A 64,642-nucleotide genomic window follows, 5' to 3' on the forward strand; every position below is an offset into this window, starting at 1 on the left:
ATTTCTCTTCTATTTGAAAATGTAACGTGGGGACATGTGTATGAATACATAGGAACATGTATATGGGATCTCCTCATGTATGAATGTCCAAAAGTATGTGCATGTGAAACATGTAATAACTTCCAATGATTTCTTAATTTGCATGGCTAAAATGTCATGCAAATAAACATGCATGTATATACATGGTCATATATATAGGTTAGCACGTAAACTTGATGCAAGGTGTCATGGAGTTACAGCATGTTTGCATTTCCTTCACACACGTCCAGCTTGATTATTTCCTTCACAGTTCACACACGTCTAGCTTGAAGCTTATGCACATGTCATAGAACTGATTTGGTGGGCATGTGTTGCCAAATGATGGTGATACTAGTCCTGCTGCGAGACCGAGATGGGTACGTATTGTGGTGATACCAGTCCTGCTGCGAGACCGAGTTCAGGCCTTAAAGAAGTCTTTGGGCGCCGAGACCGAGTTCGAGGCTTCAATCAAATGCTTGTTTTTCTGAAGTCGACAATGAGGGGCGCTTTACTGAGGCCAAGTATGGGTGTTTGGCCGATACGGGTGCCCAGATATGGGTGTCCAAAAGGAATTGTGCCGGCGCGGGAGCCGGTTTGTCAGCATAGGCGGATGGCGGAAGCCAGGTCGTGACTCATCCGACCCTGGTAAGTCTAATGTTGGTGGAGGTGAGGCACGGGGCTGCCTGAAGATCCATTGATGAAGGAGAGAGAGAAACGCATCTCCATTTTCTCTCTCATCAAAATTCTTTGTAAAGTTGAAACCCAGGAGCTCAAATTTTGTTGCTTTCTTCAAAACCCAGGAGCCTTTGACGTTGGATTGAGATTAGTGAAGGAGGTGAGCTGCATAATTGTACGAGAGATCAGTCATGGAGGAGAGAGAATCTCAGATCTACTTTCTCTCTCCTCTGAGCCTTCTGTGAACGGAAACCCAGAAGCTAAAAAGCTTGATTTTTGGTGTGTTGGAAGATGAAAACTCAGAGAGATATGTAAAGATATTAGTTTTTTTTGTTTTTTTTGGTGTAATAGCAGGGAGATCCAAGAGGAGAGAGGAAACTAGGTGGGTGGAGAAAATTTTCCGGCGAAGTAATGAAATTGCTCGTGGTGAGCTAGTAGCACCACCAGAGGGCTCCTTCTAGCGCCAAATTTTTCTGTGGTAGAAACGAGGTTGTCATGAGAGCTTCCACATTCGATATCCGATACCTGTCAACCATGAACAGAGGTCAGAGGGAAGACCGGATTAGCCGACTTTCGACCCTCCGATACCTAAGTCAGATACATGTAAGAATGTAGACTAGGTAGGAGTAAATGGAGAGTGGTGACTTACCTTGGGTGAGTGGAGAGACATGTATTTATAGTGTGGGGATGGGCTTGTCACCCCTTTGTTTCCAATGTGGGACTGGCTGTGGTACACCCGATACCACTAGTTAGAGGTGGCAAACTGGCCGCTAAGCACGAGCACAGCACGCTTAAAAGAGGCCCGGCACGGCCCAAGCCAGTTAGTGGCCCGTCACGACCCGAGCACGTTAGAATAACAGGGCGGGTTGGGCCTAGGAAGATTGGCCCATTGGCACGGCCTGACCCGAGCATGTAATGGGCACGGCCCGATCCGAGCACGACATATAGTGGGCCGTCCCGTTACAAACACAAAATTTCATTTTGTTTTTCCAAATATTTAAAAACCACAATGATGAGATTTGAATATTAGACCTCTTTATTTAAAATCTCATGATAATTCCACCAATGCTATTTCTTTATATTGTCAAAATAATGAAATAAAACATTATATCCTTCTTTTGACATAAAGTATTTTTTCTAATCTCATAATAATACAACTATAGAATGAAGGAAAAAATAATATGATACTAAATCTTCATTATATTAATAAAGATTAATCTCACAATAATATACTACAAGCAATATATTTTGAGTTATTTTTTTCTTTCTTTCTTTCTTGTAGTGGAATATAAAAAATATTAGAAAACTAATCTTAAAAAGCTAAGATTAAGAAAAATATTGTAGAACTTAATTTATTTTAATTTTCTAAATAGTTAAATAAAATTAATTTTTATTTATTTAAATTAAGATTTTAAAATCTTGCTTTATAGTGGGTAGGCACGAGCACGGCCAGGCACGATATGAGCTCGGGCCATGGGCCGGACCGGGCTTAATGTTTAAGTAAATGGGCCGGCACGAGCCCAGCACTATAATAAATCGGCCGACCCAAGCACGGCACGAAGCACGACTAGGCCTGCTTAAAATGGGATGGGCCAGCCCGTTTGCCACCTCTACCACTAGTGTATGGTATCGGCATCGTCTTTGGGCGGTATCGGCATCATTTCACGTGGCTAGTGAGCCTTGTGCTTCTGATATTTGTGCTTAGGCGGTATATATACCAACAGTGATGTATTAGGATTTTTGGATACAAGACTTGATCCTTAAGGAAAACCTTTATGGGAGGATTCCTAGGACTTGTACTTGTATAAATAAGAGGCTAGGGTCATTGTTAGCATCACCGTTTTACAAGCATTCTGTTATGCCAATTCAGAAGCTATAGTTGGTGACTAACAGAAGACTTCAATCTCATCTTGATCCTTGTTTTATAGCTGCTTCGATGGCTTCAGCTATGGACATCAATGGTATGTTTAATCTTCTAAGATTATTATTGAACATGTATTGGCATGAGCTTGATTTGTAATTTGGTTTTACAGACATCTCCCCCTGATTACTACAATCATGGGAGTTCGAATAACTTTCTCAATCCGATGCTCTTCACATGTTTCTCGAAGGTGGATTTAGGTAACGACATAGTGAATAAGTCCGCTACATTATCCTCTGATCGGATTTGATTCACTTCAATCTTTAGAAGTATTTTTTTTGTTGCTGATTGTAAAAGAACTTAGGAGATATATGCTTGGTGTTGTCGCCCTTGATGAAACCTAACTTCATTTGTTCAATACAAGCTGCATTATCCTCATGAATACATGTAGCTTCATCCGTGGTAGACTTCAAACTACAAGTTCCTCGAATATGTCTAATTACAGACCTTAGCTATATGCATTCACGCACAGCTTCATGTAGAGTAATAATCTCTGCATGATTCGAGGAAGTAGCAACAAGAGTCTGTTTTGTAGACCTCTAAGATATCGCGGTGCTTCCCATGGTAAAGACATAACCCATTTGGGAGCGACCTTTGTGAAGGTTAGAGAGGTACCCTACATCAGCAAAACCCATCAAAACATCACTATAGTTTTGATGGAGGGATGGAGGACGCTGGCCACCTACGACGGTGACGACGGCCTTCGGGCCTAACCTATGGAGTCCGATTCCATCTTGTCCTCCATTCTTTTCTCTCTGTAGGGATAGAGTAAGCCCATATCTATAGTATCTTTTAAGTATCAAAAGATTGTCTTTATACCAATCCAATGGAGTCGCGTTGGTGCAGGGCTACATTTAGCCAACAAGTTCATAACAAATGAGATATCAGGTCTTATATTGTATTAAGTACAATAATGCGGCTATTGTACTTAGGTGGGGCACTTATACCACTAAAACATCTTCGTCATCATCCTTGGAATGAAACGGATCCCTCTTAGGGTCAAGACTACGGACAACCATGGGAGTGCTTCTTGATTTTATCAAAATGCCTAAGCATCCATTAACACAGTATATAAGTTTTGAATCTAGACAAAACTGTGTTCTCCCAAGGTCCTTCATCTCAAACTCTGATTTCAGGTGTTCAGTGGTTTTCCTTAACTCATCAAGGGTTCCAATTATGTTCATCAATATAAACTGCGACAATTGCAAATCCGGAACTTGTCATGGAAACGCGCGGGAAAGTTCATCATATTCCTTCCCAATCAAGTATTCACTTAGTGAGCGTTGCATCCTCATTGCAAATGCGCTCTGTGGTCAAGAGTCACTTGATTGATTTAGGTAAATGAAGTCCATCATGGACCTTCATATATATTCCGTATCTAGATCCCTATCTCGTCTGGGTGGTGCCATGTCCTCTTGTGGGGACATCAATCATTGTAGGCATGTTTGCAGTAGGTATATGTGATCTCGTCACTTTTAGGAGATCAAGATGAGACATAGTGGGGACAGACCATGATAATTCCTATCATTCCTGTTGAATGTTGACGTTCTAATCTACCCCTAACAACTGGAAGACTGTCTCATCAAAGTGACAATCAGCAAATCTAGCGGAAAAGAGATCGTCTGTCAAAGGTTCTACATAGTGGACTTATAGTTGGAGATTTATATCCAACACAAATATATATATGCATTCATTGCAATGACCCATTTTGATGCGTTGTGGCTGCGCAATTGGCACATAAACCGCACACTCAAATATGCATGAGTATGAGATATTAGACTCGCACCCAGTCACTAGCTATAACACAAATAAAAGTTGAGTGGATATGAGTCGTAGACGAATTAACATAGCTGTATGCGATTTTGCATAACCCCAAGTGGAAATATTGGTATGCATTACCAATGTCCAGACTACCATCATAGTCATTTAATGGTGGCTTTTCCACGAGACCATTGGGGTGCGTATATGGGAATATGATGCCTAATATCAATCCCCAATGATATGCAATAGTCATCGAAATTTTTTGAGGTAAACTCTGTAGCATTATCAAGTCGAATTGACTGAATGAGATGATCCGGGTAGTGAACCCATAACCATATGATATGGGCTAGGAGTTTATCATAAGCAGCATTACGAGTAGACGATAGCGCGACAAATGACCAGCGTGTTTGCACATCAACCAACACCATAAACTATCTAAGCAGTCCGTAAGTTGGTTGAATTGATCCACAGAATCCCCTTGGATTCTATGTAAGAATGAAATATTTTCTTAGTGTCCTTTGCATAGGATGGTCTTGATCCTAATTTTACTAAAGAGCAAGCTTTGCAGAATGAAAGATGGGCTTTAGAAGCAACCAATGAGGATTTTGGTTGAGCCATGAAGTCATAATTGACTTGAGAAGTAGAAAGGGGAGCTAAATCTCCGTACATGGCATCAAAGCCATGATTTTTTCGCAGGGGGATCACGGCGCCGGCATTAACAGACCGATGGTGCATGGAGCAAGGCTCCCCGAGGCGCAGCGGCGATGCAATGCTTTATTTGAATCGACTTTTGATTCGTACTTCTCTTCCTTCTGAAGAAAGGATGTCTATGTGAAGTCTTTAATATACGGATCATCATGTCACGACCTGGGTGTCCCAAATGGTCATGCCAAAGCCTATATGTGTCAGAATCCCATAAGTCATCTCTCAAGACATGGTTGGATTTAATGATTCGAATAGTGGTTGCATACAACCCACTAGAATGATACATAAGTTTCTCTAATACTCGTTTATGTCCGTAGTCATTATAGGTGATGCAGAGGAACTCTTGTCCATTCTCACAATGTGTTTCCACATGAAAACTATTGGCTCTTATATCTTTAAAGCTCAAAAGGGTTCTTCCATCCCTAGGAGCGTAGAGAGCTTTAGCGACATGAATGATTGTGCCATTTGGCAACAAGAATTGAGCTAGTCCTCGATCATGAATAAATTTAGATGACCCTACCATCATAGTCACTGAAGATCAAGTAGGCGTCATCTCAAGAAATAACTGCCTATTTCGAAGTATGGTGTGCGTAGCAGTACTATCCACGAGGCATTCTAGCTCTCGGGGAAACATACTTGAATGAATAAAGTTCGAATCAAAATAGACACTTTATTTCAATGAAAGCCAATGATTATGTCAAAATTTCTAAATCAAAATTTAATCAAAAAATGATAATCAAGCTTAAATAAGTAGTAGTTACTCAATCCTTTTGGTAACTCCAATTTGATTGTGACCAGGTAAGGTAAGGCGAGATTTTGGTGGAGCTATGCTCACTTGTAAAACCGTTCTCTCAGTTCAAACATTTCCTAGTAAGAAAGAGTTATAACCACTGTCTTTATTGATAATTTCCAAAATTTGGATTTGGATTGAAAACAATGACGTTTGTATGGTCAAATTTTGATGCTCACGAACACTCTTAGTCCGTAGCCTATGAACGCTCTTAGTCCGTAATATTTCCTTGGTTTACGAACGCTCTTAGTTCATAATTTAGCGTGAACTCCCCATGGTTCTACTTTTTGTGAATCGAACCCACGTTACAAGAAAGGTGGGATGTAGGAGAAGGGATTTTGGAATTCCCCAAGTACAAGAAAACAAAAATTAAAAGAAGTAGAAACTTATATAAAAGCACTTGGTGTTTTCTTGTTACCTGATCTTGCTTAGCGAGGCTGACTCACACGCGTGTTGATGCAGACATGCAAGGCTGATCCGGTTTTGTGTAGGTGTGTAGGTAGGCATGGGCGGCGGTGCAGGGAGGCGTACTAGGTAATCCTAGGGTAGGGTTCTAGGGTTTCACAGCCTAGAGAAGAAGAAAGAATTATTTTTGGCTTCTGATTCAGGGTTAAGGCTCGTGCTGATAACATGTTTTAGAATAAGAGATTCGAGAGAAGATTGTAGAGAGAAATTGTGAGAATAGTTGTGTATTCATTGATAATAAGAGCCCTATATATAGGGATTACAAAGTACATAATCTTGGAGTACAAGGATTCCTTTTCTAACTCAGAGTAGGAAATCTGTCCTATTACGTACAAGAACTAATCCTAGTTTGACAAGACACACTAAATGTCAACATTGTTCAACAAACTTGAAAATGAATTTTTGATAGGCTCTGTTGGTTAAGAGAAGATTTGTGATGGACAATATGATATATTGCTTAAATTGTATCATATTAACTTTTGAAGGATAGATTGGGTACTAAATGATCGAAATATGCTTTTCTAATCAACAAGTACAAACCTCTTGTTTTGTGTAACATATGAGATTTAAATGTTGCTGTTGGATGAGATTTCAAGATCAATTAAGTAAACAGATCATGGTAACATAGAGATAGTTCTTCTCTGGTGGGAACAAAGCATGGCCTGCAACAATGGTTTTATTTTTTATTATTACGTTTGAGGGGTTAAATGACAATTAAATTTGAAAAATAAAACAGGGAGGTGTTAAAGGATGTCGACATCATGTGTGCCTCTTCAAACTAGGGTTTAGCCTTAGAGTTATAATAGGAGAAGGTTCTAGGTTTCCTAGTTATGTTCGGATTCTATTACCTTTTATGTACTCTGTAATTCCCTATATAAAGGGCTCCTATTATTAATAATAAACACAATTCTCCCTGCTATTCCATTTTACTACAACACGTTATCAGCATGAGCCCTAACCCTAGCCTAAGAAAAAAAAAACTCTAAAAACTGCCGCAGCCTTCAACCCTAGCTGCAAGCACCGCAGTCCCTGCCGCAAGCCCTAGCCTCCCTACTGCGCTGCTGCTACCCCCTGCAACCTGTGCTCCAGCCCGTGCTGTAACCTGCTTACTTGCCCGCGCCGCTGCCTGCCGCACGCCACTGCCGCACGTTACTGCCCTCTGCCTGCCACACTCCACTGCCACGTTGCTGCCTGCTGCCCGCCGCACCCTGCTGCCGCTGCTGCCACCGATCACTGCTGCTTGCCATTTGCTGCCCCTCGTTGCTACTGCTGCCCTAACACGCTTGCATCAACACGCGTGTGTTCTCAAGCCCCAAATCATCAAGTAAGTTTTTGTGATTAAGGTTCCAGCTTTCTCGTCTTTTAAATTCCTTTATTTGCTGCAGGATTTGTATAATATGAACATGGGTTCGATTATTTAATAAGCAGAATTGTGGGGATTCACACCAAACGAACTAAGAGCGTTCGTAATAAATGAACTAAGAGCGTTCGTAATAAATGAACTAAGAGCGTTCGTAATCAATGAACTAAGAGTATCCACAAGCATCAAATTGTGACCATATTAAAACATCATTGTTTGGTCTAATCCAAATATTCTTGGAAATTGATTTCTTGGTAGCATAGCTCGGAAATCTTATTATTTTAGTTTTCTTGGAAGTTTAGCTCCGAAACTAATATATCTTCTCTTCTTATTTTTAGGATGTCGAATGAACCAAGACTCAACTTTCCCATGCTTGACTCAACAGGCTCGGATTACCATAGCTGGGTAACCGATGTTGAGAACCACCTCACTTCAAAGGGAATATTACCCATAATCCAGGCACCTAACTCGGATCTCGTGTTCGCACGAACACCTACAAAGCATGCATAAGCAGCTATCTTGATGCGACGTCATATGAAAAAGCACTCAGATTGGAGTATATGTCGATCAAAGATGCAAGATAGCTATGGGTGGCACTAGAAGAGCGCTTTGGCAATGTCCAAGATTCCCCCATCCCTGACTTGAAGGTTCAATGAAACTATCCACGCTTCGCTGACTTCAAGTTTGTTGCTGAATATAATTCAAAAGCTCTTCGCTTACAATCCATGTTGAGATTTTGTGGACAACCTGTCACAGAGCAAGGGCTAATTGAGAAAACTCTCTCCACCTTCCCCGTCTCAGTAATTGTGGTCTCAAAGAAATATTGGATTGAAGTCAATGCTGGATGGATCACGAGGTTTCATCAGCTTATCAATATCATATATGTAGCTGAGAAACATGATAACATACTCGTGAGAAATTATAATTCAAGGCTCATCGGAACTAAGAGCGTTCATGAGGCGAATTATAATGCACCCAAAGGAGGGCGCAAGGAGCGGAACCCTAATAAGGGACATGAGGGAAGTTTGAGTTCATATAACCGCCCTAACAAGGAAGGAAACCGCAAGTTTGGTGGGGATACACGTGGTGGCAATGCCACACGTGGGAGAGGTGGTCGTGGTATCCCTGGCCGTGGTGGTGTCGCCAACCCTCCTAGGGAATGCCCACAACGTGCACCTCAATTGAAGGGAGGCAACCACAATGATGTGTGTCATCGATGTGGATCAAGTGAGCATTGGTTCAAGTAATGCAAGGCAAGCGAGCAACTAGCTACAAGATACAGGGCATACAGGGACCTGAGGGAGCAAGAAGTTTACCTTGCAGAAGAAGAAGATGGTGAAGATGTCAATCTCACCATAGAGGACTTCAAAGTTGAAGATGAAATGCACAAGGATGCCACAGACTTTGATTAGAATAGTCCTTTTTATTTTCCTAAAATTATGTAATGGCAAGATGCCTTAGTAAATAAACGACAATTGTATTAACTCGTTCTCATGTGGCGCATCCAATGAAGTATGATGTCTAGGAAAGCAATTGAGATTAATGGTACTTAAGAGAGCCTCGCTCCACCAACATCTCTCTCTACTTTCCTGGTCATTTTTGATTGGAGTTACTAAACGGATAGAGTGACTACAATGTGTCTCAGTTTGATTTTTATTTTGGATTAGACTTTGGAAAATTTGATATAATCATTGGCTATTTTTATTAATAGAGTATCGTATTATTATTCAATGTCATGGACATGTTTTAATTCCGAATTTTATTATTTTTTAGTATGTTTCCTGGAGAGTTGGAATGCCTTGTTGATAGTGGCACTACACATACTATATTGCGACATAGGCAACTATTTCTATGGATGACGCCTAGTCGATCTTCAGTGACTACGATGGCTGGACCATCACAATTGATTCATGGTCGAGGACCAGCTCAATTTATGTTGCCAAATGGCACAAGTATTAATGTCACCGAAGCTCTATATGCTCCTAGGGCTGGAAGAACCCTATTGAGTTTTAAAGATATAAGAGCCAATGGTTTTCATGTGGAAACACATTGTGAGAATGGACAAGAGTTCCTTTGCATCACCTACGGACATAAACGAGTATTAGAGAAACTTATGTGTCGCTCTAGTGGGTTGTATGCAACCACTATTCGAGTCATTGAATCCAACCATGTCATGAGAGGTGAGTTATGGGATTCTGACACATATAGGCTTTGGCAAGACTGTTTGGGACATCCAGGTCGTGATATGATGATCTGTATACTAAAGACTTCACAAGGACATCCATTTTTCAAAATGAAAAGAAGTTAGAACCGAAATTCAGTCCAAGGTAGGGCTGGCGCCACCTACCCCCTACGGCCTAAAAGTGGTATTGACGCCACCAATGCCTCCTTGGTTCCTTTTTCTACTTCTAAAGTCAATTGTGACTTTGTGGCACATCCAAATTCTTCCTTGGTTGCTTCTAAAGCCCATCATTCATTTTGCAAAGCCTGCTCTTTAGCAAAATTAGGATCGAGACCATCCTATGCAAAGGACACTAAACAAAATATACCATTCTTGCAAAGAATCCAAGGTGATAATTGTGGACCTATCCAACCAACTTGTGGACCATTTAGATATTTTATGGTGTTGGTTGATGCATCGACACGCTGGTCACATGTCATGCTTTTGTCCACAAGAAATGCTGCATTTACTAAACTCCTAACACAAGTCATTAAGTTAAGGGCTCACCACCTTGATCATCCTATTAAGTCAATTCGTCTTGACAATGCTGGAGAGTTTACATCAAAAACGTTTGATGACTATTGCATGTCCATTGGGATTGAGACTGAACACCGTGTTCCTCATGTTCACACCCAAAATGGTCTCGCAGAAGCTGTCATTAAAAGACTTCAAATGGTTGCTAGAGCATTGGTTATGCGCATCAATCTCCCTGTTTCTGCTTGGGGCTATGCAATATTGCATGCAGCTATGCTCCTTTGTTTGAGGCCCATTGCCACTCAACCTTTTTCTGTGTCCCAGATGGTTACTGGATATGAGCCTAACGTCTCACACTTATGCATATTTGGGTGTGCAGTTTATGTGCCAATTGCGCCGCCACAACGCACCAAAATGAGTCCTCAAAGATGATTAGGCATTTATGTTGGATATGACTCTCCAACCATTATCTGCTTCTTAGAACCCTTGACAGGCGATCTATTTACCGCTAGATTTGCGGATTGTCACTTTGATGAGACAGTCTTCCTGTCGTTAGGGGGAGATAAGAACAATAATGTTCAACAGGAACGACAGGAATTGTCGTGGTCTGTCCCCACTTTGTCTTATCTTGAATCCCGAACCACACAGCCCGAAATTGAAGTGCGAAGAATTCTCGATCTTCAGAACGCAGCGGATTATATGCCTAATGAGTTTTCTGATATCGCTAAAGTGACAAGATCACATATACCGACTGCAAACGTGCCTGCAAAGATTGATGTTCCTAAAAATCATGGACATGGCGCCACCCCTAGAGGTATTGGGCAGGGCGCCGCCACCACTAATGGTGATGGAAATGTGGCTCAAGCCGGACTCCCAGCAAGGAAACGTGGGACGCCTAAAGGTTTGATGGATTCTCGCCCGAGAAAGAAAGCGAGTTTGGCACAAAAAAGATCCATTAATCATCGACATAAATAACCCGTCTCATGAAGATATTCCAGATTATGGTTATGTCCAAGAGACATCATTGGGGGACGCTCCAATGTTAGAACCAATTCCAGAGAATAGGGAGATGTCCATGAATTACACTAACAAAGAGACAAGTATTTGGGCCTATAACGCTGACACCCCCAAGTGTAAAGCCTGTTGGCCATAAATGGGTCTTTGTTAGAAAGCGTAATGAGAAGAATGAGGTTGTTAGATACAAAACCCGCTTTGTGGCGCTAGGTTTCTCACAACGCCCTGGGATCAACTATGAGGAGACATATTCTCCCGTAATAGAAGTTATAACGTTCCACTACCTCGTCAGTTTGGTAGTTTCTGAAAAACTTGACATGCACCTCATGGATGTGGTTATAGCACATCTCTATGGGGATCTAGACTAAGATATATATATATATATATATATATATATATATATATATGAAGGTTCCAGATGGACTTCAATTATCCAAGTTAAGTGGCTTTAAACCACGGAGCGCGTTTTCAATAAGATTGAAACGCTCACTTTATGGATTGAAAAAATCAGGACGGATGTGGTATAACCGTCTAAGTGACTACTTGGTTGGGAAGGGATATGCCAACAATGATATATGCCCATGCGTGTTTATTAAAAGGATAAGTTCCAGATTTGCAATTGTAGCAGTGTATGTTGATGACATGAACCTAATTGGAACTCTAGATGAGTTAAAGGAAACTGCTAAGTACTTGAAATCCAAATTTGAGATAAAAGATCTTGGGAAAACACGGTTATGTCTCGGACTAGAACTCGAGCACCGTAGTGATGAGATTATGATCCATCAGTCAGCATATACTCAAAAATTACTAAGGCGCTTTAATGAAGATAAAGCGAAGCCTATGAGTACTCCCATGATCGGCCGTAGTCTTGAGCCCGGAAAAGATCCATTTCGTCCAAAGGATGAGGACGAAGACTTATTAGAGGCTGAAGTGCCCTATCTAAGTTTAATAGGCACATTATTGTACTTAGCTTAATGCACAAGATCGGACATCTCGTTCGCAGTGAACTTGTTAGTTCGACATAGTTCTGCGCCAACACGCCGCCATTGGATTGGTATAAAGACAATATTTCGATACTTAAGAGGTACAATTAATATGGGCTTGTTTTATCCATACAAAGAGAAAAGAAATGACGGAAGTATGAGATCGGACCCCACAAGGAAAAATACCACCTTCCGTGATGTTGGCGTCGACGCCACTGTCCATGGTGATTGACGTCCTCCTCCTCCCCTCCATCAAAATGACAACGATGTCTTGATGGGTTTTGCTGATGCAGGGTATCTCTCTGACCCTCACAAAGGTTTCTCCCAAACGGGTTATGTCTTTACATGAGAAGCACTGTGATATCTTGGAGGTCTACAAAGCAGACCCTTGTTGCTACTTCCTCAAATCATGCAGAGATTATTGCTCTACATGAAGCCGTGCAAGAATGCATATGGTTAAGGTATGTAATTAGACATATTCGAGGAACTTGTGGTTTGAAGTCTACCACAGATAAACCTACATGCATTTATGAAGATAATGCAGCTTGTATTGAGCAAATAAAATTAGATTTCATCAAGGGCGACAACACCAAGCATATATCGCCTAAGTTCTTTTACAATCAGCAACAACAAGCACTTCTAAATATTAAAGTGAATCAAATCCAATCAGAGGATAATGTCGCGGACTTATTTACTAAGTCGTTACCCAAATCCACCTTCGAGAAACATGTGAAGAGCATCGGGTTGAGAAAGTTATTCGAGCTCCCATGATTATTGCAATCAGGGGAAGATATTGACATCAGGGGGAGGTATGATGTCTACATGTTCGATCTCGAAGAGTGAAGGACGTGTTGTGCTCTTTTTGTCCTTCGATCAGGGTTATTTTTGTCCCACAGAGTTTTTGTTAACTGGCAAGGTTTTTAGTGAGGCAACGATCAAAGCGTCATCACCAAGTTTGAGCTGCACAAGGGAGAGTGTTGAAGGATGTCGACATCATGTATGCCTCTTCAAACTAGAGTTTAGCGGTAGAGTTATAATAGAAGAAGGTTCTAGGTTTCTTAGTTATGTTCAAATTCTATTACCTTTTATGTACTCTGTAATTCCCTATATAAAGGACTCCTATTATCAATAATAAACACAATTCTCCCTGCAATTCCATTTGACTACAACAGGAGGTCGAAAGACTAAATTGTATCCTACGGCAAGTATCGAACGAAAAAAACCAGTAGGAACCAACAAAAATTCATAAAATGACAAGGAGTTCAGTTCCACAATTTTGAAATGATGTGATCTTACTTTCCTCTCTGGTGGTGGGCTTGTAGCGTGCGTCAAACCCTCATTTCCACTTGTGTCGACCATGACCCAATAATTGAAGTGTGGAATATCTACAGACAGCTGGTTGTTAGAAAGTGACAATTGTGTCAAGGCTACCAATTGATCACTTAAAAATGAGGGTATCTGACCTAAGAATTTGTTATTTGAGAGATCCAAAGTTGCTAAACCAGTGAGGCGGGAAAAATGATTCGGAATTGGTCATTTGATAAGGTTTCAGCTGAGATTTAAAGTAATCTACAAAGATGTAGGCATCCTTGGAATGTCCCCACTCAAGTGATTATGACCAAGTTGGAGTTCCAACAGAGAACGTACTCATGGAGGCAAGTGTGTTGGGAATGAAACCATTCAAATCATTCCAGCTGATATCTAGAACTTCCAAACTCTCTAGTTGTGTAATTTTATTCGGAATTTCTCCAGCAAGATTATTGGAATCAAGTTTCAGAACCTGAAGATGACTAAGGTTTCCCAACTGCGCTGGGAGCAGTTTGATAGTGAAAAAGGAGGAAAATGAAAAGTTACTAGTAGCCACGAAATAGCTCGGTGTCCGATTGGAGCGCGCCATAGCTTTCCGGAAAGGGAATCGTGCCAGAAACAACCACGATGTGTGGGCTTTTTCGGCCTTTCGGGGTCGTTTAGGGCCTCAAAATTGCAATTTACTGTTTTTTGGAAATTTCGGTTTCCTAGTTTTTTTTGGGTTTGTTTTATTTTTACTTGTGGACTTTAGGGTTTCATTGTTAGTCGCCCTAGGGTTTCTTTTCTCATATATAAGCAACCTTAAACGGCTGCAGAACTTTTGTTTTAGGTTTATTGCTTGTAAACCTTAAGTGGTCTTTCCGACTGCGTCAGAAAGCCCCAGTTAGTTGATTCTAAGCTAAATTCAAAAGCACCAAATTCCGGCAAGAACATAATTCAGGAGGAATGGACTCGGTCAACTCATTGTTTTCCATTCTCAATCTGACCAGACTTGGGGATATAGCTGTAGGTATCGACCCACTTAAGCCATTATTAGACAAATCCACAATCCGCAAATTCAGTGGAGACAAAAGGTCTGATGGTATGGACTAGGCCTCATCATGGGCCGGGCTAGGGCCAGCCCTACCCTAAAATTTAGGGCTTAGGGCAGGGCCGGGCCGGGCTTTGACTAAGTCAATAGAACTTAGGGCCGGGTCGGGCGGGGCTGGGGCCTCATAATGCAAACCCTTACCCGCCCTTCAGGCCCATTCTGCAAGGGCCAAAAGGGCCAGGCCGGGCTAGCCTTTCCGAATAGGGTCTGGCCGGGCTTTTGTCTAACTCACATAAAATCAAATTTTGCTAACTATAAAATACACACACACACACACACACACACACACATCACTGAGTACTTTGATATTTCAGAACCTGAGTTGATATAAATAATTACAAATCCCACATAAACTCAAGTCTCAAACTCACATTCCCAGTTCCTCAGAGTCTCAATGATTAATTGCACTGAGGTACTAAGCCACTAAGGCTACAAAAACTGATTTGATACAAGAACTGATCAAGTCCTCATCAATTCCCAAAAACGTTGTAATGTTTGATACAAAAATTGTATCAATTCCCAAAAAATTGCAAAGGTTTGCTGTTTGCACAATCAAGTCTTCACCAAACAAAGAACCTGCACAAAAACATATAAATAATTTAGAAACTGGACATATATTTCAGTTCACACAAACAAAACATACTAACTGGACAGAATACATATTCGGTGATTTAACATAGACTGAAAAATACAAACAAATTTATACCAGATCCGCAAAACACAAACAAATTTATACCAGATCCGAAAAACACACCATTCCTTAATCTAAAGCACAACAGTCACACATTTCCAAAAAATAGAATGTGAAGACAAACAGAACATACCAGATCCGAAAAACACAGTCACACACCTTTCCTTAATCTCCAATTAACTCAACCCCTTCCGTGTTTGAATTAGCACGCTCAAGTGCAATCATCCATTCCGGTCTTGCTAGTTTTGCATTCTGTTCCTCTTCAGCTCGGTGCTCATCTTGCTCTTTGTCTTGCTGCCTTGCTTCTGCCAGCTTCCAGTCTTTCAAGCAAATCAGTGCTTGAATTGTGTCCAGGCTTAGACTTGCCCTCTTTTCGGATACAACTCTTCCACCGGCACTAAAACTGCTTCCGATGCTACTGTCGAAGCTGGAATAGATAGCAGGTCACTAGCTATCAAAGAAAGCACCAGATAGACTTCTTCATGAGATCTCCACCAACCTAAAAGGTTAAATTCAAATCCATCAGCAACTTCAAGTATAGGCATATCAATATAATATTGTAAATCAGAACTTGAAGAGGTAGAAGTAGAAGTTGATGTTTTAGCCTTTTTTAAGACCTCCTCAGCAAAGTCCTCATCTTCATCATTAGGTAACACAATAGAATCAAAGGAAGATGCAGGGAAATTAGAGCTGATACTAGAGGTTGGAACCACATTCACTACATTATCCTTGTACACTTCGTGCAATTCAAACAATTGATGTTTTAAACTAGAGATAGCAGTTTCAATTTCCCAATTATCAACACCCATACTTTTCATCCATTGGCTAATTGCAAAAAACTTATATCTAGGATCCATAGCTGCAGCAAGACAAAATACAGGAGGAAAAGCTTTCCAATACTTAGCAAATTTTGACTTCATGGCCACCAAAGCAGTAGCAATTTCAGAATATTTAGCATATTTATTAAAAGCTGCATTGATACTTACTAAGCAAGGAATAGCACGACATGAGGTTGGATAATACACACCACACAAGATTTTTGTTGAAGAATAATTTTTTTTTAAAAAGCGACACACAATTGAAGCAACTAACCAATCTTCATCGGTGGGAAGTGCTAAAGTGGAATGGCGATTAGATTGATTTAATTTTTAAACATATTGGTTCAAAACAAATTTATACTTTTCAGCTAATTGCAGCAAATCATAGGTGGAATTCCACCTATGAGGAACATCATTATCGATATTCCTCTTTGGCATATTCAAATCTTGACAATAATCAACCCACAACTCATGCCTCTTAATTGATGAATTCATGCTACGAACTATATTTGTGATTTTTTCAATTGATGGAGATAATAAATGCAGACCATCTTGGACAATCAAATTCAAAATGTGAGCACTACAACGCACATGAAACAACTTTTTAAGGACATAATTGAGCATGAGAAAACGAGGGAGTATTTCAACAACAACATCATTATTTGTCGTATTATCTAAAGATATTGAAAATATTTTCCTATGAATGCGCCAAGAAATCAGCTCCTCATTTATGTGATTAGCAAGTGACTCACCGGTGTGTGGGAACTTTATCATTTTAAATGTACTGATCCTTTTATTCAAATTCCATTTTTTATCGATAAAATGAGCAGTTAAAGACATATATCCCATCTTTTGACGGGATGACCAGCAATCAGAAGTCAAATAAATTTTACCTTCAAAACTTTCAAAAGTTTTGAGCAACTCAGTTCTTCCCGCAGTAAAGAGTTTCATCACATCTCTTTTGCAGGTAGAAGCTGATAATCCAACAAACTGAGGTGCAAAATTAAACCTCTTTGAATCATTCCCTTAAAATTGTGTTTGTCTACAAATGTAAACGGTTGTTTTGCCCTAATGACATAGTCGACTACTTCCTTTCTATCACAATCTTTATTATAAGACCAGTTTAATACATTCCCACTAGAATCTGAACCTAATTGCATTTGAGTCCTAATATCAAGTGATTGACTACTTATATGACTCTCCCAATGCCTACGTAAATGACTAGTTCCATTCTTTCCTCCACGTACCAACAATTGAGCACAAACACTACATTTAGCATATTGCACAACAACATTCCCCTCAACAGTTTCAACCTTTTCATAAAAGCTCCAAACAGAATCTTTTTTATCTGATTGTTTTTTAGATAAAGGAGGTTTAGAAGCTGTTTGTGGGGATATTAGTGGGGCTGTTTGAGGGGCTATTTGTGGGGCTGTTTCAGTCAACGGTGTTGGGTTTGGGTCTATGGAAGCAACAAACATGGGATTGGTTACTGACTCAGACATTTCCTCCATCACACTCGAGAGAATTAAGCTAACAAAACGCTAAGTGCACCAACAATACAACAAGAACAAGTACATACACTACACTATTAGGAGAAAGTTCAGAGTTTACTTGAAGTCTGATATAAAAAAATGCAACAGCCACTAGTCATTGAACAGAAAATACAATTCCTCCTCCTTCCAATTCTGTTACTGCTTCCATCTCTTCCACTGTCATAAACTTGTACCACACAGAATAGCAAAGGGTAAGGATGCTGAATTGTAAATTTGTAATGTACAGATATAAGCAGAGTTTAATATTCATACTCTTACCACCACTTAGTTTAGAACAGATTTCAATATCAACATGAAAATAAAGGGATGTTTAGGTTTATTTAAAGGCCAGACACATCAACTATTCTAAACGGATCTATTTTTATTATTACGCTAACAAAAATTTGGGAATCTGTGAAAAATTTGCCCATTGCTTTATAAGTTTATATAAACTCTAAACTGTCAATTACTCAAATACCAAATACATAACATCACCGACATCACCAAGACACCAAGGGAATGAAAGATTACCTCACCGAGTGGATTAGCCCGACGTCACCATTTTTTTTAGCTCTGAGCCTTTGAGGAGATCACCAGTTTAGTGCTTGATCAAGGAAGAACTGTGAGATTGAGAGAAAGAGAGAGAGAGATTCAAACAGATTCAAACCCAGAAGGTCAGAACAAACAAAAATCGACAACGAGGTCCTCACCTTCTGCGTCGGTGGTGGATGCATGACGAAGACTGGGAACGAAGTCCACACGACCACACCTTCTGCGTTGACGTCGATCTGAGGAGGAACAAGTCTCGATCTGAGGCGGAACAACTCTCGATCTGAGGCGGAACAACTCTCGATCTGAGGAGCAATAAGTCTCGATATGAGGAGCAACAAGTCTCGATCTGCGGCGGAACAAATCTCGATCTGCGGCGGAACAAATCTCGATCTGAGGCTGAATAAATCTCGATATGCGGCAGAGAAGATAGATCAACTGGTCTGGACTCTGAAGAAGAGTAGTCGCAAGTCTCTGCTGGTCCAAAATGGCCGGATGTGGTGGCTGGCGGCGGAGAAGTATAGGTTTGAGACTGAGAGTTTGAGAGAGAGAGTCTGTGAGAGAGGCGCTCGATGTCGATGTCGATGTCGATGATTGATGAGTGTTGACTCGATACTTCGATAGTGGGATAGGTTAGGTTAGGATTTTGCTAGTGAGGTGAGTTGGACTTCGACAGGTCGATTTGAGTTGGGCCTTAGACTAAAGAGACCCATTTTGTACAGATTGTATCTCTTTGACAGATTCAATTATATTTGATACTTCATCAAAACTTCTATAGTTCTATAGTTTTTATACACATGTAATATTCAATATTGTAATAGAAAATAATAAAAATATAATATTAATTTTTAGGGCCGGGCTTTTAGGGTAGGGCTGGGCCTAGCCCTTACGGGCTCAATCGGGTAGGGCCGTAAGGTAGGGCCGGGTTTCATTTGTATGACCCATACCCTACCCTATTTTAGAAATGGTCGGGCTGGGTCGGGCGGGTTTTGGGCCCAAAGGCCATATGATGAGGCCTAGTATGGACCCACTAAAGGAATTTTTAAGATCCAAACTTTCCAAATGCTTTGTAATTGCACCAGAAAGTGGACCACGGAAATAGTTTTGAGTGATGTTGGAAAGGCTTTGTGGGATTTTCCCGGTTGACATAGTTGAAGAGAATCAAAACTTCCAGCTTGGAATTGGGTTTGGTTCATAGTCGATATCCCATAGAATTGGGTTTGGTTCATAGTCGACTCTTTCCCATAGAATTGGGTTTTGTTCATAGTCGATATCCCATGACCATGTAGTAGTGTTTAGACTCTTGGACAGATTGATCATAGTGGTTATTTGGTGTGAGGATATTTCAGACAGCACCATCGGAATAGGATAACAAATAAAAAAGAAGAGATAGAAGAAAAGAGAGCTGGTGTGCCCATAGTAGGTCATTTCAGCTTGCACCTACTTTTTTTTTTATGACAAGCTTACACTTACTTTCTTTTGCAAAGATATGAAAGCATGCGAATGTGGAATATTTTAATAGAGAGGAGACTAATACCAATTGTTTTATTTGAATAGAGAAGAGAAGACTTGAAAGAAATATGACATCCACTTGTCTACCGTCTAACTTTTGTTTTGTTTGAATAGAGAGGAGAAGACTTGAAAGACATAGGCCATCCACTTTTCTACCGTCTAACTCTTCCTGGAAGTTACTTCTGGATGGAGAGGAGAGGACTTGAAAGTCAAGCCATGCACAGATTATATGGAGGCATTTTCCAATCCCACGTACCTTTTAGAAGCCACCACAACGTAATTATCACTTTCCCAAATTGCATTTGGGCATCTGAAAATTTGCTGCAAGAATGATAACTTTGTTCTTCCATTTCCTCCTCTTCTTGATCACTCCCTGTGTTACTAACCTCATCCCTGCTGTTCACAGCAAGTGTATTGAAGCTCAGAAAGAATCATTGCTCAATTTCAAGAAAAGTCTTGTATTTGATTCTTCTTCTTCCTCCAAGCTCATAACATGGAATTCGAATACCGAATGCTGTATTTGGCTCGGTGTAACTTGCAGCACGAATGGGAGTGTTGTTGGACTTGATGTCAGCAGCGAGTCTATCTCATGCAACATTGACAATTCCAACAGTCTTTTCCAACTACAACATCTTCAGAGCCTCAATTTAGCCTATGCCAACTTCAATGGCTCTTCAATTCCATCTGCAATCGGAAAGCTTACAGAGTTGAGGTATCTGAATTTAAGTGGTGCTTATTTTTCTGGGCAAATTCCCATCGAGGTTGCATACTTAACAAGGCTGGTAATTCTTGATCTCTCTGATAATTCCTACCCCTTTTTTGCTGAGAACCCGAATTTGAGCATGCTAATTCAGAACCTCACAGAGCTTACAGAGTTATATCTTGATCATATAAACCTATCAGCTGAGGGATCTCACTGGGGCCAAACCATATCATCTTCACTTCCAAAGCTGAGTGTGTTGACCTTGTCCTATTGTGATCTTTCAGGCCCCATTCATGAATCATTTGCCAAGCTTGATTCTCTATCCACGTTAATATTGTCTGGAAACAATATCTCTAGTCCGGTTCCAAAATTCTTTGCCAATTTTTCAAGCTTGATTTCCTTGAGTCTCTCCGCTTGTAAATTGTATGGAGCATTTCCCAAAGAGATATTCCAGGTACCTACACTACAGTCTGTTGACCTATCAGCTAATTCAGAGCTTCGTGGTTCCTTACCAGAATTTCTAAAGAATGGATCTCTCGAATCCCTAGTTCTATCTGGGACTAAGTTTTCAGGAGTCTTGCCGGACTCTATTGGCAACGTTGAAATGCTGTCTAGGTTAGATCTTTCAGATTGCAATTTCACAGGGGCAGTCCCAAAGTCACTGGCAAACCTAACACAATTGGGGTTTTTGGCCTTGTCATCCAACAAGTTTTCTAGTTCGATTAATTATATTCAATGGGACAAACTCATCAAGCTTGAGCTTCTCGACTTGTCCAACAATCTTCTCTACAGGAGTATTCCATTGTCTCCCTTTTCTATTCCCTTGCTGCAGAGGTTAGTTCTTTCTGGAAATCACTTCTCTGGTCAGTTTCTTGAATTTTCTAATGTCTCTTCGTACTTGCTGTACGAACTTGATTTGAGTAGCAACAACTTGGAAGGATCAATACCCGTGTCTATCTTTAATCTTCCAGGGCTTCAAGAGTTAAATCTTTCTTCAAACAACTTGAGTGATTTTCCTTTTTATGGCCTTCAGGAGTCGAGAAATCTTTCATTTCTTGATCTATCCCACAATAGCTTGTTGTTCAATCATAATGGTACCAACTCATCACACCCCTCCCTCCTTCAGATTCAGGCCTTGACGTTGGCTTCTAACAAGTTGAAAACGTTCCCAAGTTTCTTGAAAAGTCAATCTAGTTTAGCCTACTTGGACCTTTCAGAAAACCAGATTCCAGGTCAGATACCCAATTGGATTTTGGGGCTTCCTCTCAAAATTCTAGGTCTCTGTTGTAACAAGTTCGTAAGTCTAGAAGCTCCTTTACTTGGTTCTACTTACAATCTGTTTTATATTGATCTTCACTCAAACCAGCTTCAGGGACAAATACCATTGTTTATAAGGGGTAGTTATTTGGATTACTCAAGAAATAATTTCAGCTCTAGCATACCAACTGATATTGGTGATTTCATTTCTTCCACGGCCTACCTTTCTCTTTCAAGCAGTAACTTGTTTGGGGAAATTCCAATATCAATATGCAATGCAAGTGGTATGGTTCTTGATCTCTCTAATAACTCTTTGATTGGAATCATTCCCCAATGCTTGACTCAGACATCTTCGCTTAATGTCCTTGATTTGAGGAGAAACAACCTTAATGGATCTATCCCCGATACTTTTCTTCAAGGTTGTAATTTGCAAACTCTAGCTCTGAGCAGAAATCATATACAAGGTCGATTTCCAAAATCTCTAGCCAATTGTTCAAGCTTAGAGGTTTTAGACCTTGGAGTCAATCAAATAACAGATGCCTTTCCCTGCATGTTGAAGACCATATCCACCTTGCGTGTCCTTGTGTTGCGATCCAACAAATTTTATGGACCCATTGGATGTCCTGAGACCAATGGCACCTGGCCGAAGCTTCAAATCATAGACTTAGCTCATAACAGTTTCAATGGTGAAATACCAAGTACATCATTGACAACATGGCAGGCAATGATGGTTAAAGAAGATGATTACCAAACTTACCCTAGCTTTTGGAGGGCAGCAGGTGGTGGAAGTGGCCTTGTTATTGATTATGTAGATGCAGTAACAACTACAAGCAAAGGTCTAGAGATGGATCTTGTACGTATTTCAACTATCTTCACTTCGATTGACTTCTCTGCTAACAAGTTCAACGGAACAATACCCAAGGAAATGGGTCTACTGAGATTATTATATGCCCTCAATCTGTCCAGTAATGCTTTCACAGGCGAAATCCCATCATCCTTTGGTAACATGAGGGCCATCGAGACCTTAGACCTCTCACAAAACCACCTGAGCGGACAAATTCCACCACAATTTGCAAATCTCACTTTCCTTTCGTACTTGAATGTCTCATATAATCAACTGACGGGAAGGATTCCAAGCAGCACTCAGTTATCGACATTTCCAAATAGCTCCTTCGAGGGTAACAAAGGATTATGGGGGCCTCCTCTGACATCGGATACAACAATCGTATTGCCACCTCCGACGTTAAATGGAAGCTCAAGTAAGCCGAATTCTGGAGATGAGATTGAGTTGAATGTCGTAATTATGTTTTTTTGCTTTGTTTTTTCTTTTGGTCTGGTGTCGTAAGCTATGTTGTAGTCGTTCTTGCAATGTGATCACTTTACGCTTGTAACATTGATGAAATATTGTGTAGTGTGAGCAGGTAATTGCTCTGTTTTGTGATATGTGTTGTAGGAGAATAGAATTGTGTTTATTATTGATAATAGGAGCCCTTTATATAGGGAGTTTACAGAGTACACAAAAGGTAACAGAATCGGAATACAATTAGTATACCTAGGGTACTTTCCTATTACAACTCTAACCCTAGTTTGTAGAGGCACACATTATGTCGATATCCTTCAACACTCCCCCTTGTGCCGCTCAAACTTGGTGATGACACTTTGATTGTTGCCTCGTTAAAAACCTTGCCAGGTAACAAAAACCCTGTGGGACAAAAATAACCCTGGTCGAAGGACAAAAAGAGCACAACACGTCCTTCACTCTTCGAGATCGAACATGTAGACATCATGCCTCCCCCTGATGTCAATATCTCCCCCTGATTGCTACAATCATGGGAGTTCGGATAACTTTCTCAATCCGATGCTCTTCACATGTTTCTCGAAAGTGGATTTTGGTAACGACTTAGTAAATAAGTCCGCTACATTATCCTCTGATCGGATTTGGTTCATTTCAATATTTAGAAATGCTTGTTGTCATTTCGATGGAGGGGAGGAGGAGCACGGAAGTTGGCATTTTGCCTTGTGGGGTCCGATCCCACACTTCCGTCATCCCTTTTCTCTGTAGGGATAGAACAAGCCCATATCAATTGTACCTCTCAAATATCGAAAGATTGTCTTTATACCAATCTAATGGCGTTGCGTTGGCGCGGGGCTATATCTAGCCAACAAGTTCATAATAATTGAGGTGTCCGGTCTTGTATTGTGCTAAGTATAATAATGCGCCTATTGTACATAAGTAAGCACTTCTGCTATTAACACGTCTTCGTCATCATCCCTGGGACGAAACGGATCCCTTTTAGGGCCAAGACTACGGACGACCATGATGCATCTTTGACTTTATCAAAAATGTCTATTGACACGGTATACAAGTTCTGAATCTAGACAAATTCTCCCAAGGTCCTTCCTCTTAAACTCGGATTTTAGGTGTTCAGCGGTTTCCCTTAACTCTCAAGGGTTCCAATTATAAACCGCGACAATTGCAAATCCGGAACTTGTCATGGAAACGCGTGGGCATAGTTCATCATATCCCTTCCCAATCAAGTAGTCATTTTAGTGAGCATTTCAACCTCGTTGCAAATACGCTCCGTGGTCTAGAGCCACTTGACTTGGGTAAATAAAGTCCACAAGAACTTTCATTATATTCTGTATCTAGATCCCCATAAAGATACGTAGTGACCACATTTGTAAGCTGCATGTTCAGTTATTTGGAAACTACCAAACTGACAAGGTAGTGGAGTGCAATGACATCCATTACGAGAGAAATATGTCTTCTCGTAGTCGATTCCAGGGCGTTGTGAGAAACCTTGCACCATAAGGTGAGATTACCATTTCTTTTTCTCATCACGCTATCTAACGAAGACCTATTAATGTCAATAGGTTTTATGTTAGGAGGTGTTGGCATCTCAGGCCCTAAATCATTCCTCTTCGTTAGTGAATCCAATTCAACCAGGATCACATCTTTCCATTTAGGCCAAGTTTCTCTACGTTGGCATTCTTCAACGGAGTAAGGTTCGATGTCATTGGTCTCAATAATTCCACGTCCTCATGTACACTAGTGTAGTTGGTAGAGATCTCTATATTTTCAGGAATTGGTTCTAACATTGAGGCGTCCCCCAACGATGTCTCTTGGACATAACCACAATCCAAAATATTCTCATGAGACGGATTATGAGTATCAATGATCAATGGATCAAGTTGTGCCAAACTCGCTCTCTTCTTAGGGCGAGAATCCATCGAACCTATGGGTCTCCTACTCTCTCTAGCGGAACCCATGGCCTATGACGCCATTATGCCACCTTTGTGGCGTCACCATTCTACCATCCATGGTAGTGGTGCAGTACCCATCTTCTCTGGGTGGCACCATGTCCTCTTGCAGGCATGTTTGCAGCAGGTATATGTGATCTCGTCACTTTTAGGGGATCAAGATGAGACATAGTGGGGACAGACCACGACAATTCCTGTCGTTCCTGTTGAACATTGACGTTCTAATCTCCCCCTAACGACGGGAAGACTGTCTCATCAAAGTGACAATTCGCAAATCCAACGAAATAGAGATCGCCTGTCAAGGGTTCTACATAGCGGACTTATACTTAGGGATTCATGTCCAACAAATATATATATGCTTTCGTTGCAATGACTCATGTTGATGCGCTGTGGCGGCGCAATTGGCACATGAACCGCACACTCAAATATGCATAAATACGAGATATTAGACTCGAACCCAGTCACTAGCTGTAACGCAAATAAAAGTTGAGTGGCTGCTATGAGTCGTAGACGAATTAGCATAGCTGCATGCAATATTACATAACCCAAGCGGAAATATTGGTGCGCATTACCAATGTCCGGGCTACCATTGTAGTCGTTTAATGGTGGCTTTTCCGCGAGACCAATTGGGTGTGTACATGGGAATATGATACTTGATATCAATACCCAATGATATGCAATAGTCATCGAAAACTGTCGATGTAAATTCTCTAGCATTATCAAGTCAAATTGACTTAATGGGATGATCTGGGTAGTGAGCCCGTAGCCATATGTTATGTGCTAGGAGTGTAGTATAAGCAGCATTACGAGTGGATAATGACACAACACGTGACCAGCGTGTTTGCGTATCAACCAACACCATAAAACATCTATATGGTCCGCAAGTTGGTTGATCAAATCCATAGAATTCCCTTAGATTCTTTGTGAGAATGAAATTATTTCCTCATCTCCTTTGCATAGGATGGTCTCAATCCTAAATAACAGGCTTTACAGAACGAAACATGGGCTTTATAATCAACCAATAAAGGTTTTGGTGAAGCCATAGTGTCACAATAGACTTGAGAAGTAGATAGAGGAGTTTATGGCGTCAATGCCATGTATTTACCGCAGGGGGTAGGCGGCACGGGCCATGTATGGCCTATCTTTGCACAATCATGGCGCCATGAGGCGCATGTGCAGCTCCTCGAACCAATTCTTGGTTCTTACTTTTCTTCGTTCTGAAAATGGATGTCCGTGTAAAGTTTTTAATACACGGATCATCATGTCAAAGCCTATATGTGTCAAAATCCCATAAGTCGTCTCTCATGACATAGTTGGATTCAATAACTCAAATAGTGGTTGCATACAACCCACTAGAGCGACACATAAGTTTCTCTAATACTCGTTCACGTCCGTAGTCATTAGAGGTGATGCAAAGGAACTCTGTCCATTCTCATAATGTGTTTCCACATGAAAACCATTGGCTCTATAAAGTTCGAATTAAGGTATGTCCAAGACATTAAGTAAAAGAATTGACACTTTATTAATAGCCAATGATTACATCAAAGTTTCCAAAGTCTAATCCAAAATAAAATCAAAGTAAGACACATTGTAGTCACTCTATCCGTTTGGTAACTCCAATAAAATATGACCAGGAAAGTAGAGAGAGATGTTGGTGGAGCAAGGCTCTCTTAAGTACCAATAATCTCAATGACTTCCTAGACATCACATTTTATTGGGTCCGCCACATAAGAAAGAGTTTAAGACAATTGTCATTTATTGACTAAGGCAAATTGCCATTACAAAAGTTCTTGGAAAAATAAAAAGGACTAATCTAATCAAAGTCTGTTGCATCCATGTGCATTTCATCTTCAGCTTTGAAGTCCTCTATGGTGAGATTGACATCTCCACCATCTTCTTCTTCTTCTGCAAGGTACACTTCTTGCTCTCTCAGGTCCCTATATGCCCTGTAGCTTGCAGCTAGTTCCTCACTTGCCTTGCATTGCTTGAACCAATGCTCAATTGATCCACATCGATGACACTCATCATTGTGGTTGCCTCCCTTCAATTGAGGTGCACGTTGTGCACGTTGTGGGCGTTCCCTAGGAGGATTTGCGCCTCCACCACGACCCATGGCGCCACCACCACGAGCCATGGCTCCATTATCACGGATAGGGTTGCCACGACCTCCTCTCCCACGTGTGGTGTTGCCACCACGTGTATCCGCTCCAAACTTGCGGTTTCCTTCCTGATTAGGGCGGTTATATGGACCCATACGTCCCTCATGTCCCTTATGCCTAGGGTTCCGCTCCTTGCGCCCTCTTTTGGGTGCATTATAATTCGCCTCATGAACGCTCTTAGTTCCAATGGGCCTTGAATTATAATTCCTCATGAGAATGTTATCATGTTTCTCAGCTACAGATATGATATTGATAAGCTGATGAAACCTCGTGATCCGTCCAGCATTGACTTCAGTACGGTATTGCTTTGATACCACAATGGCTGAAACGGGGAAGGTGGAGAGAGTCTTCTCAATTAGCTCTTGCTCTGTGACAGGTTGTCCACAGAATCTCAACATGGATTGTAAGCGAAGAGCCTCTGAATTATATTCAGTAACAGACTTGAAGTCAGCAAAGCGCAGATTATTCCATTGAACCTTCAAGTCAGGGAGGAGGGAATCTTGGACATTGCCAAAGCGCTCTTCTAGCGCTACCCATAGCTCTCTTGCATTCTTGATCGACATATACTCCAATCTGAGTGCCTTTTCCATATGGCGTCGCATCAAGATAACTGCTTGAGCATGCTTTGTAGATGTTCGGTTGAACTCAATATCCGGGTTAGGTGCCTGGATTATGGGTAATATTCCCTTTGAAGTGAGATGGTTCTCAACATCGGTTACCCAACTGTGGTAATCCGAGCCTGTTGAGTCAAGCATGGGAAAGTCGAGTCTAGGTTCATTCGACATCCTGAAAATAAGAAGAGAAAATATATTAGTTTCGGAGTTAAACTTCCACGAAAACTAAAATAATATGATTTCTGAGCTATGCTTCCAAGAAATCAATTTCCAAGAATCTCTTTTGGATTAGACCAAACGATAATGTTTTAATATGGTCACAATTTGACGCTTATGGACGCTCTTAGTCCAAGCATTGTGAACGCTCTTAGTTCACACGAACACTCTTAGTTCGTTTAATTATGAACACTCTTAGTTCGTTAAACGTGAATCCCCACAATTCCGCTTTGTTAAATATCAAACTCATTTGGCAACATATATTCCAATTATTTGCAGAAAATAAAATGAATTTAAATACAAGAAAGCAGCAACTTTAATTATAAAAACTTACGTGATTGTTCTTTGCTTTTGAAGACACGCGCGTGTTGGAGCAGGCGTGTTAAGGCAGCAGCAGATTTTTCTTTATTTTCTGGGCTTTCTTCCTTTTTATTTTTTTCTGGCCGGGTCGCTCCCTTTTTTTTTTTTTTTTTTTTTCGGGCCGGGTCCCTCCTCCTTTTCTTTCTTTTTTTTTCTTTTCCGGCTGGGTCCCTCCTCCTTTTCTTCTTTCGGGTTTCTTCCTTTTTTTTTCTGGTCTTCCTCTGTTCTTCCTCTCTGCTCTGCAGATAGGAGATGCCGGGGCCGGAGCGACGCTGCAAATCGGAGGAATGGAATGCTGGGCTGCGGCGAGCTGGTGTGGCGGCGTCTGGGAGCGGTAGGCAGGTGCAGCGCGGACTGGGCTGCGGCGGAGCACGGCAGAGAAGGCGCGGTGAGTTGGTCTGGGCTGCAGTGGGCTTGCGATGCAGTGGATGGAGGCTGCGGCCGGCAGGAAGATGAGACTGTTGTGCAGTGGGCTGGAGGCTAGGCTGCTGGGGTGAGGCCGGCTGGAGTTTTTTTTTTTTTTGTTTTTTTTGTTTTGGGTTGGCGGCAGAGAAGAAAAAAGATTTTTCTTCTAGGTTTTTTTTTCTTTCTGAAGCTAGGGTTAGAACTCGTGCTGATAACGTGTTGTAGGAGAATAGAATTGTGTTTATTATTGATAATAGGAGCCCTTTATATAGGGAGTTTACAGAGTACACAAAAGGTAACAGAATCGGAATACAATTAGTATACCTAGGGTACTTTCCTATTACAACTCTAACCCTAGTTTGTAGAGGCACACATTATGTCGATATCCTTCAATAATATGGTTATTGTTTTCAAATATCCTCCCATCTGAGCAAGATAGAGACAAATCTGATAGAGAAAGTTGGGTTATAGATGAATCGTTCAGGGGATCGCACTCGACTCTTTCCCATAGACATGGGTTTGGTTCATAGTCGATATCCTATGACCATGTAGTAGTGTTTACTGTTTAGACTCTTGGAGAGATGGATCATAGTGGTTATTTGGTGTGAGGATATTTCAGACAATCAGACAGCACCATAGGAATAGCCGAATAGGATAACAAATAAAAAAGAAGAGATAGAAGAAAAGAGAGCCGGTGTTCTCATAATTGGTCATTTCAGCCTGCACTTACTCCTGTTGCTGCTAAAAGATATGAAAGCCTGTGAATGTGAGAGAGTAATACATGCACAAGAATGCAGCAGGTTAAATAGCAATTTGAATAAGAGAGGGTTGAGAGAGATGCTGGGCGTGTTGGAAGGGGGAGTTTAACTGGACAGTACTAATCTTTTCACTGTAGAATTATAGCCTAAAACAAAAGTCTGTTAAAAACCATATACATGCTCACAACATATGCACATAAATCATAAAAGGGTTTAAGGTTTACCTTCAGCAATCACTGGCATGGATTCCATCTTATGCAGCAACCACGAACACTGAATATGGCCTTCTGTTACTTACCAACTTGCTTCTCAATAGACAGAACAATATGCAAAACGTCGGGTAGTAATCAGGGACCAATTCATCTGTATATATAGGAGACTTAACCCTCAAGAAGCTTCCCATTAAAGCTATCCATATCGGTTTAGGTTTCCTAGTTAGATTCTTAATGTAACACTTCATTGTAATCTTTCTTGCAGACTAAGAATAGGATTACTTACCTTAATGAATAGATACACTGCTTCATTAAGTTACAAGTATTGATTTACTGTTTGTATCCATGTTAAACTAGGATTGATATTAAGCTAATCATCAATTACTTTATGATGATATGTGTTATGTCCATATTTGATCTTACAATCCCCCCTTGGACTCACACATATCATGCTCGATGATTTGCACCAGAGAACATCAAAACCTACTTAACTTACTGAAGTGCGCGCCAGATAACAAACTTAAATCGAAAATCCATTCCAACATGGTCAGATCACAGTTACTTATGCAGAGCAAGAAACAGTATACATTTTAACAAAAATGCAGAGTTTCAAAACCACAAACACAAGCTCCTGCAATCCACATATGTCAAACCAGAAGTGATACAATATATGTTAATGTGTATCAACAAGTAAACATATATTAGGTCCTACTTTATGTTCCTAAAACCAAAAACTCAAGCAAATTTACTGAACACTGATGGCTTAAAGATATTGCTTGAACCTTAACATCATGCTTCACATGATTTAAGCCATCTGATAGCAAGTATAACTTTAAACACAAAATCGATAATTTTCAGAACATTCAACAAAAACTGCAGTAATAACCAAAATCTGAAAATACCTCAAAATTTATTAATAATAAAATCTATCATTACAAACAAGTTGTGATAAACAAAATAAAAGATCACAACTAAAACACAAGAACTCAAAAAACCTTAGAATTTTAAATGCTCCAACTGGACTAACTCTCTACTGAACCTAAGCATCTAAATTAGCTAAAATTCCAATGCTTGCTGTATGTTTCTGGAATGCTGCTACTGACAATGCCTTGGTGAAAGGATCTACTAGCTGTGAATTTGTGTCAATACTCAAAACAGCTATTTCACCATGCTTTACTCTTTCTCTAACACTGTAATACTTTAGATCAATATGCTTGGAATTATTTTTTTTTACTGTTCTTGCTAAAGAAAACTGCAGCCTCATTGTCACAATAAATTACAAGTGTTCCAGCCACAATGTGACTCAATACTTTGGTCTGCATGAGAAAATTCCTAATCCAAAGTCCTTCACACACAGTTTCATATATTGCAATAAATTCAGCTTGCATAGTAGAAGTTGAAACAAGTGTTTGTTTCATGGTTTTCCAAGCAATAGCACCTCCTGCAAGCAAGAACACATATCCACAAGTGGACTTGGAGTCTGGATAATTCCCTGCAAAATCCGAGTTTGAGAATCCAATGAGTTTCAGATCCTCCACTTGCCTATAAACTAGCATGTGGTTTTTAGTTCTCTGCAGGTATCTCAACACTTTCTTCCCAGCTACCCAATGTTCATGGCCTGGATTAGATTGGAATCTTGACAAAATCCCTACTGCAAAAGACAAATCCGGCCTAGTGCAGACTTGTGCATACATGAGACTTCCTACAAGTCTGGCATAAGGCTTTGACTCCATATTTTCTTTCTCAACATCACTATTGGGACTTTGCTTCTTGGTTAACTTATCTCCTTTGGACATGAGAACTTCTCCAGCTACACACTTCTCCATACCAAATCTCTTTAAAATTTTGGTAACATAATTCTGTTGAGACAAACCAAGTAGTCTCTGTGCCCTATCTCTTTTAATCTCAATACCTAGTACATAGGATGCTTCTCCTAAGTCTTTCATGTCAAAATTCCTTGACAGAAAACTCTTGGTATCTTTAAGCAATTTAATGTTACTGCTAGCCAAAAGTATATCATCCACATAGAGTACCAGAAAAATAAAATTGTTCCCAACAGTCTTCAAATAAACACACTCATCAACAAGATTTTCTGTAAATCCAAAAGTAGAAATCACAGAATCAAATTTCTTGTACCACTGTCTAGAAGCTTGTTTTAGGCCATAAATTGATTTTCTTAACTTACACACTAAGTTTTCACTTCCAGCTTGTACAAACCCTTCTGGCTGCCTCATATAAATCACTTCATCTAGTTCACCATTCAAGAAAGCTGTTTTAACATCCATCTGGTGCAGCTCCATATCAAAATGAGCCACCAAAGCCATGATTATCCTAAACGAGTCTTTTGTAGAAACTGGAGAAAAAGTCTCAGTAAAATCAATGCCCTCCTTCTGTGTAAAACCTTTGGCAACTAATCTTGCTTTATGTCTCTCTACGTTGCCATTTGCATCTCTTTTGGTTTTGAAAACCCATTTACAACCTATAGGCTTCTGGTTGGGGTCAGGTTCAACTAATTCCCAAACTGCATTTTGACTCATGGAATTAATTTCTGCTTCCATTGCTTGCTGCCATTGATGAGATTCACTACTTTCAATGGCCTGATTAAATGTAGTTGGATCATTGTCTTCTGCACAGTCCATTTCAATTTCTGCTTCTTGCAGATAAACAATGTAGTCACTCTCTTCCCCCCATAAGTTGGTTTTCTTGCTCTCTGTGATCTTCTAGGCTGAGCCACTGGAGGATGGTGAGGTTCAGTTACTTGACCAGTTACGTGGTCAGTTACTTGACCAGGGACAGTTACTTGGTCAGTTACATGGTCAGTGACATGGGCAGTGACTTGACCAGGCACAGTCACTTGGTCAGTGACATGGGCAGTGACTTGATCAGTGACATGGTCAGTGACATGGTCAGTTACTTGGCCAGTTACTCGACCAGGTACAGTTATTTGGTCAGTGACATGGTCAGTTACGTGACCAGTGACATGATCAGTTACATCTTGTTCTAAAGGCAATGCTACACTTATATTCTCATCTGACACAATTTCCTCAAAATCTGAGGTTAAATCCTCAAGGTTTGTATTGTGAACTTTTTCACTTAGAAACTTTACTTGATGTGTTTCAAAAATTCTAGGTGAATGATGAGCAGAATATAATTTATAGCCTTTAGATTTATTTGGATAACCTATAAAATAGCAACTAACAGTTTTGGGGTCAAGTTTATTCAAGCTTGGATTATAAATCCTAGCTTCTGCATGACATCCCCAAACATGACAGTGATGAAGACTAGGTTTCCTGCCACACCAAAGCTCAAAAGCAGTATTTTCTATGGCTTTGCTAGGTGTCCTATTGCAAATATAATTTGCAGTTTTTAAAGCCTCACCCCACAGAAATTTAGGCAAACCAGTTGTACACGTCATACATCTAACCACGTTCAAAAGAGTCCTATTCTTTCTCTCTGCAACACCATTCTGTTGTGGATTATAGGGTGTTGTGTATTGAGCTTTAATTCCATTGTCTTGCAAAAACAAGGCAAATGGACCCTTTTGTTGGCCGGATTCAGTGTACTTTCCATAGAACTCTCCCCCTCTATCTGACCTCACTGTTTTGATTTTCTTTTCCAGTTGATTTTCTACCTCAGACTTAAAGATTTGAAAGGCTTTCAATGCTTGTGCCTTTTCTGAAAGTAGATAAATATAACTGTATCTAGAAAAATCATCAATGAATGTGATAAAATACACATTCCCACAGATTGTTTGATGCCTAAATGGTCCACATATATCAGTGTGTATGAGTTCTAATAAATTTTGGCTTCTATATGCAGTCTTCTTTCTAGTATTAGTTATTTTTCCCTTAAAGCATTCAACACAGTCTGTTAGATCAGAAAAATCAAGTTCATTTAGGATGTTGTTTTTCACCAAAATTTTCAGTCTCTCTTTTGAAACATGGCCGAGTCTTCTATGCCATAAAAATGCAGACTTTTCATTTAGTTTGGTTCTTTTAACACCTGTTAAAGTGTTAGTACTTTTTGTGTTATTTTCAACAAGTAAAATTTCTTGTTGAGCCATTGAACAATTTAACTGTAAATAATCATTCATAATAACACCAGAACCAATTTGAACAGAATTTTTAGAAATAAGAATTCCATTACTATCCATAACAAGTCTACAACCAGATTTTACTAAAAGAGAAACCGAAACCAAATTCCTTCTCATGGAAGGTACATAAAAAACATTGTCCAAAACTAACAATTTTCCTAATCCTAAATCGAGCTTTAAGGTTCCAATAGCCTTGACTGCCACTCTCATGCCATTGCCTACACACAGGTTCACTTCATCACTTTTTGGGATTCTCCTCCTTATGAATCCCTGCAAAGAATTAGTAATATGAATAGGTGAGCCTGAATCTATCCACCAAGACTGTGGTTCAACATTTATAAGATTAATTTCTAAAGAAAAAATTGTATTAGAAAAAATCTTACCCTTTTTGGCTAACCAATTTTTATAGCCAGTGCAGTCCTTTTTCATGTGTCCTACTCTTTTGCAAAAGTAGCACTTGAACCTAAATGGCCTGTTTTCCTTGGCCACTGCAGCTGTTGAACTCTTAGTTATGGCTTTGATAGGCTTGAGCTTATTCTGGGGCTTTTTCCTTTTAGGCTTCTCAATGAGGTTAATGGTTGTAGCAGGTTCCTTTTCTTCCTTGATCCTAGATTCTTCATCCACACAGATGGATATAAGTTCATCCAGAGTCCAGTTTCCCTTTTGAGAGTTGTAACTGGTCCTAAGATGACTAAAACTGTTAGGCAAGGAATGTAGTGCATAATGTACTACCTGCTCATCCCTAACCCCCATCAAGAGCTCCCTGAGTCTGCTATTTATATTGATCATCTTCATAATATGCTCTCTAACTCCCCCTGAACCCATGTACTTCAAATCATGAAACTCCTTGGTTAGCCTAGCAGCTTCTGCCTTTTCACTTTCTTTAAACTTAGCACCTATGAGTTCCAAAAAATCTGATGCTAGCTCAGGTCCTTCTATACTTCCTCTGACAGTCTTGGACATAGAGGTACGAATGAGGTTCTTAGCCATTCTATTGGATCTATGCCACTTCTTGTAAAGGTCAATTTCTTTCTTGAGGCTCTTTTCATTCAACTCTTCAGGCTTATCCTCAGTAAAGCAATAGTCTATATTCTCATGCATTCCCATATAGTTCTCTACAGAATCTAGCCAAGCTCTATAGTTGGTTCCAGTTAACATCAAGACACTGTTCAAGTTCATGTAGGAGTTACCTAAGGAGCAAAACAAAAATTCATGTGAGTTCTCAATTTGTAAAGAAAATAACTTTAAGTTTTCTGTGTTTTATTTAGCTTTAAGCAACCAAAACAAGAACATACAGAAAACCTAAACAAACCATACTTGCATTCATATCAGTCCATAACCAAAAACAATGTTAAGCAACACTTTTGAGCAGAAGCATAACATCCTGGAGTTCTTTATCAATATACCATGTTCAATGAAAACAAGTTATCCAAAGAAATTTATCCACATCTTTAGACAGAAGAAAAATTTCTAAGTATCTGTATTTATTTTCATCAAGCATGCATATTGCTGTTTTGTATTCTAAAACCATACTTGACCACTTCTTTGGAAGATAAAACTGAAGCATAGTTTTAAAACACAAAACACAATTTCAGTTTTGTTACTCGATCAGTTACATGGTCAGTGACCTGACCAGTTACGTGGTCAGTGACCTGACCAGTTACGTGGTCAGTGACCTGACCAGTTACGTGGTCAGTGACCTGACCAGTTACGTGGTCAGTGACATGACTAGTTACATGGTCAGTGACCTGATCATTGTTTTCTGCCAACATCAATGAAGAATGCTTTGTGCATCATAATCACTTATGCCAACAGAAAACCACAAAACTCATGAGCTTTTAACTTTATATTCTACCCAGATTCATCCTTGTAAGAAAATTAAGCTCTCGTATCTGTCAATTTTAATTGTGTAAACAAATTATGGGAGATTTTTGTTCTTCATGCAATTTTACACAATCACAGATACAATACCATATCATCAATCAATTCATCATGCATATTCAAGCACAATCAAAAGTGTTTCGATTCCAAGAAACCACAGAACAATCAAGAAATTGTAAATTTCATCCGGTCACCATCTACTCTAACCTAACGCACGCCGGGAATGCAACTAGTGTTCTTGAGCACAATCAAAATTCAATTATCATGCTATGAATCGAAATCAATTTCCATAGAAAAACCTGTTTTTGCTTTTTCCCCAATTTGCTGCTAAAAATCATAGCGGAAGCGTGAATTTGATAATTAACCAGATGCAGCAATCGACTTAAGTAACTTACTTTGATCAGTTACATGACCAGTTACATGGTCAGTTACTTGACCCGTAAAGCAAAAACCTTTTTTTTTTTTTTTTTTTTTTGTATTTGTTTTGCAAAACCCTAAAACGATTTTGATATATGTGAGCCTATGCTCTGATACCAATTGTTAAAAACCATATACATGCTCACAACATATGCACATAAATCATAAAAGGGTTTAAGGTTTACCTTCAGCAATCACTGGCATGGATTCCATCTTATGCAGCAACCATGAACACTGAATATGGCCTTTTGTTACTTACCAACTTGCTTCTCAATGGACAGAACAATATGCAAAACGTCGGGTAGTAATCAGGGACCAATTCATCTGTATATATAGGAGACTTAACCCTCAAGAAGCTTCCCATTAAAGCTATCCATATCGGTTTAGGTTTCCTAGTTAGATTCTTAATGTAACACTTCATTGTAATCTTTCTTGCAGACTAAGAATAGGATTACTTACCTTAATGAATAGATACACTGCTTCATTAAGTTACAAGTATTGATTTACTGTTTGTATCCATGTTAAACTAGGATTGATATTAAGCTAATCATCAATTACTTTATGATGATATGTGTTATGTCCATATTTGATCTTACAAAGTCGTCCAAGGGAGGTTGGGTGGTGTTTCCTATCTTTTTTCTCAATAAGAATGGAGCCCATGCCATACTTAACTATAAGAACAAATTGGCTCCTTTGAAAATCCATAGCTGACTAATCGTAGCTTTCACTTATGGCAAACCTTTGTCCTTTTGCAAGCAATCAAGATGGAGTTAGAGAAGCCAAGTATTGGCTGCAAGCAGTGATAGTGCCACTGAAGAACCAGAGGTTAATGTTGAATGGATGCATAAGCTGGACAAAGAGATCTTCCAATGGATTTATAAGCTGCCTCTGAAAAGTTAAGATACTGAATCCGACAATTCAGGAGGAAAAGAAAAGGTTTGTACATTATGCATGTAACCAATCCTGGACATTCATCTCCTTCTCCAAAGTAGATTAATATAACTTTAGTCGAAAAGGTGTATATAATTACACTAAAAAGGTATACTATAAATACATTATTGGGAGACGAGACCATCTACACAACAGATTCAATTTACACAGGGCTGCCTTCGGAGGATAGGTTCTTTCAATGATTTGAACAATTAGAACTTAGCTTGTTCTTGCAATTGCTCCTGTTCCAGTAACCATAAATCAGATCAGAAGCATTACAAGAAAATGGTGCAGAAGTAGAAGAATGAAACATAAATGCAAAAATGGGTTAGAAAGCAGCATAAGACGCAAATTAAATCGAATAATAATTGAACAGCATCCTAGGAACATTTGTAAGTGGCACTGACCTCTGTCATAAAGAAGGCATGGAACCCATATGGAACTCTGTGAGGCAACTCAACAATTGCAACAGGATCACTGGACATTGTTTTTGCATCTAGTACATGAATTGCTGATTTTCTGCAGGGTCAAAATTCAAGTTCAGATTGCATTCTATACTCCAGAAGATTGAAATATACAAATTATACTACAAAGCGGAAAGATGTATATTCTTCGTCAGTTTAACTGTCAATTACAAATGGAAATGAGTAGTGGCATATGAGTTGTAAGGAGTGCAGAAGATGAACTTCAGAACACAGAAGTGATCAGCGACAGAGTCAAAAGTCCACCTTTGTTAGGCACCTTTCTCTTTTCTTTTTGGGTGGGCAGTCCAGACAATGGAATAGGATTATCCAATCAAAGGTTTAATAATATAGTACACAGTCCATTTACGCAGGTCATTAGATGCTTAATCAACACAAACATTACACAGATGATTTAATTCACATCAGCAAATCAAAGGTTTAATTGTATTTTTTACACATCTTTTACTGTAAACACTAGCACTGTCATCGACCTTCAGGTCTGATAAGTTTGCAACACAGCTGAAACCAATAGCCACCATTTGTAATAACTTAGGACAGATGTACATTTGAGAAGAAGATATATCATGATAGCCTACTGATGATTAGCACATGAATTAGATTGACATGAAAACTAAAACTTAGTAAATAGAGTGAAAGATGTGAGTAGTACCCAGTAATCTCATCATGTACAAAGAATATCAAGTAGCCATCATCTTCTTCTTTAGTAATACCAGGAACACGGGGGACAAAAATAGCCTCAGAACCAAATCTACCAGGTCCCAGGTCATAAAGACCTTGGACGTTTCCTCCAACCTCAATTTTCGTTTTTCCAACCTCAGGTGCAGCATGCAGATCAAACTTGACTATCCCTGTCACCCTCACAATGCTATCCAGTGTGGTTCCATATACATAGCGTTGCTTCCTGATTTCAAACAAGTTAATTAGTCAAAGTGGATGAAGGTCATGACTACTGCACTAGGCTACTCGATAAGATAAAAAACAGTACAGAATTTGAAGACAAGGTGACAGAACAGGGAAGGGCCACAGGAGTAACAACTCTAATCTGTTATTGTATTCCAAATATTGAAAAATGCCAAGACTATAGCCTATTTACACAGGCAATCTAATAATAAATTCTACAAGAGCATATTATATGAATCCTCAGAGATAATAGGAAATAAAGTAATAAATACTTAAATTAAACCGAACAAAATAAACCTCCCTACCGATGATTAACATAAGTACAGAATGACCAAAAGGATTCCCATTACCAAGAACTTATTTTCAGCTGATAAAGCAATATGTCCTTTCAATATCTAGTTTTCTTCACAATAATGTCATCTATATTTCAGCACTTTTTCATTCAGAATCTCCCTGCAATGACAGGAGATGAGGAGATGCATACCTTCCAGTGTAGCTCTCATTCACCCTAGGAAAATCTACATCTGATTCAGATAATTTCTTCTGTGTTGCTAAACCGGTTTTTAAGTTGAATCTCATCTCATACCTGAAATTATTTAGAAAACTCAGTAACAACATCATATGTGATGGTATGGTATTCACAATAACAACATAGACCAAAGTCACCTACAGCTCATTTTTGAAGTTGTCAGGCTTTTTCTTGATAGGTCCATTGACCATGTCTAAATCTGGATTCTCAAGGCGGCATGTCATTAAAACAACTTCGTCCTCTTCCTCCCAAGCATTAGTTATTGAAAATAAGTCAGAGTAATAGGTATCAGAATCTATACAAGAGCAAACTTTAGGCATAGCTTCATCATGATTCAAGGCTCATGAAAAATTATATATATAATGTAAGCTGATAATTAGCACGCACACCAAATTATAAATTGAAACAAATATCCAAAATGATTATTAGCATTAGCATTATTATTAGCATATATATATATATATATATTTTTTTTTTTTGGTGTGGAACTAGAACAGAAAAAGAGAGCCAGGTCATATCATTTAAACACCTTGATGAGACAGAAAAGAAACCTATAAATCTCTAGCAAATTTAAAAGTTAGGGGAATGGTACTCAACCAAAGTGGGGCCAAATTAACTTCAGTAATCCTTGATAAGTACAGAAGGTCTGCAATTCCAGCTAGGGAAGTAAGAAAGAAAAGGAATTGAGGAGAATCCAGAAACTGGAAATACTAAATAGGAAAAATAAATGAAAACCAAAAAAGCTCAACACCCTTTCATGTGCGGCTGTTACATCAGAGTTAGAATCGATAGGTAGAGCGTTCTTAAGGCTAGACTACACAAAATAGTGGCTTGAAAAAAAAAAATTATCTCCAAGCAGCAACAATATAGTGCTCCATGCATATCCCAATTAAACAAATTCAATAGTTCCGAACAAAAAAATCTACAATTAAATTTTTATAACCCTCTAGTGCAAAATGATTTTGTTTCACATACAACATTCCTAGAATTCCCTCAAAAAAGTGGGATAGAGAGTATGAATTGCAGAACTAATAATGTTGGCTGAGTACCAAATTCACCAATTAAACTTTCTTGGCATGCAGTTACTTTTAGTTATTAAAAAGTTAGTTGAACAAGCAATATTTAGTTCTCAAAAACTGTCTCTTACATTATTTTAGATAGGAAAGAAATGCATACCATTATGGAAAATGAAGCAATTTGGAAGCTCAAACCATCTGATTAGCAAATCATCCTTTGCATAACGTGGAAGGACACCAAAGCGAGCTTTTTTTGTTTCATCAAATGAGAATATCAGCTTGCCTTCCTTAACCATTTCCTGGAAAAATTAAATTCAATAAAATGTTTTGAATCTTGATAATATGATTGCTTGATATTCAAAAATGATTCTGCAGTCATTTATTCTTCTGAAAAACTTAAGTTAATGGAAAAAGTGGCTATCGGTGTATGTTATGCCAAAAGAACAGATTAAACACTCCCTCACCTGTGTTGCCAAAAAAATTAAAAAAAATTCCCTCACATGTAAGCTATTGACCCTTAACCAGTTGCACGCTGATATGTAGGAAACCAAAGAAATTCCAAAGGTTGAGGGTCCTAAAATTACCATGTTAAGTAACGGCAATACTAAATTTTTACAGGACTAGGCAAGGAGTTAGCTCAACAATGCATACGAAGTTAAATACTGACATGAGTTTAATATTTAATCATTTATGCATTAACTTGTTAAAAGGGTCTTTCTCTCTTTCTCTCATTTGCCACTCCAGCCTCTCTCCCTTTAACCAAGACTCTCTGAAGATTGTTTTGTCAGTATGCATACTAAAATTGATTGATGCTTAATCATTTACATAATGGATGTTCCAGCACAAGTTGTCACTGAGTGAATCTTCCATACCTTTGGTCTGAAATACAAGGGAAGATCCATGAAAATTGCATAGTTCTCAGTAATGGCAAAATCATGCATCATGATAGGAGCTGGTACTGTTATAGGTATAGGATCATGCATGAAACCATCCTTTGAAATTACTCTGTATGTGACATATGGTGGATCATGCAAATAGCCAAATGTAAACATCTCCCCTGCATTAGGTACTCCATAAGTTACACAGGAAAATTTCTTGATACAGGTGGACTAAATATCTTTGATGAGAATGTGCTTACCAGTGAAAGGGTCAACCTTTGGATGAGCAGTGAAGGAATGCTTCAATCTCTTGTCATAATCCAACAAGCCAACTGTTTGCAGATCTCCATCTTCCAAAACTTTGAGAACATCTACATGATATTACATACCCAAAGAGTTCAGTTCCAATGTAAAAACAAGTCAAAGTATCTACGGGTGAGTCCCTTAAATATACAAAACAATATCCATTTAATCATGAGAAAATTTTGCAAATAGTACACCTGTTTCTGGTGGCTTTCTCTGGGTACCTCACACAGAATGCTATACCGTCTGGGGCACCGATCAACTCCTGAATCCTGTATCAAGAACACAATGTCAGAGGGATAAACCGTACCGGATGGTTTATACTTCTCCGATGTCTGAGTGAGAAACTAATAGATAGAGATCAAACTGTGTATATAGGAGTTATTACCCGTGAAAGGTGGTTGTGCTAATGTCTTTATACTCAAGCGTGGGAAGGGAGTCTCCCCTATCCTCGATGTGGGACACATGTTGTTCTTCTGATGTCATATCAGCTCTCTTGTTGCATAAATAGATGGGCTGTGCTGGCCTTGCCCCGGGCCCTGGGTGCCCAGGGTGGCATCCCATGTGAGGCCCGCCATGGTGGGTCGTGAACCCGGCCCATGGCGTAGTACCTGGGAGTACCGAGGGGGCTCAGAGGCTAGTGCCAAACCTAGTTGACTCCCCAGTATGTACAACACCAAGTAAAAGCCACTAATAATTTTCATACATAAACTTCCAAACCAAGCATTTTAGTACATGAAACCTAAAACCCGACCCACTTTGTAGACATGCCGTCACTGACGCCGTTTAGTCTTATGTCATTACTCATTTGGGTTAGAGGGTAATTTCGTACTTGTACCTCTCTGACTTTAACACTCCCTCTCTTCCTCCATGGCTGCGACCAGAAATTTTCCCAATCCTCTACCTACTCTCTCGGTCTCTTGTTATCTTTCCTTTAAGCTCTTTTGTAACCAAACCCAATCCCAATATTATAGGAATTACTCCTTAATTGTAAGTGAGCTCCATTACAAAGTTCGTTTCTTCCAGTCCGAATCCGAGGAAAGCATTCAAGTACTTCTCTTCCGGAATATCCCTCGGCCGCAACAGCTTCATCCCAAGAGCCGATGCCGGTACATGGAGTGGAGGAGGCGGTGCTTCTCCTTCCTGGGCAATTCCAGAAGCTCAATTTCTTCTTCTATTATTCATCAGAGTGAATGGGAGTCGTTGGATCCGACGATTCTTCCTCCCCTCACCTTCATCATCATCGCTCGGCGGCGCTACCTACCTCCGCATCGCCAACGGTCGTAATTGAAACCTTGAATTCTCCAACAACAATATCAAATCAAATTTTGAATTTCTTGATCAAATTGGGTTTCTGCAATTAAAGGTGAGGGATTGGGTTCAATGCTTAGATCACACAAGTAAGGCGATAGAACTTACTTTGAATTTCTTGGATAGCTAGCCATGCCTGAAGCCAAAGCTTTGCCTTTGATACAGAACACGATGAACAAGAGGGAAAGATGATTCGCAGGGTTTTGTTATCACTAGTATATTTATTTTATTTTTTAACAGAGTTAAGCCTCCTCTGCTTCACTCTCGTACTCCATATCTTCCTCACTCACCATAGCCATCAATTCAACTGTCATAGCAACGAAAACCCTAGATTGGAGTTGGAGATCTTGAACAGATGAACCCAATAGAGAGAAGATGTGGGAGGTGAGGATGAGAGATTAAAGATTAAAAAGTTTGGTTGATGAAAAACTTTTTCCCCCTAATAATGGGAAATATACGCACAATCTTAACTACACTTTTCATCAAGATGCTAAGATCGATTGGAAATGAAAAGCAGGAGCAAGAAAAGAAAGGAGTTAGGCTTACAAGGTTTGTCTCCCTCTGAAAGAGCTAGAAGTTTCCCATGGTGATATATGAGAGCTGTGTTACCTGGATAAGGGTAAGTAACATTTAGTTTCACGCATTCCTTCCTTTAACGAGATAAAACGTATAGGAAAATTTACTAAAATTTCCGATCATCCCTTTTTACCAAGCATTAAAATTTTATAACTACTTCAAAATAACCAGAGAAAGATGTCCATCACTTTCTCCATACAAGTTTCAATCAATGTGTTAAAAAAAAAAAAAAATCTGTTAAGTACTTAAAACTTCCAAAACCAGATGTCCATGAATGATGAAGTAAACATCACAATTGCAAAAGAGGCATCAACTGTAAAGCAGCAGGATAATGCACGGTATACTGTTTTTGGAATTGTACTGACGTAGTATATACTAATAGGCAGTCATGAGTATTGTTTACTATACTAGACAACCCTACCTGTCCCATGTCCATATGAAATATCTAATATTTTCAGTTTAGCTCTCAGCTGCTGCATGTAAACCATGAGTAAACCAAAAAGCCCCTTAAGGTCTCCAATCTGAAAACGAGATAGTGACAAACCTAAGAATTGGATCTCCAACAGAACATCTGTTACGCAAATCTTAAACTACAATTCCAACAGCTCAATTACTGTTACTCATGTACCTTCATAAATTTGGCACCTCCAAAGTACTCTTCTTGCTTAAGACGTGATGTCTTTACATAGCGGGAGACATATGTTGCTTTTCCATCCTTGATCCGCATACCATGAATCATACTGCAAAAATGTTATAAAAGTCATCTCTTCCAACCTTTGGAGCATGAACATAGTGTCTTATGATGCATCCTATTAACAGAGCATATTCCCAATAATCCCCAAAACATAATGGAGACACATTACTTATTCAGCCAAGACATGGTAACCAACAGAAGCTAATTTAGCATAGAAACTACATTCAATAAGGAAGCAGCGAGGGAGTCACTCACCCATCTCCATCAAACCTGCAGAGAGAGCAACAAAGGGAATGATCAGCACAAGGCCCAGATGCTCAATTAACTCTCAAATTTCAATCTGCAAAAACTGAACTGGACCCAGAAATATAAAGATTCTGAGAGAAAATACCAGTGATATCCAGCAACCGGGGCAAACTTGGGGTTGGGGCCAACCCTTACAAACTCTCCATTCAAGCAATCCTGTCATGTCAAATATGTCATTCAGTCATTGGCAAACCCAAAAACGACATCAATATTTGATGAAGGAGACTTACAGGAAGATGGCCGATGACATTGAGGTCCTTAGTGGGAGGCGTTTCCTCAATAACCGGAGCAAAGTTTCCTGCGAGATAGTGGTGAGGCTGAGAACTGTCGTACATCAACTTGACAATGAGCTTCTCAACCATGTCCACCAGTTTGGAGGTGATCGACGCCTTTGCTCGGCTTGGGATTCGGCACCACTATGCAGTTGCTCTTCAGCTTTTCCTTCACATCATCGTGAGGTTTCTCGACCACCTCCGCCATCACAACTGCGGTTTTTGTAGCCAACCAGTGTTGGTATTTAAGCTTTCAATCTAACACCAACTATAATGGGTGATAGGTTTACAAACAAATCACACCACACTCTCACTCACACTTAAAGAAAAGAAGCAAGAATAACAAAGCAAAGGCAGAAATCGAGAAAATGGAAGACTAGCTACTGCTATCTTATTGATGAACTCTTCAATGAGTTAATTGGATGATTACACAACGTACTAGCTCTCCCCTTAATATAGGGACTTCTACAAGACATAGCACACAAAGAATTTAATGCATACACATTGACATACTACACCATGCATATGAGAAAGCAATAAATATGCAGAGTAACTTATTCAAACTAAATTGTCTAGCTATATGTATAGCCTGCAATAGCTTAAAAGTAAAACAAGAAAAAGTGATTGCCATCTAGATGGTCTCCAATCAAACAGTGGCATCATTGATTTGATTTGCAATTTCAACACTCCCCCTCAAATCAAACATCCTTCATGCTTAGCATTTGTTGTAGCTTCTTGAGGGATTCAGCTGGCAATGGCTTAGTAAAGATGTCAGCCACTTGCTCCAAGGTAGGACAATACACCAATTTAATTGTCTTCTGTTTATTCACATGGTCCCTCAAAAAATGGAACCTGATATGAATATATTTGCTCCTTCCATGCTGTATTGGATTCTTTGCGAGTTTGATTGTTGATTTGTTATCAACGTGAATCTCAGTAGATTCTTCATGTGGATGATTCAGTGACTCCAAAAGGTTTCTTAACCAAATAGCCTCACAAACAGTAAATGAAAGAGCTACATACTCGGCCTCACATGAAGATAGAGCTACTACTGCTTGCTTCTTCGATGTCCAAGAGAAAGCTGTTGAACCAAGATAAAACACATACCCTATCGTGCTTTTGGTCTCCTCTTCATCACCTCCTCAATCACTGTCCGAATAGCCAACTAATTTTGCATTTTCACCACAATCATAAAAAAGACCAAAATTTAGCGTACCTTGGATATATCTCACTATCCTCTTGGCAGCAAGCCAATGAGACTCTCTTGGTGTCCCCATATAACGACTTACAAGTCCAACTCCATAGAGAATGTCTGGCCTTGTGATTGTCAAGTATCTCAAGCTTCCAACAAGACTCTTGTACAAAGTTGAGTCAACAAGCTTTCCTTCTCCTTCTTTTGACAACTTGATTCCTGTAGCAACAGGAGTGCTAACAGCATTACAATTGTCCATCTTGAACTTCTCCAAAATTTCTCTCATGTACTTCTTTTGAGAGATAAATATTCCATCATTTTCTTGCTTCACTTCAATGCCAAGAAAATAAGACATTAGACCATTGTCAGTCATCTCGAACTCCCTGAACATGGACTGCTTGAAGTCTGCAAACAACTTTTCACTATTACCAGTGAATAGTAGATCATCCACGTATAGACAAAGGACAAGAAATTCTCCATTGTTGCCATTCTTCGTATAAAAAGAGTGTTCATATGGACATTTTAAAAAGGACTAAATACTGTTTAGTCCTTGAACTTTTGCCCTAAAAACACTTCAGTCCATGGCCTTTTAACTTCACACGTTTAGTCCTTGTACTTCAAAATTTCTGACCAATAGGTCCTTTTCGTCCAAAAACGCTGTTAAATTGCTGACGTGGCAATTCTTTCCTGTCAAAAAGTCTATTATACCCTCACTTTCTCTTCTTTTTTTTCCTTAATTGATTTTTTCTTTTCTTTTTTTAATTTTTAATTTTTCTCTATTTTTAAGTTTATGCTTACCCTCTCTCCAAAACCAACAACCTCTTCTCTCTCCGAACAACACCTCCCAACCATCAAAATCCAAAAATTTTACATGTTCTTGAACCAAATCCAAATAAAGAAGGAAAAAAAACTGCAACAATTCTTCTCCCAAACCCATATCGATTAGACAAAAAGAAAAGAAAACCAAAACGATTCCATCAACAACCCATGAGCTCCATCGAAACCTGCTCAAAACCTTTTTCGAAAACCCCAATATTATCAAATCCCAATCCCAGGCCAAACAGCTCCATGCCCCAACCTCCACCACCATCGCCAATGCCACTGCTCCGCCGCCCAAAACCTTAATCCCCACTTCTCCAAAGGCCATCTCTCAAATCTCATTTCCTTCATTTGAATCAAACCTTATGCAAATCCATCCAATCCAATTCTCATACGCATTTCTCTGCTCCTCCATGAAAATATTGTCCCAAATCGACTGGATACCCTTACTGACCCGATTGCTTTCGAATGCATCGTTATCCTAATCCGAATCAAACTCTAACCCAAAAACCCGAGGCCCTTGCGGAGCTAGAAAGTCACCAAATTCAAAGCTGGAGCCCTGAAAATTTGACTCGGCCCCAAACACTAGCCCCAAATTGGAATTTGACCCGAGATCATCGTTGTCGTCACCTTCGATTCCAGTTCGGTTACAAACAGATTCGAACCCGAGATGAGGACGCAGTCGCTGGGGGGATGATCGGAGGAGGCGCGAAGGAGAAGAAGTCGTCGTCGTCGGAGCTTCGGGAATTGATGGGATCGGCGAAGGGGTTGAAGTTGTGATAAGTGCACCAGCGGGTGAGTCGAGGCGGGTTGGTTTGGTGGCTCTGGGTCGCTAGGTAGTGAGGAGTCTCAGACATTTTCTTTCTCTGAAAATATTGATAGGTTTTAGCACGGACGCGCCTTCCGGTTGGTGATGGAGGGGGTTGAGTTGAGGTTTTTGGAGGAGAGAGAGAGAGAGAGAGAGAGAGAGGAGGAGGAGGAGGAGGAGAGATAAAAAGAAAGAAAGAAAAGAAATAAAAGAATAAATTATAAAAAAATAAAAATAAAAAGAGGAAAGAATAAATTATAAAAAAAGTGGGGGTATGATAGACTTTTTGATGGGAAAGAATTGCCACGTCAGCAATTTAATAGCGTTTTTGGACGGAAATGACCTATTGGTCTGAAATTTTGAAGTACAAGGACTAAACGTGTGAAATTAAAAGGCCAGGGACTGAAGTGTTTTTAGGGCAAAAGTTCAAGGACTAAACAGTATTTAGTCCTTTTTAAAATCCATTTTCTTGAAGATAGCTGTCAATGTGTGAATTCCAAGCTCTTGGGGCTTGCTTTAGGCCATACAAAGCTTTCTTCAAACGACACACTTTGTCTTCTTGTTCTTGTCCTTGTACTAGAAAACATTCTGGTTGTTCCACATACACTTCTTCCTCAAGTACTCCATTGAGAAAGGCAGACTTGACATCGAGTTGGTATATCTTCCAACTATGATTGGCTGCAAGTGAGATCAACAATCTCACTGTGTCAAGTCGAGCAACAGGTCCAAAGACTTCTTCATAGTCAATGCCATACTTTTGTTTGTAGCCTTTAGCTACAAGCCTTGCCTTGTCGATCAACATTGCCATCTGCAGTGCGTTTGATCTTGTATACCCATTTGACACCATTAGGCTTCTGCTTTGGTGGGAGTGTCATCAACTCCCAAGTGTCATTCTTCTCAATTGCATGGATTTCTTCTTCCATTGCCGATTTTCGACAATCTTCTTCTGCAGCTTCTTTGAAAGTTAAAGGCTCATGATTTGCATAGAGACATAACAGACTGCTTCCATCTTCTTCAGTAAGCCCATAGATATCTGTGAAACTTCTCATCCTGATGGGGGTTGAAGTCTATTGCTGCGATCATCACTAGAGCCTGATGTTGCACTTCGGTGCACTGAGGATGGCATACTTGTCTGAGATGATGGTGGTGTTGCAACTGCTGTAACTTGTGGGGATTTCTCTTTAGATTGATCTGGCACTAGAGCTTCACTTCCCGTTTCTGTATTCTCCCAATTCCATGTTTCTTCTTCACAAAAGATAACATCTCTACTGACCACCAATTTCTTTGTTAGTGGATTGTAGAGCTTATATGCTTTTGACTCGTCACTATAACCAACAAAAATGCATTTTTCACCACGGTCATCAAGTTTCTTTCTTTTTTCTTTAGGAACTTGAGCATACACAATACACCCAAAAATCCTTAGGTGTGAAACGTTGGGTTTGTACCCACTCCATGCCTCTTGAGGTGTCATGATCTGGACACTCTTTGTTGGACACCGATTCAGCAGATACACTGAACATGCTACCGCTTCTGCCCAAAACTCCTTTGGTAATTGATAGGAGCATAAATGAGACGAATATAGTGTGAAATCCCTTACACTTTTCTTAGCTATTTCCTTTAAAAAGTCAGTTTTAACTTTGTTTTCTTTTTAGGTAGTTCGTGGAGTGATTCAAGAGAAATAAGAGCTGAAAGGGAGCAACGAAGCCATGGATCATGAAGTACTGATGCAGAGGACCAATTTTGATCAACCATTTGGCCAGAAATTACAAAGTACATCCACGGAAATCGTTGTGCAAAACAGTTGCTGCAAGCAGAAAACTGCAGTTTCAGAATCAGCTTTCTGGGAACGGTTTTGAGGAGCAATTCTTGCACCGTTCCAGATGCACCTTTGAACAAAAGGCCAGCGATCCTTAAAGACATGATGTTATACTTCAACTACAGACAAAGAAAAGGTCAAAATCATCAACGAGGCAGTAGGAAATCAAAGTCGAAGTATGCTTCCCGATAAGGCAGAAACTGTCAGCTTTTCACGAAGCTTTTTGGGAGATCTTTTCCGGCGATTTTCTTGGAGTTTTTCCAGAAGGTTATTGATCATTCTAGATGATATGATGTCATAGAGCACGTGGGAGTCAAGAACCATCCAGAAACTTGTCAAGACGAAGTCGTTCCTTGTCCAAGAAGGAAGCTCAGAGTCAGAAATTGAATCCTAGTCAAAACAGGACGGTTTTGCAGAATTCTTCTTTGGACGGATTTCCAGGGCATTTTTGGGAGGTTATTGCTGCTAAAAATATGAAGGAGAGTCCTAGAATGATTCCTCAAGATTTTGGGAAGATTATTAAAGCTTGAAAATCATTTAATTGTGCACCAAGTAGAGTAATCCTCAAGCAACTAGGAGAGGCTTTCAAAGCTGAATTGGAAAAGGAAACTTGGGCTGTGTATTCTATATATATAGAGAGGCTCTGAACACGTTGGAGACACCATCCTACAGCGCCATCTTCTGCTCCCAAACCCTAGCACACAAAGTCTCAAAATTCCCAAGTCTTCAAGAAAGGAAACCGTGCACATCACCATCCATCTCCATCAAACTCCTGCTGTGCCCCATCTTGAAGGATTGCCTGCATCTAAGGCTGCCTAAAAGTGAATTCATGGCTCTCATACTCTGCACTTTACGGTTTTTATCCTCTTGTAATCGAATACTCATGTTTTTAATTGTTGAATTTAAGACGATGTGTGGCTAGTTATCTTTTGTTAGGGGCGAGGTTTGAAGCCCCAATTATGTAGAACATATGTTTGTTTAAATTTAGTTTCTTGATCTGTGGTGTGGATTGGTTGTTTATCTCTGATTGATTGAAAACTTTTACATGTGTTTGTTTTATGGTGGCCAACATAGGATTTATGCATGTAATCGGAGCTAGGTTTAGAAAATAATTCACCTAATTGTCTTGTTTTCTAATCCACAAGTATGCAAGGCTTTGAACAAAAGTTGATGTTTTAAACAACTAGAAGAGCATGCTAGGTAGGCGTTCCACACTAGACTGCAACTCTATAATCAATCATTTCCATGAGATCTTAATGCTTCAAATATGTTGACACTATATGTGTTGTTGATAGGATAGCGTTCTATACCTTGATTGCATGTTTGATAGGCTTAGCTATTGTGCGTTCACGTAGACTAAGTAATTAGGGAAACATTAATAAGGGACATGATCTGCTCCGACTTGTTTCTTGATTGATTTCTGTTCACACCTTAGTAATCGAAACTAGGTTAACTTAACATTGTTCGAAAATAATTGGTGGTGGATTTCCGAGTCTCTAACGTCTTCTCCATATTGTTTTTCAACTTAAAATCAAAAATTGCTTTCTTTATTTTCCTCTTATTTTCGTAAAACCTAAAACCAAACCCCCAAAACATTTATTTTATTTTCTTTTTCGTTGCTTCCTCTCTTCTTTTCCTTATTCTACAGTTATTTTATTTTCTTTTAGTTAGTTTCTTTGTTTGTTTGATTTGTGTTCTTTGATTAGTTTAGATTAGTTTATTTTTATTTTTCTTTGTGATTAATTGGTTACCCTCAATCTTTGGCATCGAACGATCCTTGCTTACTCTATATTGCTAACGACTACATCTTGCAGGGTTAAGTTGAGCGCTTGTTTTTAGCGTATCAGTAATCCCTTTTCTTTTAACATGGATCTTGTCATGTTAAGGAGAGTACGATTATTCCTTTCTACTACCCCATTTTGCTGTGGAGTATAGGCTGTTGTAAATTGATGCCTTATCCCCATTTCTCTACAAAATGCTTGAAATGCATGTGAGGTGTGCTCACCACCTCGATCAGATCTAATTGATGTGAGCTTGCATTTACTCTCTGCTTCAGCAAGAGCCTTAAAGTTCTTGAACACTTGCAAGGCTGATGATTTCTCCTTGAGAAAATATGCCCATATCTTTCTATTGAAATCATCGATGAAGGTAATGAAATACTTATTACCTCCAAATGACAATGGCTCCAACGGCCCACAAATATCTGTGTGAACCAATTGCAGTGGTCTTTTTGCTCTCCATGCCTTGCCACTAGGAAAACAAAGGCGTGATTGCTTTCCAAGAACACATCCTTCACATACATGGTTTGGTGATTCAATTTGTGGTAGACCATGCACCATTCCACCTGTAGATAATAGCTTTAGGCCAATGAAGTGAAGATGGCCAAAGCGTAAATGCCAACGCCACGAGTCGTTCTTCATCAGTCCAATGTGGCAATTCTTAGTCTTCATCTTTAGGCTCAATGGAAACATATGATTCTTTGTCATTTGAACATGTGCAATGAGTCTTCCACTTGCATCTCTCAGTAAGAGATAATCTTTCTCCATGTGTACTATGTATCCTCTCTGGATGAGTTGCCCGATGCTTAGAACATTGCTCTTCATGCTTGGTATGTAGTAGACATCGGAGATGTATTCTTCTTTTCCATTCTCCTGGTAGATCTTCACTTTTCCTTTTCCTTGAACTTCAAGCTTTGAAGAATCTCCAACGCTCACATTTCTAGAAACTCCTTTGAGTTCAACAAAAAATTCCTTTTTTCCACACATGTGATTGCTTGCACCAGAGTCAAGGTACCAAGTATCACATTGACCACCATGATCGTTCTGCACAAACAATAAGGTAGGTTCATCACCTATATTGTTATATGCTTTAGCAAGGTTGACATGGTCATTCTTGAATGAACACTCTGAGGCATAATGTCCAAATTGGTTGCAGTTGAAGCATTGAACATTGTTCTTTCCTCGTTCATATGAATTTCTCCTTTCTTGTGACAATCCATAATTTCCTCGGCCTCTTCCATGTCCTCGCCCTCGGTTGTTGGCTCCACCAGGTCGCGAATTCCAACTTCTATGACCTCTACTTGGTTTGTCAAAATTTAATTTTTACTCCAACGCTTGCTCTAGCGATGTGGAACCTGCATTCTTCAGAATGCGTTGCTCATGAACTCGGAGAGATCCCAGCAGCTCCTCTGCACTCATAATCTCCAAGTTCTTCGATTCCTCAATTGCTGTCACCACATGTTCAAACTTGGGTGTGAGGGATCGAAATATCTTCTCCAAGATACGAATTTCATCAATCTTCTCTCCATTTCTCTTCATTTCATTCACGATTATACGTAATCGTGAATAATAGTCCGAAACATTTTCTTCTTCACTCATTTGAGCGATTTCAAAATCTGCCCTTAGTGACTGAAGTCTTTACTCGGTCAACACCTGTTGACGTAGTCGGAAGTAACGGGGTTTACAAGCGATAAACCCTAAAAGACATAATTATGGAATCCACTAGAGAGAAAAATCTCTAATTGTTGTAGGAGAATTGTAATTGTGTTTATTATTGATAATAGGAGCCCTTTATATAGGGTGTTACAAGGTACACAATAGGTAATAGAATCCGAATACAATTGAATACCTAGAACACTTTCCTATTACAACTCTAAACCCTAGTTTGTAGAGGCACACATTATGTCGACATCCTTTAACACTCCCCATTGTGCCGCTCAAACTTGGTGTTGACTCTTTGATTGTTGCCTCGTTAAAAACCTTGCCAGGTAACAAAAACCCTATGGGACAGAAATAACCCTGGTCGAATGACAAAAAGAGCACAACACGTCCTTCACTCTTCGAGATCGAACATGTAGACATCATACCTCCCCCTGATGTCAATATGTCCCCCTGATTGCTACAATTATGGGAGTTCGGATAACTTTCTTAATCCAATGCTCTTCACATGTTTCTCAAAGGTGGATTTAGGTAACGACTTAGTAAATAAGTCCACTACATTATCCTCTGATCGGATTTGGTTTACTTCAATATTTAGAAGTGCTTGTTGTTACTGATTGTAAAAAAAACTTAAGCGATATATGCTTGGTGTTGTCGCCCTTGATGAAACCTAATTTCATTTGCTCAATACAAGCTGCATTATCTTCATAAATACATGTAGGTTCATCTGTGGTAGACTTCAAACCACAAGTTCCTCGAATGTGTCTAACTACAGACCTTAGCCATATGCATTCTCGCACAGCTTCATGTAGAGCAATAATCTCTGCATGATTTGTGGAAGTAGCAACAAGGGTCTGCTTTGAAGACCTCCAAGATATAGTAGTGCTTCCCATGGTAAAGACATAACCCGTTTGGGAGAGACCTTTGTGAGGGTCAGAGAGATACCCTGCATAAGCAAAACCCATTAAGACATCGTTGTTATTTTGATGGAGGAGAGGAGGGGCACGAAAGGTGGCGTTTTGCCTCGTGGAATCCGATCCCACACTTCCGTTATTTCTCTTCTCTTTGTAGGGATAAAACAAACCCATATCAATCGTACCTCTCAAGTATCGAAAGATTGTCTTTACACCAATCCAATGGCGGCGTGTTGGCGCAGAACTGTGTCGGGCTAACAAGTTCACAGCGAATGAGATGTCCGGTCTTGTGCATTGAGCTAAGTACAACAATGCACCTATTGCACTTAGATAGGGCACTTCAGCCTCTAATTAGTCTTCGTCCTCATCCCTTGGACGAAATGGATCTTTTTCAAGCTCAAAACTACGACCGATCATGGGAGTACTCACAGGCTTTGCTTTATCTTCATTAAAGCGCCTTAATAATTTTTGAGTATATGCTGACTGATGGATCATAATCCCATCACTACGGTGCTCAATTTCCAGTCCGAGACAAAACCGTGTTTTCCCAAGATCTTTCATCTCAAATTCGGATTTCAAGTATTCAGCAGTTTCCTTTTAACTCATCTAGAGTTCCAATTAGGTTCATGTCGTCTGCATAAACTGCTACAATTGCAAATCCGAAACTTGTCTTTTTTATAAACACGCATGGGCATATTTCATTGTTCTCATATCCCTTCCCAATCAAGTAGTCACTTAGACGGTTATACCACATCCGTCCGGATTGTTTCAATCCATATAGTGAGCGTCTCAATCTTATTGAAAATGCGCTCCGTGGTTTAGAGCCACTTGATTTGGGTAATTGAAGTCTATCTGGAACCTTCATGCATATCTCTGAATCTAGATCCCCATAGAGATATGCTGTAACCACATCCATAAGCTGCATGTCAAGTTTTTCGGAAACTACCAAACTGACAGGGTAGTGGAACGTTATAACATCCATTATGGGAGAGTATGTCTCCTCGTAGTCGATTTCAGGGCGTTGTGAGAAACTTTGCGCCACAAGGCGGGCTTTGTATCTAACAACTTCATTTTTCTCAAAGACCCATTTATGTCCAACAAGTTTTATACTTGGGGGTGTCAGCATTATAGGCTCAAATACCTGTCTCTTTGTTAGTGAATCCAATTCAACCCAGATCGCATTTTTCCATTTAGGCCAGTCCACTCTTCGTTGACATTCTTCAACGGAGCGAGGTTCGATATCATCATGTTCTATAATTCCTTGAGCGATAGAATATGCAAACACGTCATCAAGGATGATAGAGTCTCGACTCAACATCTTATGTACACTAGTGTAATTCATGGAGATCTCTCTATTCTCTGGAATTGGCTCTGACATTGGAGCGTCCCCCAATGATGTCTGTTGGACATAACCATAATCCGGAATATCTTCATGAGACGGGTTATATATGTCGATTAACGGATCTTTTTGTGCCAAACTCGCTTCTTTCTCGGGCGAGAATCCATCGAACCTTTGGGCCTCCCATGTTTCCTTGCTGGGAGCCCGGCTTGAGCCACATTGCCATCACCATTAGTGGTGGCAGGGCCATGCTAAATACCCCTAGGGGTGGCGCCATGTCCACTATTTTTAGGGACATCAATCCTTGCAGGCACGTTTGCAGCAAATATATGTGATCTTGTCACTTTAGCGATATCAGAAAACGCGTCAGGCATAGAGTCTGCTACGTTCTGAAGATTGAGAATTCTCCGCACTTCAATTTCAAACTGTACGGTTCAGGGATCAAGGTGAGACAAAGTGGGGACAGACCACGACAATTCCTGTTGTTCCTGTTGAACATTATTGTTCTTATCTCCCCCTAACGACGGGAAGACTGTCTCATCAAAGTGACAATCCGCAAATCTTGCGGTAAATTGATCGCCTGTCAAGGGTTCCAAATAGCGGATAATGGTTGGGGAGTCATATCCAACGTAAATGCCTAATGGTCTTTGAGGACCCATTTTGGTGCGCTGTGGCGGCGCAATTGGCACATAAATTGCACACCCAAATATGCGTAAGTATGAGACGTCAGGCTCATATCCAGTAACCAAATGGGACGCAAAAAAGGGTTGAGTGGCAGTAGGCCTGAGAAGAATAAGCACTGTTGTATGCAATATTGCATAGCCCCAAGCAGAAACAGGGAGATTGGTGCGCATAACCAATGCTCTAGCAACCATTTGAAGTCTTTTAATGGTGGCTTCTGCGAGACCATTTGGGTGTGAACGTGAGGAACAGGGTGTTCAACCTCAATCCCAATGGACATGCAATAATCATCAAAAGTTTTTGATGTAAACTCTTCATCATTGTCAAGACGAATTGACTTAATGGGATGATCAGGGTGGTGAGCCCTTAACTTAATAATTTGTGCTAGGAGTTTAGCAAATGCAGCATTTCTGGTGGACAAAAGCATGACATGTGACCAACGTGTCGATGCATCAACCAGCACCATAAAATATCTAAATGGTCCGCAAGTTGGTTGGATAGGTCCACAAATATCACCTTGGATTCGTTGCAAGAATGGAATATTTTGTTTAGTGTCCTTAGCATAGGATGGTCTCGATCCTAATTTTGCTAAAGAGCAGGCTTTGTAAAATGAAAGATGGGTTTTAGAAGCAACCATGGAAGAATCTGGTTGAGCCACGAAGTCACAATTGACTTTAGAAGTAGAGAAAGGAACCAAGGAGGCATTAGTGGTGTCAATACCACTGTTGAGCTGCAGGGGGTAGGCGGCTCTGGCCTTACCTTGGACCGAATTTTTGTTCTGATTTCTTTTCGTTTTGAAAATGGATGTCCGTGTGAAGTCTTTAGTATACGGATCATCATATCACGACCTGGGTGTCTCAAACAATCGTGCCAAAGCCTATATGTGTCAGAATCCCATAAGTCATCTCTCATGACATGGTTGGATTCAATGACTCGAATAGTGGTTGCATACAACCCACTAGAGCGACACATAAGTTTCTCTAATACTCGTTTATGTCCGTAGTCATTAAAGGTGATGCAAAGGAACTCTTGTCCATTCTCACAATGTGTTTCCACATGAAAACCATTGACTCTTATATCTTTAAAACTCAATAGGGTTCTTCCAGCCCTAGGAGCATATAGAGCTTTGGTGACATTAATACTTGTGCCATTTGGCAACATAAATTGAGCTGGTCCTCGACCATGAATCAATTGTGATGGTCCAGCCATCGTAGTCATAGAAGATCGACTAGGCGTCATGCATAGAAATAGTTGCCTATGTCACAATATAGTATGTGTGGTGCCACTATCAACAAGGCATTCCAACTCTCCAGGAAACATACTAAAAAATAATAAAGTTTGAAATTAAAAACATGTCCATGACATTGAATAATATGATACTTTATTAATAAATGTAGCCAATGATTACATCAAATGGTCCAAAAAGGTCTAATCCAGAATAAAGAAAATCAAACTGAGACACGTTGTAGTCACTCTATCCATTTGGCAACTCCAATCAAATATGACCAGGAAAGTAGAGAGAGATGTTGGTGGAGCGAGGCTCGCTTAAGTACCAATTATCTCAATGACTTTCCTAGACATCATATTTTATTGGGTACGCCACATAAGAAAGAGTTAATACAATTTTCATTTATTGACTATTACATGATTCTTGAAAAATAAAGAGGACTATTCTAATCAAAGTCTGCAGCATCCTTGTGCACTTCATCTTCAGCTTTGAAGTCCTCTATGGTGAGATTAACATCTCCACCATTTTCTTCTTCTTCTGCAAGGTACACTTCTTGCTCCCTCAAGTCCCTGTATGCCCTGTATCTTGCAGCTTGTTGCTCGCTTGCCTTGCATTACTTGAACCAACGCTCACTAGATCCACATCGATGACACATATCATTGTGGTTGCCTCCCTTCAATTGAGATGCACGTTGTGCACGTTGTGGGCGTTCCCTAGGAGGATTGGCACCTCCACCACGACCCATGACACCACCACCACGAGCTATGGCTCCACTACCACTGCTAGGGTTGCCACGACCCCCTCTCTCACATGTGGCATTGCCACCACATGTATTCACTCCAAACTTACGGTTTCCTTCTTGATTAGGGCGGTTATATGGACCCATACGTCCCTCATGTCCCTTATTCCTAGGGTTCCGCTCCTTGCGCCCTTCTTTGGGTGCATTATAATTCGCCTCATGAATGCTCTTAGTTCCAATGGGCCTTGAATTATAATTTCTCACGAGTATGTTATCATGTTTCTCAGCTACAGATATGATATTGATAAGCTGATGAAACCTCGTGATCCGTCCAGCATTGACTTCAGTACGGTATTGCTTTGATACCACAATGGCTGAAACGGGGAAGGTGGAGAGTCTTCTCAATTAGCTCTTGCTCTGTGACAGGTTGTCCACAAAATCTCAACATGGATTGTAAGCGAAAAGCCTCTGAATTATATTCAGCAACAGACTTGAAGTCAGCAAAGCGCAGATTGTTCCATTGAACCTTCAAGTCAGGGAGGAGGGAATCTTGGACATTTCCAAAACGCTCTTCTAGCGCTACCCATAGCTCTCTTACATCCTTGATCGACATATACTCCAATCTGAGTGCCTTGTCCATATGGCATCGCATCAAGATAACTGCTTGAGCATGCTTTCTAGATGTTCGGATGAACACAAGATCCGGGTTAGGTGTCTGGATTATGGGTAATATTCCCTTTGAAGTGAGATGGTTCTCAACATCGGTTACCCAACTGTGGTAATCCGAGCCTGTTGAGTCAAGCATGGGAAAGTCGAGCCTTGGTTCATTCGACATCCTGAAAATAAGAAGAGAAGATATATTAGTTTCGGAGCTAAACTTCCACGAAAACTAAAATAATAAGATTTTCGAGCCAAGCTACCAAGAAATCAATTTCCAAGAATCTCTTTTGGATTAGACCAAACAACAATGTTGTAATATGGTCATATTTGATGCTAACGGACGCTCTTAGTCCAAGCATTGTGAACACTCTTAGTTCACACGAATGCTCTTAGTTCGTTTAATTATAAACACTCTTAGTTCATATGAACACTCTTAGTTCGTTAAGTGTGAATCCCCACATTTCAGCTTTGTTAAATACTCAAAACCATTTGGCAACATATATTCCAATATTTGCAGAAAATAAAAGAATTTAAAATACATGAAAACAGCAACTTTAATTCACAAAAACTTACGTTATGGGCCTTGGCTTGAGGACACACGCCTGTTGGAGTAGACGTGTTGGGGCAGCAGCAAACAGCGGTTTCTGTAGCAGGTTTGTTCTTTTTTTTCTCTCTGGGCCGTTGTTCTTTGGGCTTTCCTCTTTTTTTTTTTTTTTTTTTTTTTCTAGGCCGGGTCCCTTCTGCTTTTTTTGTTTTTGTTTTTCTTTCTTTTCCTTCGGTCTTCTTCTTCTGGTCTGCAGCGATGGGTGGTTTGCAAATGGGTGGTTATCTGCATCGATCGACTGTTGATCCGTCGAGGGGGCACAAGACTAGGCTGAGCAGGTGAGAGGCTGCTGCTGCAAATCAGAGGCGCTGCTGCAAATCGGAGGTGCTGGGATACGGATGTGCTAAGCGGGGGCGCTGGGTTGTGCGCAGGTGAGGCCGGTTTGGCTGGGTAGCGATGGGCTGGGCTGGAGGCAGCGATGGACGGGGCTGTGCTTAGCGTTGCGTCGCGGGATTGCAGGTGCTGCTGCAAGGTGGTGATGCAGGAGCTGGGGGGGTGTTGCTGTGCGCGCAGCGGGTGGTGGCCTGGTCTAGGCTAGAGGCTGATGGTGTGCTGCAGGCCCGTGTATTGTACACGGCAAGGCTGGGAAGGCAGTGGGCTGGGATGCAGGTTGCAGGAGGAGGGAAAAGCCAAGCTAAGGTTTTTTTTTCTTTTATCTTTAGGCTAGGGTTAGATTATCGTGCTGATAACGTGTTGTAGGAGAATTGTAATTGTGTTTATTATTGATAATAGGAGCCCTTTATATAGGGTGTTATAAGGTACACAATAGGTAATAGAATCCGAATACAATTGAATACCTAGGTAATAGAATCCGAATACAATTGAATACCTAGAACACTTTCCTATTACCACTCTAAACCCTAGTTTGTAGAGGCACACATTATGTCAACATCCTTCAACACTAATTTTATTAAATTTAATATGATAAACTGATTCTAGTACAAAGCATAATGGTGCTTATATAGGCATGCAAAACCCTAAATCATAATCTATCAAGAAATCCTAAAGAATCCAAATTAAAAAGGAAACTAAAAACCTAAAATAAAAGAATTCTAAAAAAAAATGTAAAACTAGCCTAAGAATATTAAATCCCAAATCAGATAATTAAAAACTGAACGCTAGTAAAACTGCTAGGCTCAACACTTATTGTTCAATTATGAAGCTCCTAAGAAACACTAGAGCAAATTAGCAACTGAATATGACCAAATATTGAACACTTGCTACCAAAATAGCTGCTTCTATAAGGCTTTATTGAACACTTTCTATCAGTCAAATATGCATTTTGTTAGAACCAGGTGGAAAATTGAACAAATAATACTAAGATATGAATGCTGCTAGAAGATAATGAGGAACCGGGATCCACCACTAGTGCTCACCTCACGTCATGAATGTTAGGTCACTGATCAACCAGAGATAAATTATGTAAAACAGACTTTGCAAATGAAACAACATGACAAGCATATGGTGGGCGGTAGTCTGATGAAAGAACATTTATTCTTTCAGAAGTGTAGGTGTAAAAACCAGTGATGCTCTAATGCCTTGTTTAGAAAACAAGAAATGAGATATGTCTAGGTCAGGCCTCTAAACACATTTGGAAACCGTATTTGAGGACTGATTTAGAATTACAATATACTTCTTTTTGATGAGTACAATATATTTTAGTGTCCAACAAATGCTATTATGCATATGCATGTAGTTTATAATTTTTTCTTGAAAGCTAGTATGAGTGTGCCAAAATTAGTGTGATTTATGTTTGATGGACAATGTCAGCCTAAAACTGGTTATGATGAATTTAATGCTGAGGAAAGTACGGCTGTCTTATGGACACTTTTGTTAGGAAATTCGGGTCACCTTCCGAATTCCCTAGCCTAAGACCGAAACTGAATCAAGACAATAATCACAAACTATGCAAGCAAACACAAGATTGTTGACGAGATTCGGTCAAACAGTTGACCTACATCCCCGGTTGATGATGATGGTGGATCCACTAAACGAGAAGAAGATTACAAACTTTTGAAGAACGTTTTGGTTCTTCCACTCAAATAACCTCTCTCCTCACAACCCAAATTCTCAATAGATAATTCTCAAATACACCCGATCTCTCAAAGCTTGCAACTCTCTAAAATCTCTGAAATTATCAGAACTCTCAATTGATCCACACCTAAAGCTATGCCTCTAAGATCCTATTTATAGGCTCACAATTAGTTAGACTTATAATAGGATTCAGAATCATAGAAGGTAATCCTAAACCTTTACTTCCAAGGAAAAACTCCATAAATCCTAGATACACTAGAATAGCTTACCCAAAGCCTTCAGAAGTAAAGAATCCAAAACAGACAAGGAATTAGATATTGAGCCGCAATCCTAACAACTTTTACTTTGAGGTGTACAGTAGGCATGTTTTACCTTTTTGTACTGTACTGGTAATCATCATAAGTTTAATGCAAAGAAAAGTTTCACTTATTATCTGGTGACCTGATGCCAGGTGCCCCCTCAATTCTATGGCTTGCATCATGGTAGAATGCCCTTGCCCCTTGAAATGGAAGAGGAGCCTGTTTATGTAAATGCCAAGCAATACCATGGTATTTTGAGACGAAGACAGTCACGTGCTAAAGCTGAGCTTGAAAGGAAGCTTATAAAAGTTAGGAAGGTAAGTTAATGATTTAGGTCTCTTCATCCTCTGTAGACTTTAACAAAAATCTAAAGGAATACACAAGTAGCCTGATTGGTGCTGGTTGCCCCTTTGCTGTTAATGTTATGAGAAATTCTTAGGTGGGGGTTTCCCCACCACGTGGCTTTAGAGCCACCCAATAAGAACAAAGAAATTTTTTTCTCTTTTCTGAAACTGCCCCTGCTCCCTTAATGTACAATACCCAAAAGACCCCCCTGCTAGACAGTGATTGGTCTGCCCTATTGCCACGTGGTGCGGGTGCCCCACGCAAGTCTTTCTCTAATGTTATTATGGCTTTGACAAGGTCTACATTTCCCCACATGCTTCCGTTTTTCATCCTGTGTAGACTTTAACAAAAATATAAAGTACACAGTAGCCTGATTGGTGCTGGTTGCCCCTTGGCTGTTAATGTTTTTAAAGCTTTGACAAGGTCTATATTTCCCCACATGCTCCCCTTTTTCTACAGATCTTCCACACTATTTATAAGCATATAGATGAAGACACAACTTCTGAAGGCGTGTTATGCCTTGTGGACTTTGCTAATTAAATGATAGCTGGAAGTACCGTAAGTGATTGTGCTATATATGATTTTGTTTTCTATTTGGCAGCCATATCTTCATGAGTCTCGTCACCAGCATGCGTTGAGGAGAGCAAGGGGTTGTGGAGGCCGTTTCCTTAATACGAAGAAGCAAGATGATAGTGATGCAAATTCCTCATCAGAAAAAACCATTAATTTGGATGCAAATTTTTCACCCAAATCTGCCAAATCTGGTTTTGAGTGCTTTCCTAATGATAGCAATGGCAATTTCGTTTCCTCCAATGTCCAGCAAGAAGGATCAGGTTCATGGTTCAGGACACTCAATAACCACACACTCTCCAACGGTAATGGCAGTGGCCATGTCCCGTCATCATTAACGTATCGTACAACATTTAATGACGGCAAGGAAGGTGTTTTCCTTGGTCAACAGAAGGAAACAATTCAGTTGAATGGATCCTCTCGTGGGGCCATTCACAGTAAATGACAAAATTCCCCTATGAGGTTGTGGTACCTTATGGGCGATAGTTATTAATTTTATATAACAAATCATAAGATCAGATATACCATTGATGTTATCTCTCTCTTATGGGGGCTTGCCTATCTTGCAGGTGTTGCTGAAGGTGTGCAGTCTCCAGCTTGGAAAAACCCTTCTTGTGCAATGTCTGTCAGGCAATTCATTCTTGGCTTCAGTTACTTTGTAATTATTGGGACGATACCACAGGAGATAGGTGATGGATTCCATGCTGTCTTCAGTCATGAACCACTTCCACTCACCCCCTGTTGTTGACGCAGTAAAGCAAGGAACTGTTTGGAACTTTAGAAAATAGTTGTGGGAACGTAGAATTGAAACAGTGTTGTTTTCCTATTTTGTAAGTGTGTTAAGACTTTCTGTAGAGGCAAAGAGAGCTTATTGTATCTACTTAATAGAGTTTCTCTACACTCCCTCCCATATTTTGGAGTTTATTGCATCCATGTACTGGTCTATAGATTGTGACTGATGCACCTGCTACTTCCCATTGTGGAAGGGAGTTTGCTTTAGAATGGAATCTTTAAAGGTTTTGTGGGAAATTGTAATGGGTGTTTATTTCACTTGGCATAAAGTGCTGAGTATACACTATCTCAGCTTGATTTTAAGGTCAAAATTTCAGGAACCCTATTTTGGCCTTGAAGGTTTGAATAAAATTGTTAGGTGTGTTGTTTTGTACATGGTGAGTAGTGCAAACAAGAACAAGTCTTTTGTGATGTTCTGTACTGCGGTTCACTGTTTATTCCCTTTTAATGGAATATCAAGTTAGCAAACTTCCATAGGTAAGTCCACAACAATTATTTTGCAAAACTCAACATACTTTTTCTCGGCGATTTAAATTTCCAATTGTTTAGAGTAACGTGTTACTCAAGATATGTGAAGATCCTAGAAGGAGCCTAGAGGGGGGTGAATAGGCTCACAACCAATTTTTTCCGTTCAAAACTTTCTCAGGGATTGCAACTGGGTGATCAATCCTGAGTGCTGATATTGAACAGAATATATTGAACAATCAAGCAAACCAACTAAAGCATTAAAGAACACAGATTTTTGTTAACGCAGTAAACACCCTATCGAGGGAAAACATCTGCGTGGCCTTTAACTCTTGAAAGACCAAAACCAATTCACTATGAAACCAAATTACAAGATTACAACACAGTGATTGCACTGAACTCGGCAACCATTCTAGACTGACTCACTAGACTGTTTGTACTTAACTCTTGCTAATTGTTTACACAAGTGAACAACTCAGAAATCTCAGCTATGAAATAAGCTATGAACGCAGCAAGTTCTTTCTTGGAGATTTCACCTTTGAAGTTTGCAATACCCAAATGACCTCATGGGATGCAAGATATGATATGTATGAATGATTGAATGGTTTGTTGTTTTTCAAATTGTTTTCAACATGGAACAAGACACTTTGAAAAACAGAAAACCAAAGAGATAGAACTTTAAACAACAAAGGGATTGAAAGCCCAAATATTTTCAATGCTTGAGAATGAACAGAGAACCCATATATATATAGGAGGAAGAGAAAGCACAGTTCACTCAAAGAACCCTTAAACTTAATTGGAGATGGTAAACCCATACCCATAATTTCAGATTGCCCATGTAAACCCATGCTCCTAATTTCAATTGGGAATACCAATTCAAGAAACCAAAACACTCAAGCTCCATAATCAAAACTGACATAGGAATGGAACCCATGAAAAACCATTGGGTTTGAGAAAGAGATGCCATGCATGAGTTTACTTGAGCCATGGGAAGAGGGGTCTTCTTTTGAACTGCAAGGTTGAAGCTTGATCTTGGACAAGACAACAAGATGAGATGGGATGGGGAAGCACGACAACAAGGAAGCAAAGCAGCAAACTGATGAGGTAGCAAGTTCCAATTGAACTAGTCTTCAAACTTTGCCTTTGGCTTTCGACAGCAAGGTAGCCACACATAAGAGAAGAGGAAGTAATTAAGTTGCAATTTCTCTATCAAGCTAAAGTGGGGAAGCTGCCAGCAAACTGATCTTCAAGTCTTCACGTGGGTCTTTGACAGCAAGATAAGAAGAGGCAAGTTGCAATCATGCTAAGATGGGGAAGCTGACAGCAAGGCAACCACAACAATTGTAATTAAACAATTATGGGCTTGGGCTGCAACCTTGGGCTTTTGTGAAGAAGGAATGCCAACACTATACTAACAATCTCCCCCTTTGGCATTCCTAAACAAAACACTACTTTGCAACACAATACTAGCCTAATA

At 39.9% G+C, this 64,642-nt stretch overlaps 3 protein-coding genes and 1 long non-coding RNA gene across 4 annotated transcripts; 2 read left to right on the forward strand and 2 right to left on the reverse strand.

Annotated features, from left to right (window-relative positions):
- Window positions 1-20,216: 20,216 nt before the first annotated feature.
- LOC112198500 (receptor-like protein 7) lies at window positions 20,217-28,941 on the forward strand. The gene is made up of 2 exons (XM_024339638.1): window positions 20,217-23,106; window positions 28,703-28,941. Exons 1-2 carry the CDS (start codon window positions 20,217-20,219, stop codon window positions 28,939-28,941), a joined length of 3,129 nt encoding a protein of 1,042 aa, XP_024195406.1.
- An 8,424-nt stretch (window positions 28,942-37,365) lies between these two features.
- Window positions 37,366-43,668, reverse strand: LOC112198510 (carotenoid 9,10(9',10')-cleavage dioxygenase 1). The gene is made up of 10 exons (XM_024339650.2): window positions 43,573-43,668; window positions 43,122-43,184; window positions 41,222-41,332; window positions 40,956-41,140; window positions 40,244-40,382; window positions 39,209-39,326; window positions 39,023-39,124; window positions 38,288-38,539; window positions 37,561-37,672; window positions 37,366-37,395 (listed from the first exon to the last, which is right to left on the reverse strand). The coding sequence occupies exons 1-10, from the start codon at window positions 43,637-43,639 to the stop codon at window positions 37,366-37,368; spliced, it is 1,179 nt and encodes a 392-aa protein (XP_024195418.2). The 5' UTR covers window positions 43,640-43,668.
- Window positions 43,669-43,709: 41 nt separating this feature from the next.
- Window positions 43,710-44,307, reverse strand: LOC121050917. The gene is made up of 3 exons (XR_005804343.1): window positions 44,237-44,307; window positions 44,101-44,115; window positions 43,710-43,891 (listed from the first exon to the last, which is right to left on the reverse strand). It is a non-coding gene; the product is annotated as an uncharacterized LOC121050917 (long non-coding RNA).
- A 16,810-nt stretch (window positions 44,308-61,117) lies between these two features.
- On the forward strand, window positions 61,118-63,073 carry LOC112193065 (nuclear transcription factor Y subunit A-7-like). The gene is made up of 3 exons (XM_040512387.1): window positions 61,118-61,310; window positions 61,940-62,370; window positions 62,478-63,073. Exons 1-2 carry the CDS (start codon window positions 61,182-61,184, stop codon window positions 62,351-62,353), a joined length of 543 nt encoding a protein of 180 aa, XP_040368321.1. The 5' UTR covers window positions 61,118-61,181; the 3' UTR covers window positions 62,354-62,370; window positions 62,478-63,073.
- Window positions 63,074-64,642: the final 1,569 nt, after the last annotated feature.

The sequence above is a fragment of the Rosa chinensis genome, chromosome 1 (genome assembly GCF_002994745.2).
Source record: "Rosa chinensis cultivar Old Blush chromosome 1, RchiOBHm-V2, whole genome shotgun sequence".
Classification (NCBI taxonomy): domain Eukaryota; kingdom Viridiplantae; phylum Streptophyta; class Magnoliopsida; order Rosales; family Rosaceae; genus Rosa; species Rosa chinensis.

What these genes read in the sequence shown, in the direction of transcription:
- LOC112193065 (XM_040512387.1), top strand. Translation starts at nt 61,182, where the DNA reads ATGCCCTTGCCCCTTGAAATGGAAGAGGAGCCTGTTTATGTAAATGCC. An exon ending in AGCTTATAAAAGTTAGGAAG is followed by an intron (nt 61,311 to 61,939) that starts GTAAGTTAATGA and finishes TCTATTTGGCAG; the next exon opens with CCATATCTTCATGAGTCTCG.
- LOC112198510 (XM_024339650.2), bottom strand. Translation starts at nt 43,639, where the DNA reads ATGGTTTACATGCAGCAGCTGAGAGCTAAACTGAAAATATTAGATATT. An exon ending in TTCATATGGACATGGGACAG is followed by an intron (nt 43,185 to 43,572) that starts GTAGGGTTGTCT and finishes ACCCTTATCCAG; the next exon opens with GTAACACAGCTCTCATATAT. An exon ending in AATGAGAGCTACACTGGAAG is followed by an intron (nt 38,540 to 39,022) that starts GTATGCATCTCC and finishes GTTTGAAATCAG; the next exon opens with GAAGCAACGCTATGTATATG.
- LOC112198500 (XM_024339638.1), top strand. Translation starts at nt 20,217, where the DNA reads ATGATAACTTTGTTCTTCCATTTCCTCCTCTTCTTGATCACTCCCTGT. An exon ending in GACGTTAAATGGAAGCTCAA is followed by an intron (nt 23,107 to 28,702) that starts GTAAGCCGAATT and finishes TCTGCTCTGCAG; the next exon opens with ATAGGAGATGCCGGGGCCGG.